This window comes from Acromyrmex echinatior, chromosome 8 (genome assembly GCF_024713525.1).
Source record: "Acromyrmex echinatior isolate Ae372 chromosome 8, ASM2471352v2, whole genome shotgun sequence".
Classification (NCBI taxonomy): domain Eukaryota; kingdom Metazoa; phylum Arthropoda; class Insecta; order Hymenoptera; family Formicidae; genus Acromyrmex; species Acromyrmex echinatior.
The window spans coordinates 12,501,794-12,571,676 of NC_141859.1; the positions used below are offsets into that span (position 1 = coordinate 12,501,794).

Here is a 69,883-nt window from a genome sequence, read left to right on the forward strand (position 1 = left end):
GCAATTAAGTATGATCGAGCGTATAATCGAGCTTTAAAGGAAATTATAATTATAGAATATTAAATTATAGAATATTAAATGCTTATTTTAAAAGAATAAATGGACATTTCAGATCCTTCTACAGCAAATAAATTACTTTTTCATGATTATGATTTCCTCCGAATATATTATAATAAAATATTATTATATTAAAATATATTAAAATATTGATATTTTAATATTCTTCTTTATTTGTCTTTATAAGAAACTTAATGATTTTTAGATACGCATGTAACACACACACACACACACACACACACACGCGCGCGCGCGCGCGCGCGAGCACATTTTTTAATGAGAGATAAATATTAATATTAAAATAATAATAGAATTATTCTCTCTTTCTCCTGTGGTTTTCTCCTTAATTTTGATATAAAAATATAAATAATTATATTACATACATATATAAAGTAATAAAATTTTAGGATTAAATAAACTGTTCGAGAGCGAGTTAGAGCGAGAGAGCTGGCGAGAAAAATTTGAGTGATACGGCATTTTAGTTGAATTTCGCTTCACGCGAATTATCAATTGCGGCAGTTTTCTGGCGGAGCGTCTCCTAGGCGGTTGCACTGGTAGCGAAACGTTGACTCGAGAACAACGAAAAATAAGAGAGTCATTGCTTCTCGGTTTTGCCTTTTATGCTTTTTTAAGAACAAAGGCTTCCCTTTGCATTCACCTATGAGATTTTTGCAAAATTGAAAATTTTGAGGTGACTGTGTTGGGCGATTGGCAATTTCGAGCGCAACGGCCAAGCGGCACGCTATTGCCATGCGCGCCCATTAAATCTAGATTTTTGATTGGGATGAACGCGTGTTACGCGTTTTGCGTCACGCGATCGCGCATGCGCTGCGACCGATCCGAGTTGATTCCGTTATAGCTAGGTGACTGGGTGAGTGGGCGGAGCCTAGCGAAAAGTACCGGAGTGGTTTGGGAATCTGAACGTACTCTAAGATAAGAGAATGTCCTACATCAGTTATATGCATCAGTTATAGCAAATAGTAACGCAAATATATCTGAATTATATATGTAATATATAAATTACATATATAATTAATATATAATAATTATATATAACTAAAAAATATATAATAATGATAAAAGATATAAATATTATACCAATATCTCAAGTCCCGACCTGTAAAACTTAATAGATAATTAAATACTTGGCCTCTTTTAAGTTATAGTTTATACTATTTATAACAGACACAACTAGGAATATGCGATATTGAAAAAAAAATCGACATTGGAAGAATCGGTAAAAATGAAAAAATTGATATTGGACAACCAGGGGGAAAAAAATCGAAAAATCGGTATATCAGTTTTTTTCGATTTTTCGAAAAATCGAAAAAAAAACCGATATATTGGTTTTTTCTTTTTTAATGTTTGAAAACTAACCACATCTTTTTTAATTATTAACCTTTTTTTTATTAACCATTAATAGAATGATATTTGGAAATAAATTGACTTTTAATATCATAAAATTATTTTATTAATCTCCACATAATTAAAAATTTTATTAGGTGTTGGAATTAATTCGTAGCGTTTTACAAGTGATGGGAAGTACTTTCATTAATGTATTTTTTAATGCTCATGTGAAATAAATAACATTCTTTCATTAAAAAACGCTACGAATTAATTCCAACACCTAATATTTTATTTAGTTTATACAACTTTTTTATTTTTTATTTATTGCATGTTTTCCTTCCCATATTTCGTCGAAAATTTTGTCGTCGAATACTTCCTATAAAGTATCAACGTTCTTGGTATAAAAAAAAATATATATATAAGTGATTGTTTCTTACAACATTTAGAAGGAATTTATGTAATTAAGGTCCATGCCCATACACAAATCATATAAAACGATAAAATTAATATCTTAACACAATTAGAGGATCATCAATTTAAAATACAATAATTTAAAAATCAATTTAAAGAAAATGAAGTAACCAAATCACAAAATTACCATTCCATTCACGCATATAAAACGAATAAAGGAAAAAAGGAATTATGTTACATACATATACTTATATATATATATATATATATATATATATATAAATAAAAGTATATGTATGTTAACATAACTTATATATACATGTGTGTGTGTGTGTGTGTGTGTGTGTGTGTGTGTGTGTGTGTGTGTGTGTGTGTGTGTGTGTGTGTGTGTGTGTGTGTGTGTGTGTGTGTGTGTGTGCACGAGGGCAAATCAATAAGTATCCGTGTTTCAAGACAGGCGACGTTGCTGATGCAAGTTGGCATTACCATCATGTACTACCATCTTTCAAACGACGCTATACAAAATTTCAGAGTGATGCAATAGTCTTGATTTGACAGCAATTCATAGTGAGCGTGTTTGATGTTTTCTGATACAATGGAAAAAGAGCAATATCGATCCGTGATTCGTTTCTTATTTTTGGATGGAAAAACGTGCGAAGAAATAAAAACGAAATTGGATACGTCTATGGGGACTCTTCACTATCTATGACAACCGTCAGATATTGGTCTAACGAATTCATACGTGGTCATTCGTCTGTTTTTGATGCGCCCAGGCCGCTCGGCAGACGTGGTTACTGAGGAAATCGTTGAAAAAGTCCACGACATGATTCTCGCTGATCGCCGAATGAAAGTGCACGAAGTAGTAGAGGCCGTAGGCGTGTCGTACGGAATGACATTCAATATTTTGCATGATAACTTAGGAATGAAAAAGCTGTCGGCCCGATGACTTACAATGCATCGGCTCTCTTCTCCGCAGTCGCCACAGCCAAATTGGTCGAATTGCACTACGAATTGTTGCCGCATCCACCGTACTCTCCGGATTTAGCCCCCTGTGACTTTTTCTTGTTTCCAAACTTGAAAAAATGGCTCGGAAAGAAATTCACGTCGAATGAGGAGGTCATCGCCGAAACGGAGGCTTATTTTGTAGAGTTCGACAAATCGTTCAAAAATATTTTTCTGAGGGGGGTCATTTAAAAAAAAAAATGACAGAAGCGTTGGGAAAAGTGTATCCTCCTAAGAGGGGATTACGTTGAAAAATAAAAAAAATTTTTGTGAAAAGCTTGCGTCTTCATTACTAACACGGGTACTTATTGATTTGCCCTCATATATATATTTAATAAGCACACAGTACAGCGTTTTTATTAAAAAAAAAACCAAGAAAGATGACTTACAAATATGAGATTCACAATATAAAAAATGAGAACAGCCATATATAGGTAGTAAAGTTAACAAATAAAATGAAAAATTTAGAATAATGAATAACGAGAATATCTAAATGCAAAATTTTTATGTCAAATTCCATTCTTCTTTTGAAAAAGATTCCATAAATAAGAATTGGTTCAAGTGTTCACTCGTTATTCGATTCTTGATGGCACCAGCCTCGGAAAATTTGCTTTCTGATGGTATTAATAATACTGATGTATCAAATTGCCAGTTCGTACAGTGTTGAAAATGAGTACTTTAAGGTTTTCCAATGTTGAACTGGATTTTTGTGTCAATGATCGGTTGCTTTAAATATTGTTTTAGTTCGTGGAGAAGATGATCATCGTCCGTACTTTCGTCAGTACTCTTTGCCACCAAATTGTCATGAGTCTTTCAGATACTACTACTGTGGGCAAAAAGTATCGATAATTTCAAATTTAAATTTCCCGGGGTTTCCGATAGGGACAACCGAATTTATTTTGAAGTTGGCAATTCTGTCAGTGACAGCTGCGCCAAGGTACACGTCAAAATAGTCATTAGTGTTTGAGATAAGCGTCTGTTTGTAAGCACGTAAAAAGTGATTTGTCGTTTTTTGAAATGTCTGAAATTATGGAACAACGAAGTGCGATAAAATTTTGTGTCCGGAATGGAATTTCTGCAGCCGAAACGTTGAGAATGTGTCAGAAGGCGTACGGTGATGGCGCTTTGTCACAAGCAAGAGTTTTTGCATGGCACAGAATGTTTAAAGAGGGCCGAGAGAGCGTTCAAGACGAGCCACGTGCCGGACGGCCATCCACATCAACTGATGTGATTCACGTCCAAAAAATCCGAGATTTGGTGCTCGAAAATCGTCAACAGCCAATACTATTTGGGTGTTATGCGTCGTTTGCGTGATGCCGTGCGCCGAAAAAGACCAGAATTGTGGGCCGACAACTCTTGGCTCCTTCACCACGATAATGCGCCGTCGCACACATCACTCGTAGTTCGTGACCATTTCGCCAAAAACTCAACTCATATCATTCCACAACCACCGTATTCGCCTGACTTAGCACCATCTGACTTCTGGCTGTTCTCAAAACTCAAAAGGCCACTCCGTGGACACCGTTTCGAGACGATTGAAGAGATAAAAGAAAAAACGACGAGTGAGCTGCGGGCCATACCTACAGACGACTATGCGGCATGTTTCGAAAATTGGAAAAAGCGTTGGCACAGTTGCATTGCAACCGGGGGGGACTACTTTGAGGGGGATGATACGAATGTGGATGAATAAATAAAGAATTTTTGAAAACAAACAAATTATCGATACTTTTTGCCCACAGTAGTATAGTGATTCGTTATATTAGAGAATTCTTGTTGAACAGGTTTTATCTCTTTATTTTTTGTCATACAAATTACTTTCATTTGTTTATTTATTTGTTCCATAGCAGCTACTGAAAGAGCATTCCGAAAATGCATTCGTTTAAATCTTGGATTAAGTATTGTAGGAATCTTATTTTCAACATTTTTAAATTTATGTTCAATTGATGTAAGAAGCTTTGTCTTGAAAAGAATTCCTTCGGTTGTTGAAGGAAAATTTCTTCAATTGTTACTGTGATACAGCGAATGATTAGTATAATAACTTAAGATACTACCGCTGATTTCCTTGATGACACATTCTATTGGTTTCATGAGAGATTCTGTAGGATATTAATTTGGCTACGAGTCAGCATATCTGGAATGTCAGCTTTTTTGAATTTCAAAGTAACTACATAAACATACTGTTCTAAAACGAAAAATTTCTCTAATATGTAGAGAGTGATTCCAGCGAGTCGGAACGTCGAGAATAAATTTTAATACAGTTCCTTCTGTTTTTCTGTCATATATTTGTAATCGTTTTAACTCGTCTGAAGCTACAATACTTCTTTTGATAAGCACGACAATTTTCTTGACTATATCAATAAGATCGTTGACTTTTGACACATCTTTTATTATTTTAGGTACTAGGTGAGACAAAAAATGTGCAAAATACCAAATATGTTTTTCAGAGTTCACAACATTATATACAGCAGCTTTGATGTTTGCCGCTCCATCACAATTGCCATAATTTTTTTTCGATCTAATTTGAAATCATCAATGACAAAATTAAGACATTCCGTAAGGAACTCTGTTGTATGATTCGTATACAACGGAAAGACTCTCAAACATCTATTTTTCATGACGAGATCCTCAAATATGTTATGAATGGTGACACTCAAATAGCTTTGAAAAGTGCAATCAGTCCAATTATCGCATGTTAATGTATAACACAAAGCTTTTTCGAGAGTAGATTTATAACGTTCTTTCATTTCACAGTATAACGATTCTTTATTAATTTAATTAAAATCTTTCGATCAGGTAGACAATAATATGAAATTGCAATTTTCACGAAATATCTGAAATCTTCTCTATTAATTATAGATAGTGTTTTGTTCTTTATCAATACAGACACGAACGATTGCACTGTAGCTTCGTCACGTATAAGTCTCGAGATGTTTGTTTCATAATAAACTCACAAAAACAGTTATAATTTTCGTTTATTATAGTCTTACACAGCAAACTGAGTTTACAAGAGGTTTTCGTTCACTCGCATGTGATTTCCTCGGGCCGCGATTACTTCGCATTAACAACTAAAAAGTATGTGTCCTTGTTAACGGTGACGCCTAGGAGCTCTGGACCGCATAGTGACGCTTGAAGCAGATACCCTTGAGCTCTTCTAGAGCGTCGCCTAGGGAGACATTGACTTGATGTCACGTAAAATGATTTTATGAGGATCTCTGAATTTACTCTCGCAGATGCGTATAGGACCGCGTACCTCTCACGACTGACTGATCGCCTGGCCTCGCGGACGATCTTCGATGGACTCGATATTTTCCTGGCTTTCTGTCGAAAATGCCCGAGTATTTTTGTCGAACTCTACTGGATAGATATATCACCGTTCCCTTTCGGCGGGGGATGAAAGACGCGGCGGGACCTTTGATGACGCGACGATGCCAAGATCAGGGACCCCGAAGCCTTTCGCTTTTTCTTTAACCGCTATTTCGTAATAGAGTAGTGTATAGGTGTGCGTGCATACGCGCGCACGTGTGTGTGTGTGTGTGTGTGTGCGTGTGCGTGCGTGCGTGCGTGCGTGCGTGCGTGCGTGCGAGACACATACTCCTCCCATTGAGAGAGTATCGATCAATTAATCTGTTCGAGTTTGACTGTTACGCTTGTTGATCATTAGATAGCCTGTTTAGCTGCCTGTTTAATATATTTCATAAAACGTCACAATTACGCATACGCATGTTATTTAGCTATTGTTCAAGCGGTACTGGACACAATAATGACGTAGATCTTTTCATCACTTCGGAAGCAGTTTGGACAATGGTCATTCGTACGACTCCGTTCTCGCTTGGGTGTAACTGTATAATGCGTTCTAGTATCCACTGTATGCATGGCAGGTTTTTGTCTTTGATGGTCATTCCGACCTCGATTTTTGATCCGTCCTTGATCTATTTGATGCGCTTCTGGAGCTCGTTTAGATATTCTATGTGCCATCGTGCCCAGAAATCCTGTTGTATCTTCGTTATGTGCTTCCAGGTAGATAAATGATTGACTGGAACATGTGAGAGGTCGCTCTCCGGAAGAGATATTAATGACTTTCCAATCAAGTAATGTGCAGAGGTTAAAACTAATATGTCATTTGGATCAGATGATAAGGATGTGATCGGTCTGGAGTTCAGGATACCTTCGAACTTCGGTGGTAAACGTATCTAACTCTTCGAAAGTAAGGGAGTCTCCGACGACATGTTTGAAATAGTGTTTAAACAATTTCACCATTGATTCCCAAAATCGCCGAAGTGCGGTGCCACCGGTGGGATAAAATGCGCGTTATTCGTCGCTCGCTCGCAAATCTGCTCACTAGATTTTTGTGTCTGAATTGAATAAGACGTATAATTCTCTCAATTTATTGTTCGCGCCTACAAAATTTGTTCCATTATCGGAAAAAATATATTTCGGTAACTCCTTTCTCGCTACGAAGCGATGCAACGCAACAATAAAACCTTCGGAGGTTCAGTGACAAATCGCTGACAACCTCCAAATGTACGGCTTTGATTGCCATGCATACAAATATACGTACATACACCTTAATCCGCGTGCGATTATGATATTTCTTAGGTATTGACAATCGCTTGAATGCGCATATGTATAACGGGTGTTTCTTTGTTTTACATTCTACACATATGCGTGACGCGTTTAAAAGAAATGCCTTATTCGCGGCGTACCTTACCTTTTTTTTAGCGGGGGGATTCACATTTGTCTCTCTCCGTTTCCTCAACCTTCTCGCTTCAACGCGCATACCGCGGTTGTATAAAAACTCGTACATTTCATCAAGCTTCGGGAATTCGGTTCTATCGAGAGTTGCCTCCCATTTTTCCAAGGTACTCTTTGGTAATTTACTCTCCAACGTGTGAACGAGCACTTCGGAACCGACGGAAACTCCCAATGCATTCAATGATGCGACGTGTTGTTGGGCATCGTCCGCGATCTTAGATAAACCGCTTGAAGACTCCTTCTCTAATCCGAGCATGCCCATGATTAAAGAGAGATGTCGCGAAATTAAAATACGTCTAATCTCGTATGATCATTCTAATAGTTCCCATGCCTTAGAATAATTTACATGGTGCATTATAAAAGTAATGTGCATGATTTTATTGTGACGCGAATATCCATCGCAGCGGGGTAAAATGGGTCGGGAAATGTGGGGGGTCTGCCCTTCCAAGGCAGCCGGTCGCCAGTTTGCTCCGAGCAGTCTGAGTGGAAAGACGTGCCTCCGCGTGAAGTGTGTTTTTCGACTTTGTAACACGGCGCGATGGAGCGTTCGCTTGAACAGCGATACGCCATCAAGTTTTGCGTGCGACTTGGAAAGAATGCAACCGAAACATTCCAGATGCTTCAAGAGGCCTTCAAGGACGACTGCATTTCAAAGTCACAGTCCGGAAGGTGGCACAAGGCGTTCAAGGAGGGCCGGGAGGAGGTCGCCGACGAACCCCGTTCTGGACGCCCAACAACGGCCAGAATCGACGAAAACGTGAATCGTGTGTGCGAAGTTTTGCGTTCCGACCGTCGATTGAGCATCCAGTACATCGCTGACACCCTAAACATGTCCACATTTGCGGTACATGGGATAGTGACGGAGAATCTGCGATCAAGCTCCACCATGACAATGCCCCCAGCCACATGGCCTTCATCGTTGCCAACTATCTGGCCCGGAGCAACACCCCGGTGGTCCCCCAGCTCCCTTACAGTCCCGACTTGGCTCCGTGCGACTTTTTTTTGTTTCCCCGTCTGAAGAGAGAGCTGAAAGGAAAGCATTGGGAGTCCGTGGAAAATATCCAAAAGCATGTTACAACGTTCCTAAGAGACATTCCCGTCGAGGAGTTTCAGCGTGCCTTCCAGGCGTGGCAGACACGTCTCCGCAAGTATATTGATTCAGGGGGAGAGTATTTTGAAGAATTTTGAGCATTTGTACCGCTACGATCAATAAATCTATTTTTCCCAGAAAATGCGCATTACTTTTAGAATGCACCATGCATTCCGTCCATCTCGAATATCCTCGTTTTGTTGGCTGCCGTCCCGGTTAGACTTGATTTTAGATAATGTAATTTATCTATCAGATAGATCATTTCGCGATCCTATCATATTACAAAATGCGTTTTTAAACGATAACCAATTTTCGACCTTGCCATCGAACGTGGACAAAGGCGCGTCTAGCAGCTTTATTCGCCGCGTTTTCACCATCGTCGAGTTATCGCTTCGCGCGTCAATACTTGACAGACCACTGTTCATTGAATCTGCCGCGTTTAGGATCTCATCAACTCTGCTCGCGACGGCATAAATCCGCTCTTGGATATGAATCAACTCATCTTGGTGAGCATCTACGAGAGCGAGCTCATCGTTGTATAGATCGGTTAATCGCGCGATTCGTAACTTTAACGCGGCGTTACTTAATCCACTCTTGTCAAGGAGGTTCGATAAATTGGTTTGGGATTTTAGGGAAGTTCGCTTTTGTGAGGAATTTGAGTCTGTCGACAATTGTTGTGTTGTGCAATTTGTACTCGAAGCGTAATCGAATGACGTTAGTCTGTGAGCCTGTGTGTGGGATGCGTTGGATTTGTGGTCGATCTGCCAATCCCGGCGATTTGACTTGAATTGTATGCAGCCGACTCTCACAGAATCTGGACCACAGCTTGTATCCTCTGTCTGTACCCTCTGATATTGAGCCCGTGATACTTGACAGAAGGCATCAAAATATTTTGTCCTTTATCAGTCGACTCGAACGCACTGTAGTTTCGTATAAATCTCGAGATGTTTGTTTCACAATAGACTCACAAAAACACAGTTATAATTTTCGTTTATTATAATCTTACACAGCGAACTGAATTTACAAGAGATTTTCGTTTACGATTTACTCGCATGTGATTTTCACGGGCCGCGATTACTTCGCATTAATAACTAAATGTGCGCTTGTTAGCGGTGACGCCTAGAAGCCGAAGCCTTGAACCGCGTAGTGGCGACGCTTGAAGCAGATACTCCTGAGCTATTCTAGAGCGAAGCTTAGAAAGATATTGCCTTGATGCCACGAAAAAGGATTTTATGAGGATCTCTGAATTTACTCTCGCACAGATGCGTATAGGATCGCGTACCTCTTACGATTGACTGATCGCCTGGCCTCGCGGACGATCTTCGATGGGTTCGATATTTTCCTGTTCTATTCGAAAATGCGAGTATTGTCTTTGTCGAACTCTACTGTACAGATATATCATTGGTTCCTTTTCGGCGGGGATGAAAGATGCGGCGAAACCTTTGTTGTCGCACTGGTTCGCGGGATCTTTGATGATACGATGCCAGGATCACAGACACCGAAGCCTTTCACCGCTCGTCGTAATAGAGTAACATATAGAGGTGTGTATATATGCGTGCGTGCGTGCGTGCGTGCGTGCGTGCGTGCGTGCGTGCGTGCGTGCGTGCGTGCGTGCGTGCGTGCGTGCGTGCGTGCGTGCGTGCGTGCGTGCGTGCGTGCGTGCGTGCGTGCGTGCGTGCGTGCGTGCGTGCGTGCGTGCGTGCGTGCGTGCGTGCGTGCGTGCGTGCGTGCGTGCGTGCGTGCGTGCGTGCGTGCGTGCGTGCGTGCGTGCGTGCGTGCGTGCGTGCGTGCGTGCGTGCGTGCGTGCGTGCGTGCGTGCGTGCGTGCGTGCGTGCGTGCGTGCGTGCGTGCGTGCGTGCGTGCGCTCTTACAATCAGCTTATAACTAAAAACTATTCTACATTGATCGTATTGTAGATGTCGCAAGTCACAAGCTTGTTGCTTCAGCCAATCCGATGCTTCAATTTTAAAGTTGCATGATGCTTATGATACTCCTGACGCTACGATATGACCAATATAGAATGACCTTAATATAGAACCGGCTTAATGGCATACAAAACGCGGTAACGCTTGCCGCGCGGTGGAATTGTCGCACTAACCAATAATTCTATGGTTTTTAAATCGAGCTCACCATACAAAAAAAACTTCTAAAAATGATGTAAGGCCGAGTTCACACTTTGAGGGAAAAACGGAAAAGCGGAAGTCAATCAGAACTCGCGGAAAGACAGAAGCAGAAAGACAAGCGAAATGTACCGCCTACTATTACTGCGAGTTCCAATTGGCTTCCGCTTTTCCGCTTTCCGCTTTTCTGTCAAGGTATGAACCTGGCCAATACTACTTTCACTGCACGGCAAAATTTGGATTGAGTTCAACTTTTGTCACGCAGTGGAAATTTTATATCTATTAGGTTGGAGTCCCATGAGATATACAATATTTACCGCGTATCGCGTAATCGCGTAACCAATCAATAATCAGTAAAACGCGAAACCACATCAGAGAATTTTAATTGGTTACGCGATTAATACCTCATAGGACTTTAGCTCATGGGACCTTACTTCCGATTAAGCGAGCGTTGCTTAGCTGTCGCGTCAATTTCCGTGACATCAGAACAAGATATCCTAGGGATATTTTATATTAGTACAATGACCTAATTTCCATCGAGTTGTTTGACTGTAACAGAGGAATACTCGACTGTAGTTGGTTCTTACATTCTAATCCGGTTTAAACACTCGGTGGAAACTAGGCCAATGATAATTACAAATGTCCTGAGCTAAAAAATCATATGGACGATTTTAATGTTTTGGATCAGAATGGAATCAATTTGAAAATACATCAAATTAGAAAATACATTGCTATGTGGATCATGTCAAAGTGTAAATAATAATTATTATTTACAAATTAAAGTCAAATTCCTTTTCTATTCTGGAAACAAAATTTAAGTTCATGTTTCTACTCTGAATTCTCTTTTCAATCTACAAGACGCAGTTATATATCTTTTTCTTACTCAATAGAATTTGGTGATTTAATATCAAAATATTCAATATCAAAATATTTGGGTGGAGTTCCGAAAGGGTGCACCCCCCCAATTTTCTTGTCGCTTGACATACTACTGTTACATACTATTATTACAAATATGATAATGAAAATTGGCGACAAGATCATTTTCAAGGTCAAATACTTAAAAAACGATTTTTTTTACATTTTTTCGACTTTCTATGCGAAATGCGTAGATCTTGTCGCCAAAAGATATATAACTACGTCTTGTATATTGAAAAGAGAATTTAGAATACAGACATAAACACTTACATTATGTTTTCAGAATAGGAAAGGAATTTGATTTTAATTTGTAAATAATAATTATTACTACTCTTACCCCACTTCTCCTCTGCTTAAGGGCGCACAGCTTCCATGCGAAGCGACTCTCACCTTATCTTCCCCCCTCTGCTGCTTAGGGACGCACAACTTTCACGCGAAGTACTTGCCACTTCACCTCTCCCCCTGCTTAGGGGCGCACGACTTCTATGCGAAACGACTTCCACCCCATCCCCTTCCTGCTTAGGAACGTACAACTTTCACGCGAAGCGACTTCCACTCCATCTCCTCTCCCTTGCTTAGGGGCGCACGTGAAACGCGCGAAAAATATGAAAAAAATTGTTTTTCACGTATTTGATATTGAAAATGACCTTGTCGCCAATTTTTATTATCATATTCGTAATCAGCACCTCAAAATACAGTAATATGTCAAGCAACAAGAAAATCGGAGGATTCATCCTTTCGGAACTCTATTCTAATATTTATATATTACTTCTATTTTTTAACGAGTACAATAAATATATTGTATATGTTACATTTCTTTTAAATTTTCTCGCTTTACATTTATTATCATCATGTATAGTCATATATGGTAAATATCCCTGAATGCGCGATCTAAATGCGCAAGTAGAATGCAATACAACAAGAATGCAATGTCAAGAAATTCAGTTCGTAGGGTCACAGATAATTTAGAAAAAAAAAATCAGGATATTAAGTTTAGAATCTAGGAATTTCGATTACAAAATATCTGGTATATCCTTGAACTGTCTAAGAAAAGTAAAGTCAATTGTAATGTGCGTTACCGTTATTATATCAACGACCAATAGAATCATTCATATAAAGAAACGTCACTGTGAGATCATTAAACGACAGTCGTGTATCTCACAAACACAATACATCATCACATGCTTCGTGCCCAGAGAGATTTTCGAAATATGTAAAAAAAAAATTATAGAAACAGGAGATAAAAATAAGAACATTTAATATAAATAAAAGAAGAAAGGAGGAATAGATAAAAGGAGATAAAAATATAAGGAGAAAAAAAGGAAGAAAGAGGAATAGTTAAGAATTTATTTGCATTACACATTGATCATAATTTTTTAGCATATTATTATATTATTTTATAATAAAATAATTAATATTTTAAATATTATCAAAATGCACGTTATAGAAAATAAAGTAACCGAAATCGGCGTTTTTTAAATTAGTTTTGAAAAACATTTTGTCTCTCTCCATGAAAAAATGGGAAAAGTGGGAGAAGTGTTGCAATCACATCACTGCCAATGATAACGATGTTTTCTTGACGTAACTCGAGAGATCGCAAATCTTTCACTCCTTATATGTCTCTCATCACGAATAAATCTATTTGATTAATTGAACAACATATAACGTGTGTCGAGCAACCCGTAGAAATTTTGTGTGTGTGTGTGTGTATGTGTGTGTGCGTCTTCAACGAAACTGGAATAGAAAATATGAACGCAATAATTGATTCTCAAGTACGTATAATATAATATATATTTTAGATGGAGATAAATCATTATCTCGGAATACGCTTTGCACGGTGTTACGTGAAGCATACAATTGCGTTTTAAAAATTATCACGATAAATATAAGCATAATGGAAGAAAAAGCTATATATAACTCTTGCATACAATTAAAATACAACAATACTTATCGCGGCAGGTTTTTATATAAATCAAAGATAAGAAAAGAATTAAACATAGAATCGATAGGCTAATTGTTAACCGTCTGATGTTTGTACTTAATATATGATAATCATTTAGTGAGAATTATATCATTTTACATGAATAAACTGTAATATTTAAAACAAAATAAATTTTCAATTATTTTAATGTAATAATTTCTTGGAGATCAAAGAAAGAAAAAAAGACAAAATGCAATTACAAATGCTTGTTAATTTATCAGCGATTAGTTTATTAAAGCAGCATTTATGGTATTTTATAAACACGGATAGAATTATCAATTATTTATTGCTTAATGCAAGGAAAGAATAATCAGATTAGAGACGAATGAATTTATAATATAATTAGAAATGTTGCAAGAAATTTCGATAGTAATCGGAATTTAATTCAAAAGTTGCTCTAAATAAACCAATATCTAATATCAGATATAACTCGGTATGAACTAAGATAATTAAGTATTTCGAAAAAAGAAAAAGAAAGAAACAAAACATGGAACATACAAACAAAAAACAGCATTAAATCTATAACATTCGCATTCATATTCTTCGCTGATTGTATGAAACTAGTAATAATGCATCGAGATATGTACAATATAATAGGTATGCAGTAAGACCCGGGGCAGTCTCTTGCGTGTCGATCACCGATGACAAAAAGGCACGTGTTTTCAACGTAATAATATGTTGCTGCGAGTAAAGCGGCTATAAATACTTGTCTAATGTTCCTATTCCGAAAACGTGAGAAGCCGAGTCTATTTTAACGGATTGGAGCGAGTTCCGGAATCGACGGTACTCGTCCCGTTGATCCTACAAACGGTAGACGGTACAGACGCCGGCGGGCGAATCGTCACCCTGGCGAAAGTCGATCTGCGATCTCGATCACGCGAGCGTCAAGCTATTCTATTCGCGCCAAGCGTCTCCGAGCGACGAGCGTCTCCGTAGTCCATAGCACAATTTTCTCCGCGCTGTCCTTTAACCTCTTGGTCCACGTGCACCTTTAATTCGCAATGTCGAACATTCGAACATTGGTAAGGCTCGCTTCGACCGATCCGATCTCGCATACCATCATGCAAATCACGATATTAATATGCGATTATCGCCAGCTGCAATTTGTACTTTGCACATAGGCGTAGTGTTTTTTTTTAAACGATGATTTAGTCAGAAAATTTTGATTTTAGAGATATTTCTCCCTGAAGCATCTTATTAATTAATTATGTATAGATTGTTCTATAAAAAATTTTGAAAACTTTATTTACAAAAATCTTAGAAATTTAATAGAATCTGTACCTGTAGCACTTTTTTAAGTGTGAAAGTAAAATTCATGTTTGTATTAAAAAGAAAATAAAATTTCATCAAAATTAAAAGAATAATATTATATGAGTTATGTATATTAAAATAAAATTATATATTTCTAGGTGTTACCAGTTTTGGCTGCGATAGGAACGATAGTTGTTATAGGAGTAGCATTTAAAATATATAAATCCTGGAATGAAAAGAAAAAAAAGTCTGCACCAATACTACTAATTGATCCAGTAGTTAAGTATAGTCTACCTCTAATTCAAAAAGACATAATAAGTCACGATACAAGGAAATTTAGATTTGGATTACCTACACCAAATCATATCTTGGGTCTACCAATTGGTCAACATGTACATTTAACAGCAAAAATTGGAGAAGAGGTTGTAATACGTTCATATACGCCTGTATCAAGTGATGATAATCAGGGCTATGTTGATCTGGTTATCAAGGTATAAAATGAGAATACAGGATTGGTGACAATAAAAGAAAATCTGTTTTAATATTATGATTTATAGGTATACTTCAAAAATGTGCATCCAAAATTCCCTGAAGGAGGAAAAATGTCTCAATATTTGGAAAATATGAACATAGGAGATACCATTGACTTTAGAGGTCCATCTGGTAGACTGGTTTACAAAGGACAAGGAAAGGTCACTATTAAACTTCTTAGGAAGGAACCAGCTATAGAATATAATGTTAAAAAGGCAAGTATATACATTTGCTGTTCTGTATATACATATATATAATATAGAATTAATTTTATTTTGTTAATATTATCATTATTAAGAACAGCCCCTACTGAAAAAAATCATGTCACAATGTTACATGAAATCATGTAATTAAAACATGTAAGTCACATAACGGAATGTATTGTTCCGAATCAGTACGTGATTTTTTAAAATCCTGTAATTTAAAAAATATTAAAAATAATTTCATCTATCATGTGGTTTCATAATTATCGAATTTTAAAAAAATTGAATAATATAAATAGAATAGAATAGAATAGAATAGAAGAAAAAAAAATATATTATCATGTGATTTTTCAAATTATGTATTTGAAAAATTATATACTGATTGAGAACAATACATTATGTGGTTTATATGTTTTAATTACATGATTTCATTTTGCAACTGTGTGACGTATTTTTTTTCAGTAGGGGCTTTTCTGTACATACATTAATAATAAATTTATGTAAATTTGTACAGATGGTTATGCTCGCTGGTGGTACGGGCATCACGCCAATGCTGCAACTAATTCGTGCAATAATAAAAGATCCTACGGATGAAACTCAAACCTCTTTGCTGTTCGCCAATCAAACAGAAAAAGATATCTTGTTACAAAACGAATTAGATGAAATCGCCAAGAAGTACCCGAATAAATTGAAACTTTGGTATACATTAGATTCAAGTAACGATAAATGGCCTTACAGTACAGGATATATAAGCGCTGATATGATAGAAAAGCACATGTTTCCACCGTCACCTGACACTATCGTACTTATGTGCGGGCCACCTCCAATGATCAATTTCGCTTGTACTCCGAATCTTGATAAACTTGGTTACGATACTAAATTACGATTCGCATATTAATCAGTTGATCATTAAAATCGTAGACAGTTTGCATTATCTGGTGGAAATTTATATACTTTTTTTAAATATTCTTCAGTCAAGTCAAGATCTGTTATTTGTTAATTGAATGTATAATCCGTTTTAATGAAGGATTTCAAATAACGTAATTATGCTCCAATCAGAGAGGTCCGTGTGTTGGAAGATTTCCATCAAAACTTATTCATAAAGACAGCTCCAATAGAGTATTGATGACTATTATATAAGCATATAGTCAGTAAACTTACAATAATCAATGAAATGATGCATCCACTAGTAGCTGTACTAGTAACCATACTAGCAGCATAGTGTGACCACTTTCCATGTAGTATAAGAATGTCAATCCATAAAACATATTTTAAAGGCATGCCAGTCTTATTCTTTTTTGCTTTTTTTTTTATTATTGGAACAGGCTGTTATTGCCGAATAAATAAAATTCATAGAGCTTAATTTAAGAAAAATAGTCACAAATCAAATGCATGTGAAATGAATATTTCCTTATCACTAAAATATACTTTATTAAATCTTATATCTGTATGTTTATTATTATAAAAATGACTTGTATATAACAAATTAATAAAGTATATTGCTAGTGTGTGTGAAATATTCATGTAAAGTATTGCATCTCAAAGCATTTATTAATATTGAATCTATTGTAATGTTATAAAAAAATTTTAACATATATGCTTCTTATTGTATAATATTTTATTTGTGAAAAATCGAGAAATGGAATATAATTCATACATAAATGACAAATGTTCAAAAAGTGGAATATATCTCCTTACTATCATTAGTACATTAATATTATATATCAAATGTGTTATCGTCAATGAGATTAACACAATATTTAATTAAACACATTAATTAATTTAAGAGGCCACATGCATGAAAAATTGCAGGCAATTATGAAATCAAAGCGAGAGTAAACATTAATTTTTTTCTTAATGAATGAATGAATTAACAACGTCCTCTGTCTTGCACGCGTTTTCTAGGAGCCGCGCGCAAAATATCGTCCACCCGAAGTATCATTTCTGCTGCTTCAGCCGCACTCACGAGAACTTGCCTCTTCACTACCCAAGATTCGGTGATTCCTAACCGTTTCATACATCCGACTTTGCCCAGTTCCATATCTGCAAGATTGGAGAACAAATTTAATTTATATTTTACTTTAAATCTGAAGCGCCAATACGGTCTAAGTATTATATTAAGATGTTGATCTAATATATATATATTTTCAAACAAATGAATTAATTTCAGAAATGATAATTACGTGCCGATATGGTTGTCGACATTAACACAATTGATCTGAAATATTAATAATCCCCCCAAATTCCCCAAATTAATCTTAAAAAACTGTAATAAACTTATTGCGAAAAATATTGCCTCGGCCGAGAGTCGAACCCGGATCTCTTGCATTCCGTGCGAGCGTCCTGAGCCTTTAGACTACCGAGACCTTAGCAATAATTCTTCGCAATAACCGATATATATAGAGAGTAACGCATTATTTCAGCGCGCGTTTATAAACAATAAGATAGGAAACAAGACTGTTTATGTTAAATAACATTACTTTAAATCCGAAGCGCCACTTTCGCAATAAGTTTATTACAGTTTTTTAAAATTAATTTGGGGAATTTGGGGGGATTATTAATATTTCAGATCAATTGCGTTAATGCCGACAACCATATCGGTACGTAATTATCATTTCTGAAATTAATTCATTTGTTTGAAAATATATATATTAGTTCAACATCTTAGACCGTAGTGGCGCTTCGGAATTTAAAGTAATGTTATTTAACATAAACGGTCTTGTTTCCTATCTTATTGTAAATTTAATTTAACTTGATATTTTTTTGTCATGGAATCATTTAGCACACTCGCACGCAATTTATTATATATTTAAAAATATTTCCAGCGATAAAAGAGCATAAAAATTTGGAACTTACCTAATCCCATGGTGTTGCTCCCAGAATTATGCGCGGCTCTCAACTCACTAATCAATTGTGCCGAATCATAACCAGCATTGTCGGCGATAATGGTTGGCAATTGCTGCAACGCTCGTGCAAAGGCTTCCATTGCAACAGCCTCTTTACCCGGCGTAGCCGCGGCCGCTTGCATAACAGCGCAAGCCATAATCATCTCGCTGCACCCACCACCATAAACTATTCTCGACTCGCGTACCGTAGCTGCTAAAACGCAGAGCGCATCATGCAACGATCTCTCGGCTTCGTCGATGATCTGTTGCGTTGCGCCACGAATAACAACGGTGCATGCTTCACCCAATGGAACTCCAGAGAATCTTAAGAGTGTATCTTCTCCTATCATGACCTGAAAAATATAACAACGCAATTGATATATAATTAAAATTACAACAAAATTAATTACACACACACATGCGCCCATACACACACTAGAATCGAGTGCTCCACCATATAAAATATTATGTATGAATTACAAACGTAAATTATAAATTTACCTGTTCAATAAGATTGCATTTTCCCAATTTGACTAAATCGGGATTGTCAAAAGTACTAACAATCTCACCACCAGTAACGAGCGAAAGTCTTTCGATACCATCAAAATCAGCATGCTCAATAGCCATAATTCCGGCATCAGCAAATAATTGTTCCGGATAATTGTATATCAATTGCCTATTGATAAAAACGTTGCAACCATGCTTCAAAATTTTGTCAATCTTATCCTGTGTAAATTCAGAAGATTATTATATAATTATCATATTAAACTTTAAATATGCGTGAAGAACTTTTAAAAATGTCCATTACTTTCATTTTTTCTTTTTCCGCAGCTTCTAATTCTGCTATCTTCGCCATTGAATCTACACGTACTCTAGAGCCAAATACCTATAAATAAATAAATGCATATAATAGGGTTATTGTTAGGTTTGTTAAAAAATTAAAAAAAATATACATAACAGAAGGAACATAAACCTTGATTTTATCCGTGTCCATAGATGTATTAGCGATAAGTATACGTGCGTCAGAAACTTTTTGTGGTTGGTGAACACCTGGTTTTTTATCTAATAAAAATCCTTCATCTAAGAAGGAATCAGCAAGTGTTGCGCCACGTTTTTTTATAACTTGAATCGCAGATAAATTACCAGATCCTTTAAGACGCAACACTGCATCAACTGCAAGCTTGCTAAAGTGCTCCTTGTGCTGAGATAAAATCTTAGAACTTAATGTTGTACGAGCAATATTTAATAAATCCTCTCGAAATCGATCAGGATCTGCAGAATTGTCTGCGGCTGCATTTTTTAAAGCCTCAGTCGCTACATTTGTAGCATTTCTCCAACCACTAATGATAGTTTGGGGATGAATTTTTTGATTCTCGATTAGCTTCTCAGCTTCTCGCAAAAATTCAGCAGCTGTAAAAAAAAAAGAAAATTAAAGATTATTAAAGATATTAAATAATTTGAAAATTCAAGTGAATAATCATAAACAATTTATTACGTTTATACACATTGTCTAAAAGATGCATATATTCCTACATATTGGTTATTATGAAGTATATTACTAAGTCTCGGTTTAAAGATTTAGGACGCTCTCATGGAATGCTAGAAATCTGGGTTCGACTGATTGAGGTAATATTTTTCGCAATAAATGTATTTATAGATTTTTAATATATTAATTATTTCTTGAAATTTTGCCAATTAAACATAAAATTATTAATAAATTTAATTTATGATATTACTATGGTAGTTCAGTTTCTACATCTAGAAAACTAATTTGGCTCGTAATTTGAGAGACTATAAATGCAGTATATAAATTCATACGAAATTATTTAAAAGCATTCAAGATTCATCTTTGACCAGTATAGGCATTGCTTCTTACTTAATTATATCATATTTACCGAGAACAGTGACTGAAGTGGTACCATCACCCACTTCATCATCTTGGACACGAGACATATCTACCAAAATCTTGGCAGCAGGATTATCAACGCCAATACTTTTGAGAATAGTAGCACCATCATTAGTAACATGTACTTGTCCCAAGGATCTACCATGAGATACAAGTATCTTGTCCATGCCTTTAGGACCAAGAGTAGATTTGACCAAGTCTCCAATAGCTATAACTCCAACAAACGAGCTCAATCTAGCAATTTCTGCCTTCTCTTCTCCAGCTTCATTTCTGAGGATCCGCACTGGATTTAAGGAGACCTTACAATCAAATAAGATAAAAGAATTTATTTAGTTGCTCACGATAGAATTTTTCATTTAAAATATAATCATAATCACTTTTAAAAGATAACAACTGCTTATGAGTACATGTGCGCATCAGAGATTCAATCAATTTAAAAGCCAATTGAAAATTTTAGTGTCTACAAAATGCATCAAAGTCATTTATCATGCAATTATTATTTATTCCTTCAACGACACGTGAGTTTGTCATGCTTCCTGAAGACCGGGTTCTAGCGATCGCAAGAGAATCACTAGCATTTACTATATAGGCAAGATTACTGGAGCGCGATAATTACCATGGTAAGTCAATTGATGTATGCAGATACTTTTCTCCAAAAAATCACACAAATTCGAAAATCTTCGATAACGGTCTAAATAGGACTAATAGACGTTTGTGATTCAGGCATTCAGGGAGCTATCGCCATGCTGCGTGAATCGTTTCTATGAAGCGATTTATTTTTCCATTTGTCTGTGATTCGCTGCTTTTGGACATCAGGAAGTACAAAAACGAATTATAAATCCGATTGAGAAGCACATGCTCGATTAAACCAATCAAAAAGAATTTTTATGTAGGATATGTATTTAATGCGATATTCGTTTTATAGTGAGTTATATTCTGAATTTAATTCCTTTTAAGGTTCGATTTATATGCGATCAATCAACTGATTTGCCACATTATTTTCTAGCAATAATAAAATATTAAATATATAATTACGTAAAAAAATGATATATAAAATATAAATTAAAAGAAACACAGAAAGTGTATAAATAAGAAAGATACAAAAGGATAATTAAAAAAGTTGATTATACAGCTTTACAAACATACAAGTTATTATATATAATTTATTATCAATTACATAAAGCATTTGTATGATGTGAATAATACATTTTGGAACGATGTGTGTGAAATATTTCTTTAATTATTTTTTAATATCTTTGTAAATTATATAACACCCATTATTTCCAGCACTGATGTATCAAATGACCTAAAAATCCAGTATAAATAATTAAGATGTTTTTATATATGACTATATATATTATATATTATCTATAACATATTATTTACATTATCTATAACAGATACATATATATGGATTAATTCACACATACTTGGATTTTATTTCATCACCTGGAATGTAAAATGGATTGCAAACAGCATTGGAGTATGCAGCGTGTAACTTCTTAAAAATCTATTAACAGATTGTCAAACATTTACATATTAATTGTAAATCATAATTAATAAAATATTAAGTTTATATATGAGGCATAAAAAAAATATTACCATTTTTATTTCGTTATCCCTTAATGATACATTAGATGATTGCAATACTATAACAAATTTAATCTTTGTGTTTGTAGCATAACCATATCTGAAAATAATAATATTAAAAGATATTTAATGTCTAATTTGTAGGTACGTTATAGAGCGATGTTATATGAGAATAATATTACATACATTTTGTATTCTTCAGTCGCAAATAACAAGCCTAAGTATAAATCACGTATATCAACTGTCGTTTTACTCCCTATATTCAGCTTTTCTTCTATGATATCAATTGACGTATGTACTTTGTAATGAAATTGCAATCCAGCAGCTTCATCCGTACATTGATATATTTTGATAAATTTTGGAGAATTCTACAAAATATTCATTATTATTTAGAATAATTCGATGTTTACAATACGTAAAGAAACTCGCTAAAATAAATATGCTTTATTGTATCTATTGGAAAATTTTTATTGATACGTCATAACCTATCAACCAGAAAATAGCTATTTATACTTGCATCTTTGCCAATAACAGCTACACAAGCAGCCATTTTAGAAGATTCTATAAAAATACAAAAAAAGTTCCGTTACAATGCACTACACATTTTTGCGAAATGTATTTTTATGCGAGAATAATTGAGAGTACACAACGTAAATGTTCCGTAACTGACGCTAGGTTAGAATACCACCGTGTCGATCGTTCGAATAAAAAGAAACATTCTTTAGACGAAACATTTTACTTATAAAGCATAAAATATAAACATTAGCGCAGTACAAATATACACATTAGATGTAGACTAATTCTAATTTATGACAATTACATATTAATCAATTTATATACAAAACATAGTAGTAATTTATATAGCATTATTATTACACATCTACAGTTGATGTAAACTCAACTCAGTCATGTAAACTCTTTCCTTTTATTGATCATAGTATCTTCTCTTCAATGTTCTGTACTTGCGCAACATGTACAAAGCTTCTAACTCTTTTATTACAAAATTACCATGATTTATCATTTTATCTATCTTTTCGGGGTCGGTCTCTGTTTTGTTTTTGTCAAAGGCTCTCTTTAGCTTGGTCCTGAAATATTGATATCCCTTCGGATAATCTCGGCCCATGTACAACAGCTGAAAGACAACGCAAAACGAAAATTTTTCAAAAATGTGCAATAAGTGAAAAAATGTACATTTATTAAGTTATATATTTACATCTTAGGAAATATATGCTCACTAGAATGATACTGAATATATGTTAATTTGTATATAACACTTTATTACCGTTTTATATAAATGAATAACTTTAGTGCGTTGTGACATGACACATAATAAATCTTGATCTAGTTAGCAACTAACTAGGAGTCTTGTGGAATCTTGCAAATCAATTGACAAAGTGATAATCATTATCGTCTGCGATTTTTTTCTATTGGAAACGGAAATTCTTCAGTATAAATGTGCTTGACATATAAGCAAGCGTTTTTAAATGTGTCCTTTGTAATCATATTTTTTATATTATTCATTTTTTCTCGTTTTCATTCCATTATATTGTACAATATAATGAAATTTTTAGATGATCCAATATTTTATTTTAAGTACAGAAAGTGTAACTAATGTAACTATAAAGAACATTAAATGCTCTTCATATAGCCTTATATAAGTTGCGATATGGACAAAATATATTCAGTACAATTAACTATTAAAGCCACTAAGGATACGTTTCAAAACTTCCTCTCCGAGGAAAATTTTACTCGAAATATATAGTACACGTATACTATAATATAGAGTAAAATCTTCGGAGAGGAAGTTTAGCCTAAAATTATAATCATTATAATCCTAAAAATTGTTTCTCATAATATTAAAAGGCACCCTGATTACTTTTGTGTACCAAAGAATTGCAGAATTCTTATGTTTGACACATGTTTAAAGTATATTTTGTACTAATAATGCATGTTTCTATGTACCAATGTACTACAGATTAACTTTAATCTCGATTCAACTTACTCTTCATTTTTTCTGAATTGAAAAAATGGAAAGTAAAAAAAAATAGTAAAGTAATTGAACTGAGATTAAAGTTTATTTATGTTGGTAGAATTTATTTAAATCAGTCAATCAAAAGATTTTACAGTTGTGTCCGCCAATTGACGACATGGGCTAAATCGGTCGCCAGTGCTACTCAACTTCACATTAACAAAAGAAATTCCCCGTTATTCTCCTCTGATTCTCCTCGAAATTTCCGAACGTAAATAGATACAAAAAAGTTGATTCATTGTACTCCAAGCTCCAGGCATAATCAGTCATTATCTGTTTTCTCGAAAGACAGGCCTTTCTGCATAACAATATTGAGGTAAATTTTATATTATATACATGATTAAGTCTTTTCGTTCTAAATTAGTAAATTACCATGATGTTTTTGCTAAGATGGATAAAATAAATACATAAAAGTTAGTGCTTTCCACAAAACCAAGATAATATCATCATGACGTTATCAATAATGTTTACAAAAAATAAAACAAATGTGGAGTTCCATTTTTCCCCCAATATTTGAAAATTATTAATTTCTTTTTAACAGTGCAGTAGTTATATTTTGACGTATATTTCTACTTATTTCTATTATTATATGATGTAGTTTTATTATGTAAAAACTGATATTAAATATTTTTAATCTTATTTATTTGCGTATGTATCCTTGTACACCAGCAGTTTTGCCAATATACAATAACGTTTCTACTCTCTCGATAGATATTTGATAATGATTATTTCATTGCTGCAATATGTCTTGTCCTTATTATATCTTCTTTATATAAATCATCGTAATAAATGTATAGTTTAATTTTATTGCCATATGTATAATATATATGATCCTGTCTTAATCAATGTATTATATAATACTTTGATTAGGTCAGCCATGTCAGCTGTATCAGAATAAATATTTTGATAATAAATTTTGATGATAAATATTTTATATCATATTCATCCATATGTTATGTATTTCAGAGATATACTGAAAATGTCTAACTTTAGAAATATTATATTCCTAATATTCTATGGTAAGTTATACTTAAGTAATGATATACATTAGTAACTTTTTCTTATTTATTATATGTATGTTCTCTTATATATAATATTTTTTAAATTTTGTAGGAATGTGTTGTACAGTGGCACTTTCTAAAACAACCTTAACAGCTCCAACATTCAGTAAAACATATACAGTGAAAGGAACATTGTATATTCCATATGCAGAAATTCGAGAACCTTTCTATGCTTGGTATGATGGCAACAGTGGATCTAGTAGGATTGATTATTATGGAGGTATTAAAAAATAATAAAAATCTTTAATTATTTATTATCTATTTTTAATTTAGACCTGTTTGGTATAATACACATAATATCATAATATTTTTTTTTCTAATAGGAATGGTTAAAACTTTTCAATTGGCTCACAAAGGACAATATGGAGCGAGTATAAAAATAGCACCTATTACAACAGAAACTGTTAGTAATGAAGAAACATGTCTTCAAGTGAATGGTACTAGTGATTTTAAAATACAACCACAATCTATTCTTCCAGATACACCTGAAATGGAGGTTAGTAAAATTAGAATTTCTGCAATTTTATAAATTATAGATATGTATATACATATAAAAAAAAATATAAGTAGCTTTTACTGAAATTTATACATAGTGTATTGGAGAAGAAATGATTAATGGATTACTGTGCGAGAAATGGCGACTTGTACAAGAAATTGGGGACAAAACAAATAAGTATACTCTTTGGATACGTTATAAGGTAAGAATAAAATTATTTGTGTATATGATAAAATAAATAAATCTGTTCTATTTGGAGAAAATAATCTTTATAGAAATCACCGTATCTACCAAAAGTGAAGGAACCTATTCCTATGAGATATGAAATGAAAGGATTTAATAGTCTTTTAGGTTCACATTATGATCATTATTACTTGGAGTATGATTGGTATTCCTCTGACAAACCTTCTGATGATGTCTTTAATATTAAAGAAGGTATTTATAATTCTTAATATATATTTTTTCCCACTTGCTATTAACTGATATAAAGTTTTTTTTTAATTATAGTAAAACAATTACTGTATTAAATTTATTATTATAAAGAAAATTATTTGTAGATGATAAGTGCGTCAGCTTCCCAGGTCCAGGTGAAAATCATATATATACCTTTAACCCAATGCGTGAATTCATACATAATTATGAGGATCATTTGCATGAAGCATTTGATAAATTTAAAAAAATTTACAATAAAAATTACAGAGATGACTTGGATCATATGTATCGTAAAGATTTATTTAGACAAAATATCAGGTACACTTATGCCACAATGGATATTGTGTTGTTATTATTTCAAAAATAATTGCTTCATGTAAATAATTTTCAGGTTTATTCATTCTATAAATCGTGCCAATTTGGGTTATCAGTTAGAGATAAATCATTTGGTAGATCATAGCGATCTCGAATTAAAGGCTTTACGAGGCAAGCAATACACCCCAGGTTATAATGGTGGAGCATCATTCTCGCATGATATCGAAAAGGAAATTACAGATATTCCCGATAGTATAGATTGGAGGCTGTATGGCGCTGTAACGCCAATCAAAGGTTTGTAATTTTAATATTATATTTAATGTATATACTTTATGTATATATATATATATATATATATATATATATATATATATATATATAAAATATATACATTAAATATCATATTAAATATATATTAATATGTGTACTTTATTTAAATAGATCAGTCTGTTTGTGGTTCTTGTTGGAGTTTTGGTACTACTGGTGCGGTAGAAGGGGCATATTACATGAAGTATAATAAATTAGTACGTTTATCTCAACAGGTAAGCAGCGTGAAGTATCAAAATTTATTTTTTTCCTATTCAATTATTAACTTTTGTTTGATAAAATAATGCCAAGTGTTATAATATTGTATAATATAATATGTAATAATATATATAATATTTATATCGTAGATCAATAATATTGTAGTATTAATATTGCAGGCTCTCATCGATTGTTCATGGGGATTTGGTAACAACGGATGCGATGGTGGAGAAGATTTTCGTTCATATCAGTGGATAATGAAACATGGTGGTTTACCTACTGAAGAGGATTATGGTGATTATTTAGGACAGGTAAAATATATATTCGATTACATTTATTAAAACTGAAAACGATATCTGATTATTAATATAATTTGTAATGTGCGAACCAAAGGAATCTTTTTCTTTTTAGGATGGATATTGTCATATAAACAATGTAACACTAACAGCCAAGATCACAGGTTTTGTTAACGTCACTCCACGTAGCGTAGAAGCTTTGAAAATCGCTATTGCTAAACATGGTCCTATCTCTGTTGCTATCGATGCTTCTCACAAAACATTTTCTTTTTATTCTCACGGAGTGTATTATGACCCAGCTTGTGGTAAGATTTATAAACTTTTATTTATAATATTGAAAAAATTTACTAATATGTTACTCAATTATGTTTTCGTGTATAGGTAACACCGAGAATAAATTAGATCATGCTGTTTTGGCTGTTGGATATGGTACTATGAATGGAAAAGGTTATTGGCTGATAAAAAATTCTTGGTCTAATTACTGGGGTAATGACGGATATATTCTAATGGCGCAAAAGGATGACAATTGCGGAGTTCTTCTTGCTCCTACATATGTTACTATGTAATTATAGTTTTATCTCTAAGAATTGGTCATATCATTTAAGCTCTCTGGTATTTCTAATTAATAAATATTCAAACACAATTTAGAAAATTAAGAAGCTAAAATATATTTCGTTATTTAGTTACTTAGTTATATTTCATAATGAACAAAGTGTAATAAATTGTTGAAAATCGTATTTAGTGTAGGAAAAATGTGATTATACTATATAATAAAAAAATAAAACATTTCGTAATTATAAAAAGTGTCTATTAAACATTTTTTTATTAATATCAAGAATGAATATTTAAGAAATAAAATAAAAATATTATACATTGAACCAAATATTATTCCAATTTGAAGTTTATATTAACAGCAGAAATAAGCAGAATTCTTTATGAAATTTAGGCATATATGTATAAGTAAAACAGAATCTTAGAATATTAATTTATTTTCGGAATAGTTGATATTAAATTAGTACCACATGTAATTTAACATAGACTTGATGCATTATTTTTTTTATCAAAGGATAAAGTTACTTTCACTTTCGCAATCTTTTTTTTTTTTAAACACGAACGGTCATTACATATTATATTTTTAATTATATTTTTATTAATAGTTTTAACGAATGATACGATATATTCAAAAAATTTTTATAAACTGTTTTTACATATAACGATGTCAACGTAATTAGCAATTATACTAATTCGTTCTTTCTTTTTTATTATATTAATGCATTTTTTCGTTTGTCAAATAGCCTTGTACAATTCCAAAATATGGTTATAACTATATATTTTTACAAATATATAAATACTTTTTCTAATGCATTTATGTTCAGTAAGATTATTATATGGTATTTGTATATAATGTGTAATTGATATGGATACTTTCAAAATATACATAATGTCGTTTATATTTGTGATAAATGCTAAAGGAATGTAAAAAAATACATGTGATATGACAAACAGGTATAAAGCAGACATAATTAATGGAAATTAACGAATAATAAACTAATTCTTTGCACGTGAAAGGATATTAAGTAAACTATATAGTTACAATTTGTGAAAAATGATGTTCATACAGGCTGTGTAAACTATATTAATGAAAAAAGAATTAGAATCTATTAGCGCATCTCTGACGGAAAAATTTTTATGAAAATTTATATATTGAGATAAAATCAGAAATTTTTAGTTTTTCATAGATATTCATAGTAGGATATGTAGAGTAGTATTTTGAAAAGCCAAGAAAGCCTTCGTCCTCAAACAACACTACTTTATGTCCCATTACGAATATCTACGAAAAACTAAGAATTTCTAAAACAAACAAACCTCATTCTACCTCTCACTACAAATATCTACGAAAAATTAAGAATTTCTAAGATCTTGTCTCAATCTATGTACTTTTTCATAAGAATTTTTTTTCGCCAGGGATATTAAAGTTAAATCCTTTGATTTTGTTATTATCGAAAGAAAAAAGATGCAAATGTAGTGCATTTAAGTACATGAAACGTATATTATTATATATATTTTTCACAGATTCTATTTTTCAGTTTATATAGTACATGTGACTAAGTGCCAACACTAGAAAATTGTCCGAAAGAATTTTATTATACACAAATCTTTGTTTCTTCGAATTTTGTTATTTCTAAAATTTTACTTTCATTCTATATCACTTGCGGACAAGATGTCCGACCAAATTACTCGCGAATTATTTTAATATCGGCGAGTATAATTATAATAGTTGCGAAAGTGTCAACTTTCCTTCTTTTATGTATATTACATACGATAAAAGTTATAGGAATGAAAAGAGCTGTTCCAGAAAAAGAAAGTGAAGGAATGTATGTGTGTGTTTTAAGCACAGGGAATGAAAGGAAGGTAGGTAATACTTATCTAAAATAATATCCGTTACTTTTCTAATCATTATCGTTATAATAACGATTTGGTAATTTTTTTATAATTGTAATAACATCAGGAAAAGTCACGTTATTGAAAAAATTAATTAGCATTCATAACTGATCACTATACTTTTTAGTCGTTATTTTTAAAGATTAATGTTATATCGTTACTCGTTATAAATTACTTTTTTTAGTACCTGGAAAAAATGTTTCATATATAATTATATAAAAAATTTTGACATATATTTTAAGAATTATACAATTATATATAAATTATATATAAAATATGTCCATATATATAATATTTTTTCTGGTATAAGTAAATGCGTGATGATGCAAGTTACTTTTCAAAGTGGCTTTCCCAACTTTAGTGCGTTCTTAGTTATCATTATAGCTATAAAAAAATTACGTCATCATCAAATTGTTATTATAAAAAAGGAAAAAGTAACGGAATAGTAATTCTTCCATTCCCTGGTTAAGCATAGCTTTTTCGCTAGTTTTTTTTTGTAAATCGCACAGAAATACACGTCATGCAATTTTTCATACGACCGAAATGTTTTCTGGTAGAGACTGATTTTCATATATACTTTTGATTAAAGAAATCCCATTTCTAAGGCAGTATAGAGGGCTTGAGTGTCTGAGTGACTATTTATCCTCCAAAAGGGAAAGTTGTGTGCTCGCGCTGCTGTTTCCTCGTCAGAATCGTCTCCTATTACCACATACGTACATCTACGGCCAAATCGGGCAACCACTCTACCGAAACAACTCTCCTTTCCTAAAACAAAAACATAACTTATGCTATGAAAAAAATAAAAGAATGGCTAAAATCTCGCTTTGTGATCAAATGATAGGATATTTTAAATTTTTTGGCACATCGCTTATGAACAGATAGATCAATTACTCTTTTATCTAATATCTTTAAAAATTAATACCTCATTAACTATTGCAAAAATTACAAAACGGTAGAGAATTTTTCGACTTACTTTAGTCCGCTCTACCTGTTTACAAGCGATGTGTCAAAGTTCACAGTTTGAGACATCCTGTATAATTATATTTTTGGATAATTATATTTAATTATTTCTTTATATTTGATAATTACCGATTTTGGAAGCCGAATATATATTCTCTATAGGAAATATTCCACCGATGCCAAATAGCAGAACTTTGGAGAGTGCGGGTACCAGCTGCGTAGTCGTTACTAGAATATTGATGCAATGGCTTCTCTTGTTGATAATGTTCAGACACTTTACTGCCGACGTCAACCAATTATCGGTCAACATTTCGATCTCGGAACGCAGTTGTAGCCATTGTTCGCGCTTGGCTGTCCCTAAGAGACCACCCACATTATTCCGATAATTACAATAGATTTCCTTGATTTTACGATAGCGAAACGCTAGCTTTCTCATCCAATCGACGCCTCCTCGCACACCGGATGCCAGGCATATCCCATTGTTTGCAGACGCGCACTGGAAACCGTCAGTCGCGAAATTGTAGGATGACAGATCCTGTCCGTTGTCATCCGACGAAACATCATCTATATGCACTTGATCACAGTCCTGCGAAAGAAAAAATAATACGCTGAATTTTTTGCAAATTTAAATTTGTATGTGAAAATACGAATCAGTATATATACACGTATATAGCTATATTACAAAGCATATGGTTCAAATATGGCTCATTTAGGCTTTGATATTTTTTTTACTCTCGAACTAAAATATTCAAAAATTCATTGTGTTTCTAGCTGAAATCTAATCGTTATACTATACAAATAGTCACATAAGTTTGCAGATGTTAGTTCTTAAAAGACACATGGTCAGCTTATGGAAGTTTCCTTTTCGGAAAAGTTTCCATCTAGGAAATGAATCATATCAGAATATTTAAATCAAATATCTCAAGTATTATTTGCAAATTTATAAATAATAAGTAACATTCTGTATTGTTTTCTAGAAAGTATTTTCTAGAAAGTACTTTTTTAGAAAATAAAATAAATAATTATATATTCATTAAGATTAAATGTTATTTAAATTATTGTATAAAATGTTAGTTAAGTATTTATACGTAGGATAATTATAAACATCTTTTTATCTTTGAATCTATAAAAATTATTTAAATATTTTACTTCTGCAGTAATCATCCCGTTTAAAATTTATACATGTTAAGAAATTTTTATCACCTCGACATCATTGAAGAAAAAATGCGTATCCGCCAAATTGAATATCATCTCCTCCATCCTGAACCCCACTTGAGCTAGAAGACTTGCATCCTTACGGTATTTAGTGGCGAATTGTCCGGTTAGCAGGGAATGAAACACAACTATGGTTTCGTCGAGGTCCCAAATAAATATACGCTCGGGGCCGGCTTCCGTCGTATCCGCGGAACCGATACTGTTTCCACTTCCGCTCTGTCTCCTTCCGCGTCTGCATGGCTTCGTCGTTGCCACTATAAAAGTCGTCATACAGATTTTTTTACAAATATTTCTTTTCCATTATATACATATATATCCTTTCTTTTAAATATTCTTTCAAAAATTATATGTATAATATCCCTTTGATAATGTGTGTATATATATATATATATAAATATATATATTGGGTCATTTAAAAAGTATCCGCGGTTTTTTCATTCAAAAATTGAACAAAAAACCGCGGATACTTTTTAAATGACCTAATATATATACACGTATATATATAAAGATTATATACAATATTACCTTCAATATTTGTGGTTTCCCGTGCAGTCAGATCGCTTGCATCGTGCGTCGTTGCGTCCAATGTGAGCGACTTGGTCGAATCTTTTTACACATATAAAATAACGTTAATTACGACTATTTGATAGAGGAAAATTAAATGTGCGAATAATTTTTGTTTGAATTGTAAAATTTCTTATCTACATCAGTTGTTATGGGAGTCAAAATATTAAAATTTCAAAATATTAACGCGACACATTTAAACTGAATAGTTTTCAAAATTAAACTTGAACCATCACCCAATTAAATGACTTAAATATAAAAGTTTTATTTTGTATCATTGTCTTTCCAATAGTTTATATAGCTGTTATAATTAGTTTACTTTTTTTTAAAAAGAAATTTCATTTACATCTTGTAAAAAATAAGAAAGCGCGTAACATTTAAAAAATTACCAGCGAAGTTGATGTTTCCGATATTAAATGAAGTAGGTGGTGCATGATAACCGGCCACAGGATAATATCCGGAATACTGGAGCGGTACCCTGTCGTTTCCGTATAAACTACTGCTGTAAGCGCTATAATCTAATTTCTGTAAAAGAAGAGTAAGAGAAGTAAAATCATTCGTAATTTGAGAAAAAAATCAAAGTTGAAAATGGAACAAAAAATCGAACGTATCGTGTTCGTTCTTACCTGAGAAGCCGATGATATATTTTGCGCCATATTTGGGAAGGTTGTTGTCCCGCTATTGTAACTGGCATAGGACGGATATTGCGTCATCGAGCTTGGCGATGTATAAGAGCTTAAGTATGAACTCTGCAAGCTCGATGCGTTTTTCGAAGCTGTCGTTGATCCGTAAGGTGGCGAGTTATATAAGCTATGAAAGAGAAAAAGCCATGATAAAAACTAACTGTTTTGGATAATCAAAATCTATTTATGTGCAAATCAAATTGATTTTACACATGTGTAATACATAAATGCAGTTCGACGATTATACGAGACTATAATCTGATCTTTTAAAAAGAATTATCAAAAGATACAAAAGATACATGTGATAGTATTTTATACAGCAAGTATATCTTCTGTATTTTATCATTTTATTTAAAATATATAACTCCAGTAAATTAAATATCTTTTTATCATAATCATTTTTCAAAATAAAATTAATCTCATTAAGAGACATTTAATCACTGAACTGTATATCTAGCGCGTAACAATTAATGTTAAATACCTGTTATAATATTGGTTGGCGCCATATAGGGATCCGTAATCTGCTTTTTCTATCGAATCTGGATACTCCTGCTCCTTTTCCTCGGCATTCTCATCAATATACAGTTCACCACCAGGTACGCTATCATTTTCAGGACAGTCTTGCACCTCGTTCTTAACTTCGGTCTCTTGTATGAAAATGATAAAATATTTTGTTTTATATTCTGAATCCTTTGAGTTTAAGTATATACTTATTTCTGATTTAACTTTATAATTTTTCATTAAGAAAGAGTCTTTCATTGAGAAACAAGTCCAATGTAGATCAATTTTAATCTCGAGTTAATTTATTTGTCAGAAACTAGAACTAGAAGAAAATAAAAAGTAAGTTAAACGAGATTAATGTTAATTTATATTGGTAGAAACGGACATTAGTTAAATTCGAAATGTTTCGTCGTTTTTTGAAATGTTCGATTGTTTTTTGTCATTTTTAGTATGAATAAAATTATATTATTAGTTATTTAATTTGAGCTCATTTAAATTTTTTATGTTTAATTTATTTATTATTTTGTTTATAAAAGCAGTTTTCCGAAATGTCTGTATCTGTGTGTGTGTGTGTGTGTGTGTGTGTGTGTGTATGTGTGTGTGTGTGTGTGTGTGTGTGTGTGCGTGCGCGCGCGCGTGTGTACACACATATATGTAATGGAAAAATTTGATTAATTCGGGTATAATGCATAATGACTGGCTTTATTAAAGCAGATATTATCCATATTGGCCAAATGTTATGTATAAATGTCGAATTAATTATATTGCTCATAACATAATGAGGAGCAAACTTTCAAAATGCGTTTTGTCCAAAATTTATAATTTTTAGAAAACGAGAAAGAAAGCCACAAGAAAACTGCGCGCCTTAGCCACAGAAAATAATAACTTTGCCAATCAATAAGATGTGAAATGTTCAACAAAATTGCTAAACAAAATTGCTAAAAATGTTAAACAAATACATTTTGTTTGTTTCTAGTTCTAAAAGATGTAATGTACTTCGAATATCAAGATTTTTTTCAGCACATAAATTGATGTAGAAATGTTTTCAGAACATCGTAGAATAGTTTAAAATATGAGTCTCTCAATATTGAACACTATGCCATCTTTAACTCAAAAAATGAAATCTTGGACAAAATGCGTTTTAGAAGTCTGCTCCTCATATATATATTTTTGCTTAATGATTCACGACATTGATTGCCGTTCTTTTTTCAATTGTATTTTCACAACATTGATAATTGTAGTAAATGTAAAAATAGCAAAATGCAAAGCGGTTAAAGTATGAGATGAGCGTACTGGCAAATAAATTAGATATTAATGAAGAAATCAAATTTATTTAAGTTTTTACTTATAAATATATTGTATGTAAAAAGGAAAGAATAAAATCTCCCACACAATTGTTTAATTTTGAATCTATATAGCAATGCATCTATTCTACGCCAATGTAGCTGCATGTTATATCTACCATTGTTTGCGGCGCGAGGATGCTGTACCGAGGCTTCTGTCGAGGAAGACACGTTGCCAGCATTGTCTAAAACCCCTGCTGGTTTTGTCGGATCATTGTCTTCGGTTAACATATCACTCTATCTGTAATAACAATTATCGATGTGTCTCTCTATATCGAGAACATGATAAAAGAATAGATAAACATTGTGACAAAAAAGTAAAATTGTATCGCGCTCATAATTTAAAAATTATCGGTGTCGATCTTTATTGGAAAGATACGAGATAATTAGAGAGAGAGAGAGAGAGAGGGGGGGGAGAGGGGGGAGAGAGAAAGAGAGAGGAGAAAGAATCCATAAATAAAAACGTATGTGTTTTAATATACCAATAAAAAGTATATATCTCTACGTAAGAGGGTGAAGACTGAAGAATGAGCTAAAGAAATAAGATATTAAAATTTATAAATAATAAAAATAATAATATTATTTAATATCATAAGATTAAAATAGTACATTTTGACACTAAGTCTTTGTCAGCTAATAAAATAAATAAAATAAAATTAATTAATAAGAGAGATACACTAATTAAGCGTCATAAAAAAGTGTTAACCGCAAGATTAAATTTCATAAATAAAGAGGATCTTCCAAAAAATCATTTAAAAAATCACGCAAATCTAAGCAAATTAAAAATCAGAAATAATAAATTATAAAATTTGACATAAAATAATCGAAGATGAAAAGATGAGGTTTGGTGGTTCATGCAGTTAAAAGGTTAAAATTATATCGATTCGGTAGCGAGAAATGTTAAATTAAGTCATGTGATAAACATTAATATTAATTGTGTCTATATGTTACATTCGTCTACGAGGAGTCCCAATTATGTCTCAACTCTCAATAATGACTGATAGTCATCGACGCTAGTTCTTATCTCTCGAAAATAACTGTTATTTTAATAGATAAAAACACACTAATTAATATCAGAATAATGACCATATAGAAATCAAAATTTAATGTTATTTCATCAAATGTTATTAATATCAAATGTGATCAATAGAAAATAAAAATTTCTATATGTAAACTTACATATGATCAGTCAAAGGAAGAATGAACTGTATGTGTGTCTTTTTTTAAATCAGAAACGATTATTTCTTAATTCAAATCTTTCACATAGGACCGAAGTAATTGGCGTTGATGAAATAAACTGTAAACATGTTGATTCGGCGCAATAAAGCGAGGAAAGATGTAAGATAACAAACTGTGTTTGTATATATTGTTTAGCGTTGTATTTTGATATCAGAGTTCGTCAAGGATATTAAAATAGGCATTATTAAGCACCTTTATACCTTTGTTGGTAAAACGTTGCGATTAATACAGACAAAAAGTATCTTAAAATCGGATCATAAGATAAGATGTTTTTTGCACCTAAAGGACTACTTAAAGACGCCTTATATTGCAATTATAGACTTTGTATTATTTGGATACTTCTTTCATGATGCTTAATTATACCGTTTTATTAATTGAATATATATTTTATTTACTGACGAAGACTCGGTGTAATCGAAACATATTATTTTGATATATTAAATCTTTTGATATATTAAATCCTCATTATTTATTAATTTTAACATCTATATGTACACACACGCGCGCGCGTGTGTGTGTGTGTGTGTGCGTGCGTATGTATGTATACCATATATATGACTATTTTTTTATTCCAACAATTTGTAATTTAATGATACATGCGGAGTTATGAATTTATACCCTAATAAACAGCTAAATCCAAGGCATTAACGACTCTGCGTCGAACGATAATGCATTAACGCAATCTTGCAGGTGAAAAAAGATCGCACCTGTAAGATCGCAAGGCTGCTCGTTCGCGTGAGAACTCGATTATTGTCTGCCAATTGCGTGTCGAAGAGGTGGAGTGACTGGTTGGGTAGGCGTACACCATGAGGCACCGAAACCAGCCAATGGAATCTCCTCGATGCTTTGCATTATGTATTCTTTATGTTGCCAAGTCACTATCTATATCTGCACTCCGCCCTTATGCGTGCGCGTACATATGTCTCATACATATTTCGTATGATGATGTGAAAGATACCTTCAAGAGTTCCTCGAGATGTGATCACTCTTGTCCCACATACATTTCTATATGCAATCTCTTTTCAAATAATAGTACAACTTGACTTTCCAGCTGATAATGATGATCAATTTAAGTATCTTGATAACAGAATCTTTAAGTATGATTGCTTTGAAGGAAGCTCATCAAAGACTATAATTAACATTCTCTGAATGAAATTAAATCATCGTTAAAAAAGTGTAACGAAAATATAACTGATTGCAGAAGCAGTTCAGCTCTTTAATTCATCATTTTCACTTTGGAAAATTTTCATTTTATTGATGGCGAACGATTTTTATAAATTTATATAAATATATATATATATATATATATATATATATATATATATGCGTGTATCATACTGGAGTAAAGTATCGTGAAGAGATCGAGTTCTGAATTTGATGAATAAATTACGATTTTCTAGCACATTTCATGCAAAAAAATTTAAAAAATCCAACTCTGCAGATTGATCAAATATTATCACGCTGAATATAGAGACATAAATTTGTTGTCACTCTATATAGCGTCGCAGTTCATTTCGCTGCGCCGAGTTGCATATCTTAATGTACAGCGAAGCGAAAGATGAAAGGCACTTCGCTTATCTAAACAAAAGCCTGTGCCGAAGTGTTTATCACGGGCGAGTTGCTTAGCTTGCTGTCTGACTGGCTGTCTGTCTGTCAACCGTCAGGGAAAACGAAATGCAGCGAAACAAGAGGAATGCCGTTGTTTAGTACTTATCCGCAGGTCTCTTCTCTCGTCCATCTAATGGCTTGGTTTACGTTGTCGACCGTTGAAGAGAGAGAGAGAGAAGAGAGAAGAGAGGAGAGAGAGAGAGAGAGAGAGAGAGGGAAAAGCCTAAGGATGGCTACACAAGAGAAGTTTATCGAGACAAAAGCTTTTTGTCCGAACCTACCTGCATCAAAGAATATATAAAATAGATGCTTTTGAAAATAATGTTTTTAATCATTTTCTTTTCGTAATAGTTAAATTTATTATTTCTTGAGAAAATTTACTATTATGAGTTTTAATACTTATTTTTTTGTGACACTGTTATTCTATTTAAAAAAATATCATTTTTCTGAGATTTTTTTCATAATAGCTGGATTAGTTTCATAATAATACTATATTGCTCATATAGAATGTTAATTATTAAATGTCACATAACGTCTAAGATTTTTTTTATTAAAATCTTATTCATCTAACCGAATAAATAACCTTTAATTAATATATATTTTATTTTTTTAATTTCAACATGAGTAAACTGTAAATGAATAGAGAGATATTAATTAACATAGTCTACAGCGCTGAGAACAATTTAAGACGTTATGAATAATAATTTTTTGAAATAATATTTTACTTTTATTTAAAAAAAATATATATAAAGCTCACTTGTCAAAACAATATAAATGTAACACATATGAACAAAAGAGGTAGAAGGAACATACAGTACATTAAATTGCGTTTTGTCACTTTATTTTATGCAACTAGTTTAATCGTATATAATTATAATTAGAATATAAATTGTTCAACTTGCAAATGTATAACCATTAGCATGTAACTATTTTTATATCTACCGGAACAAGTAACAACATTGATAATGACCTAATTGTTTCGTCGAAACGTCTATTTTATTTTATTTTATTTGAAATATGATTATGTTTTAGCAACTGTAATTCGGTTTTTATTCATATATCCTTGTGTTACATTTACATTGTTTTTATTTTAAACTATGTAGTCTTTCACTGTAAAGTCACTCACAAAAAAGTAAATATTAAGACTTGATCACTTCTATGCACGTTGTTTATTTGTGTGCATCGTTTGATAAATTGTTGCGAATATAGTTCGATAAAACTATTGGTAACCTACACGACAAATTTTTTGGAGAGACCGTATTGTCTAATACTACGCAATGGCCAATTAAAATACATTACTGCTCTAACGAGCCGAATGAGATGCATAAGTTACGCATGCTCAATTGATAATGACGTTTCATGCGTGTGTGCGAACATCCGCGAGCAGCAATTCTCGCCTCTTTCTTTCTCTCTTTTTCTCATTTATTTAGCAATTTTAGGAAAAACGTGCATGTACAGAATATTCGTGTGTTCTTATCAGGACAATTTAAATTTCTGACATAATTAACATGTGTGAAAAGGATAGGTAATTATCTCTTCATAAAGTGTGTTCCTCCGAAAATAGATAATTAGTAAAATGTTAATGAAACTCTGTGCATGAAAAAAAAAAAGCATATTAATAAATATTTTAAAATATAGATTTTATAATAAATATAATTATCTTTTAAAGTTAATAACGCGTAACGCAAAATTAATACAATAATTTAAGTAATCTTCAAATATACTAAATTATGATATGAAAGATGACATATTAAAAGTTTGTTTAAATAAATAAACTTTATGTAGAAATAGATAATGAATTTTATAACGCCGATTTTTTTAAACAATTGATGAATGCCATCTAAAATTTGTAAAAGATACAAATATACTAATCATATTTTCAACTCATTCTGATCATTCATACGATCATTCATATTTTTTTCATGTCATCGACAAAACATAAATTATGTACTCCAACTTATATATACTTTTCTTCTATAATTTTCTTTCAAATTTCTTTTTTATACTTTTTTAAAAATTTTTATAAGATTTCTACGTATTTCTATCTTCGGCTTTACCAGACTTTATTAATTTTTAAAAAGGTCCATTCCCGCGCGCGTTGTCATAAAAATAAGATCGCTGTTTGTCAGGACATGCGACATGATCTGACAAATCCTGATTTAATATACGTACATTAATTGTCTGAAGGAATATTCCGCCAGGAGCATTGAAAAAAGAGAAATCCTCGCGATAAATCTAATCAAGCAACATCGATCAGAACCTTACGTTCCGTCGTTGGCTCCAGAGTCGAAACAGAGTGCTCCGACAAACGTGTTCAAGGATGCCGTCGACGATTGCCTCTTGACAACAGCATCGTTATCCCGGCGGGAATATACGTAACGCGCACGTATATCTACTACGTGCGTATGCGCGTAAATACGTCGTATCGGAATTCACGCATTTACTCGCTATTTTTTTTTCGTCCGAATTCACTTTCCTCGCATCTTCCAGAACCACGGAAACATCGTGCTGTGCGTGTTCAACCACCACCCTACGTTACGCGTGCGTTACGTTTTGCGCACCGCCCGGCACACACACACATACACATGCACACACGCGCACACACACGCACGCGCACACACACACACATACAACACAGCGGCACACACAGTAGAGACACCGTCGAATACGCGATACGTCGTCGAAACGATGAAATCCACGTCGTTTCGATCGGAGAGCCTCGTCCGAGTCGCGGACGGATCTTTCGCAAGATCAGCGCTCCGCCCGTTCGCGCAAGGGATGCAGATTGCAGAGTCAGATGTCCTGCACCCGGACAGGATCACCGCCACGCTCGCGAGATTGCGAGAGAGACTCGCTCGCACGCCTTCAATTTTCCCGGTACGACGGTTTTTTTTTTCTACTGGGAAACGCTTTCCCGGCGAAGATCACTCACGATGGACTCGTTATAATACCATCGTTTCCCGGCGCGTTGCATTGAGATGTATCGGCGGGTCCTCGCGCCGTGTGTGTGCGATACGTTGCAGGCGGCCTGTGCTGAGCAGTTCTGAGCATGCGAAATGTCGCCTGCCACCCCCGCCCGGTGGTCACGTGGTCCCGTTCGTTCGGCTCCTCTTCGTCGCACCTTTCCACTAGCCTTCTTTCTTTCTCTCATTTTTGTCCTCTTCGTCTCGTCCAAGCTCTCTTTGTTCCACGCTCTTGCTTGCGATGTTCCATCGTCCTTTAACCTCTGACTTTCTCTATTATCCTTATCATTCTCTCTTTCCGTTTTCTTCTTTCTTTTTCAAAATGTTTATATACATATTGTTATATGCATAAATTATTGCTTATGCATGTGAATAAAATAATTCCTCCTCCAGGATGAGAAATTATATTTCCTTCTCTTAATCATTTATCAATCATTTTGTTTTACGTTTTCCTTTCTTTTTTATTATTTATCTATTATTTATTTTTAAAAATTATCTGTACGCAATAATAATAAATAATACATATTTATTTGTTTAAGATCGCAATTAATCGCAATTCTCTCTTGCGCATTCCCTTTTTCCTTCTTTGTCTCATTCATTTTTCATCTCGTTCTTACTAGCACAGCGTGGCGGGCGCATACAGGTCGTTCGTTAATTAGAACGAGAGGATATAACGAGTTGCGCGTGTGATGGGTGATGGCGCGAGAGATAAGGAAAGAGGATGAGACGACGATGACGACGCGTGAGAAGGATAGAGACAAAAAGAGACGAGAGAGAAAGAGAGAGAGAGAGAGAGAGAGATTCTGATTGTGATCGAGTTAATGTGAGTAGAGGAAGAGAGGTATCTACCCCCTATATTCGAATAATTGTCACTGTTTATTTGTATCTACAAATCGTTCGGCAATAAATGCTCCTCTCTGACGGGACAAGTTTTCAGAGAAGACACCGAAAAGAATCTATGGGCGATCTTGATAAAAATCGTAGGACGCATGTTTTAGAATCTCATGAATTAGTGAAAAGAATAAAAAAGAGCATCGCTCGCGAGTTTTTTATATTTTAATCGTTGCAATATGCAGTTTACATATAAAATATCGTTCCCTTTGATATTAAATTGAACTATCGCGCTAACTATATAGATTTTATTCTGTTCCCAAATAAATTAGCATTAAATAAAAAGAGAGAGGCGCGAATATATAACAGTTTAATGATATTTTTTTAACTTTATTAACTTTTCTTGTGTGAGATAATTTTCGAATTAATAATTGATCTCTTGTTTTAAGGGTGAGAAAGAAAGAAAGTAAGAAAGAAAGAGAGAGAAAGTTGCGACAATCCCACCTTTTTTTACGAGGCGACAGAGAATTCTTGACAGGAGGTCCACCTCCACGGTCCACGCCACCGGCAGTACGTCATACTACAGTGGGTTCCTGGAAGGCGAGAATGTCCCTGCGTCCTTTTTTCTCGCTTTATCGATTACGGCGCGATAAAGGCGTCGCGAGATGTCTGCTTCCTCTGTCACTCTCTGCGTGACAAAACAAATTAGGACCTTTACCATGAGTAAAATTATAGAAGGCAAAGAACGGTCGTTTACGAATATTATTAGAATATAGTTTTCTGCAACCTTTAAAATTAAGGAACTCATGCATCTCGCAGATGGATTGAGGGGAGAAACTAATCTTCAATTATGAATTAATTTAAAATTATTTGTGAAATTCTCTTTTTTCTATTGTTAATATTACACTCATATTTCTTACAAAACTTTAAGTATACTACATATATTATTTATCTATATATATTTTTTATTCTTATTTAATATATATTAAAGAAAAATTGATTATTCTATTGAAAGAATTAAAATATGAAAAGAGATAAGGGAAGTTTAAGAGAGAACTTTTTAAATCAACATTTTTAAAGATAAAAACTATAATAATTAAAGATAAAAACTTGAAATTTTGTAGTAAATGTATTTTTATTAATTTTTTAATTATTTGTTTCATATAAGACGCTATATCTTTTCGGAATAAACTTCACGCTGTAGACTTTTAAACTTGAAACCTCTTTGCGGCTAATGTAACTGTAACAGCGAGGGTGAGTCTGCATTTTTCAAGAACGATGACGAAAATGAGGAACAACATGGACGGCAATATAATTTTCTACATCCTGTACCAACATCCATTGTGCGTTTTCCACCAGCTTGATGGACTCTCAAATTTCGTTAAAAGTCTCGCTAACGTTACCATAAAAGCATCTCAAGAAACCTGCCTGTTTAAGCGCTTCACTCACGAACGTTTTGTAATTGTTTCAGAGTATCATTTCATAGAGAGTAGAGAGAGAGAGAGAGTAGAGAGAGTAGAGAGGGGAGAGAGAGAGAGAGAGAGAGAGAGAGAGAGAGAGAGAGAGCGCTTCTATGTGTATTCATAATATTTCGTGTGTATTTACAAATATATTTGATATATTTAATTAATATATTTAATTGTTAGAATATGCGTATATCATAAATATATCTTATTTAACACATCCTTTTTTATTAACTGTTTTATTATAATTTCCGGGAAAATTATACTCTGCTAATACAATATTATCTTCGATAATAAATCCATGTTCGTGAAATAATAATGAGCATTCGCAGGATATATGGTGATCAACATCTTAATCAGAGCTTTTGTAACGAATGACAAAAGAGAATAATACTTTTACATAATAGCTGGGGGTAAATGTGGGGATAGGGTAAGTATAGTAATTCAGTCCCTAGTTTTTGTATTTTCACAGAACGTCGCACACATGAGAATCTCTTTGTGTTTATAAGAGAGGTCATCTCATTTATCTCTTTATTAAATACTTTATTTAATACTGTTAGATTTACCGCAATTTATATTGTTATACATATATTCACATTTGTTTCACGTAAGAGCATGATACCCTACTAGAAGATTTTGTTAATCCAAGTTAGAAAATGATATTCAATATAATTTTTACGCGTAACGTTTTATATTTGGCTTAAACGTACGTAAAAGACAAACATTTGGTTCAAATTAACTAAAAACATTAAAATACTGTTTGTATATCCGATGCTATTGCAGTATCTTCTTTTAAACATGTATGTAACTCGACTACGTCTCTTTTCGAAATTTTAACGGTTTAAAAAAGCATCCGCTGAATACGAAACTGTACGTGTTACGAATCTACCATCTTCTATACTATCAGCTTCTTATAGGAATCAAATTTTCAGTATCCTCTCGAAGGAGGTTGTGACTCTATAGTATCGTCGTATTTCTCAGGACAAATACGATATACCGCTTTATTCGTGAAAGAAATATCGATTCGACGGATGTTTCGCAAGAGTCACTTGAGATAAAAGCGATGGATAATATAAAGAAAGACGTGCACTGGAGGTAGACATGGCGTGTAGTAGGTTGGCCACGACTGCACAGTTAGTGAAGAAATGGTGGAATGGTACGATATCTTTATGATATAATGAAACAGAAGCTTCACAAATTGCGAGAGAAAGAGCGAGAGAGGAAAGAGAGAAAGAAAATTCGGTCCAGTCTTTCGAGGTATGCGGGCGGCTTGTATTGTTCTTTAATATATTAATGGTACACATATGTATACCATATATTTGACCACCCAGGTACTTGGGTACAAATACTTTAGAAAAAGTGCAGGTACAAAGAGATATATACGATGTCGTGGAGTTTGTGAAATTGGTCGGAAGTATGTATAGTTAAAACATACACACACCCACGCACGCACATATATATACATTATGTATATATATATATATATGCAGCGGTAACGTTATAATTTTTACTTGTAGGATGCAGTTCTTTTCCAAGACTGCTATTTAAATTTTTATTTATTTAATGAATTATTGTTCTTGCTCAATTTCATCATTCTTAATTTTAGAAAAATTCAGAATTAAAAAAATTTTTGCTCACTTTCTTTACAAACGATTTAGTTAAAAAAATTAACTCGTTTATGTATAAATCGATATTATCTTAAAAGGAGGAAAAAAAGAGGCTCTGTCTTAATTTCTGTCAAAATTAATTTCGATATTTAAAAAAATCATCATTCTTAAGTATTTTATTTTTTTTGTTATTGTTTCATTATTATAAAAGATATAACGATGTATGTTTATTGTCTAGAACATTTATGAAAGTTTTCATAATATAACAAGTTCACACACACAATCAATGCTTCAAATATCCAGATACTTTCGCGAGGATTATACATGAATCATCATGTCAAGTTCATCATGTCAACAAAGAATCGCAAAGAGTTAATGGATATAAGTATTGACACACTGACGAACATGATGAAGATTGATGTGATGACATACATATGTTAATGTAAATATAATCTCGATAGATTTTAAAAGTTAACGCGCTTTTTTTCCTCAATAAGAATACACGACGCGTATTTGAAATACGCGATATACATATACATATATATCCTGCAAAAGTGGATGACACTTGCAAAGATCCTGCAAATGAGTTTTGGGCCAAAGATAAATGAAGATAAGTAAGCGAGATATTCTCTCTCCCCCCCCCCCCTTCTGCGGTTTGTTATGTATGTGATATGGAAGATATAGATGTACGTATATACGACGAAGATATTAGTGTGAGTAGGTATGTGCGTTCTCCCTTCGTTATATAGGGTGTTCTATCATTTCGATTCAATTTCAGGTATCGAAAACAAAAGCATATTATATATCGATCGCCATTGTTTACGATTTATTGAAAAAAACATGAACTTTATTAGTAAGAGTGAAAAAATTCCATTTTTCAAGGAACAATCCGAAAATAATTATCTTATCCATACCTTTTGTTAAATTTAGTAACAGAAACGTGAAAATTAATTACATAATGAGACAGAATATTGCGTTGTTTAGTTGCATTGATAGTTCTTGGAGAAAGATGTTTGAATATGAATGACATAACGTACACACACACACACACACACACATACACACAACACACACACACACACACAAAACACTTGCGAATTTAAATAATTAATTCGTTTTATGTTTGTCACTCGGTTTCCATATCTTTCCTTTTGCTAAGGACACTCCACACTCCACGTGTATATGTATGTGCATGCACGCAGGCGCAGGCAGCTGTCACCTTACACCCATGGAGGAGGCATGGGGCTGCGGCGGCCATTCTCAACTTATCTCTAGGATCTTTGTAAACATGTCGTGAAATCCGAGTATTTAGGCAGTGGCGTAGATCGCGGGGTGGAAAGAATCTATCGGGCAGTCACAGCGAGAAATTAAAATCGAGCGATCGTCAGTAGCTCCAGTGTAATTCTGGCGAATACAAATTTTAAATGCTTTCAGATGCGCGAAAATCACCTCCACGCTTGTTGCAGCGGCAATAAGGAATTTCTCGCGAGAAACACCTATTTTTTTCTTTTTCATTTTCTATATTTTCGCAACGTAGAATTACATTACATTCGTCGTATATTATGTCTGAATTATATTATGCTTTTTATGATTTTATTGATTTTATTTTACTGATTAAGATTTTCGCTGGATGTGACATCGCCTCATGCTACATACTGCGTACTCGTGATTTCTCTGACAATTAGGATCGCAGTAACAATGTTAGTAAATGCAACGCATATCTTTCATTTGTTCCATGCTAATAAAACAAAACAAAAAACGGTGGGTTATTGTTAATCACGTCTGCATGAATACTATCTTATTGTGTAATACTCCTAATACTCATAATATGATTCTTATAGTTTATTATCTAATTGATCATTTAAGATATGCGCCAACTATATATTATAATCATTCGAGAACTATAGAAAACTAATAAAAAATTGTATCTACCAACTTTAAAATTGTCAATTACTTAAAAATAAGATAAAATAATAGAAACTGCAAACATTTTTCGTAGTGGAAAATATTTTCTATATTGGAAAAATATTGGATTATATAATTAAAAAAACTATTAAAACGAATAGAATACAATATTATTATAGATTCGAATGATTTTCGAATTATTTCCAATTGTTAGTTTTCTAATTTTTTTACTAATTCAATATTTTTTCATAAGAGACATATAAGATAAATATAAACAATATATTTATTATTTTCATTTCATTTCATAGATTTAAACAGAATTTAATTATAATGCTTATTTATAATGTATTTAATATTGAAAAGTAAGAAGACGTAAACAGTTAGCATTTGACGAAATCTTTACTAACAAGTAAAAATTTATTTTATGTAGGCGAAAAGCTTCGTAAGAGTATAATAAATTTTATATGATTGTATTTTCTTTTCGGCACCCTGTATATGTGTGTGTGTGTGTGTGTGTGTGTGTGTGTGTGTGTGTGTGTGCGCACGCGCATGCGTGCGTGTGTGTATTCGAAGGTTTCCCGGGGAATTGGTATTCCGATCGATCAAGTTTTAATATATTGGCAAATATCGGCCAGCAACGTCTCTTTTTAGGTAGCTCTCATTTTATCTTCACACACACACACACACACACACACACACACACACGCACGCACGCACGCACGCACGCACGCACGCACGCACGCACGCACGCACGCATAATTTGATTCCTCGAAAATGAATTAAAATTAGATACAACGAGAATATAATTATTACGTTAAAATCAAATATTTATAATTAATTTTTTAATTTCAAAAAATTTTGTTAATACCAGAGACAAATTTTGATCATTTATATCACCTTCGTGCTCTCATTATTTTTTTATGATTTATTGTCAGCCAATGATACAAGTTCCGATTTGATACACGTTCCATGATAAATGAATAATAAATTATTTTTTATTTATGTTAAGATTGATAGCGCAATATTAATGCATATATTAACGATTTAATAAGAATACGTGCATTTACGTGACATTTGGAGGCTATTGTAGAGATTCTGAGCGTCAAGACTCGCCAGACAAGAACCGCAGCAACGTGAAACATAATACAAGTTGCACCAGCCAGTCCTAAGCTCAGCCATGCGAAGCAGGCAGCCAGCGGCTAAGGAACGCGACGTACGAATCAGATTACATCTTGCGTTGGCTGCTTATCTTTATTCTTCACCTTATATCGCTTCGATTCACCTCATTTCGCTTCAGTGACCAAACCTTCGATTAGCTTATAACATTGCTTGGATGCACGATTACGATGAATAGAGATATCTTGAGAAAGAATTTTCGGATAACAACTTTCTATAGAATGTTTAAAAAGCACGCAACACATATGAACCATATGAAATAAGTGAGAATTTCTAGCAAATAAAAGTATTAAAATTCGTTTTGACGAGTATGGAAAATCGGTTTTCTCTTTGTTATTAACAATTGTCAGTACACTGTACATTTTATTAGAAAACAACAAATAAAGAAGACAATATTACAATGAAGATATATTTATTACATATTGTATGACAATCATTAATTTTATAGATATTAATACATTAGAAATTTGAATAGAAAAGAAGCACAATACATTATCCTAGACATTAATTAATTGCCTGATAATTTCAATGATCAAACAATCATTTCTTTCTTTTTATTTCAAGTTGTTCATAAATTTAAAAAAATGTTTATTTTTAATTAATTGAAAATTAATTAATTTATCAAATAATTTTGATTACAAAACGATAAGTTAATACAAGCTAGCAATATCTTTTTCTTATTATACTACGTTGTTTATTAAATATAGCTAAAAAAAATTATAATTAATATTAAAGTTATAATTATAATATTATTCGGTATCAGCGCTGGAGGCTTGTAAAAAAACTGGAGCTTGAGAGCCCTGTGCAACTTGTATCAATTGTGGTTGAGTCTGAATTGGAGCAGTTTGTATTATAATCGGTTGATTACTTCCGCCTTGCACTTGCATGCGAATCATCTGCAACTGCTGGGGAGTCAATTGAATCTAAAAGAGAAAAAGAAGATCGAAAATAACACAAGGTTAAACAAGTAAATTGATGATTATATAAAGAAATTTTATATATATATATATATTTACAGGTATTTGTTGAATTTCACCGCTAGGAGTGACAATCTGTTGTACGATTTGTATTCCTCCACCCTGTGTGGTAGATGTTTGTTGTTGTTGTTGCAATTGAATAATTTGTTGATTTGATGATTGCTGTGGACTTTGAACCGTAACCGTTTGGGCCGTAGTGGTGTTGGTGCTCTCCTAAAATTGATGAAATTTAACGATTTATGTACATAGAGTATTCTTTTTTTTTTAATCAGTTAAAAAAATAATATACCTGTTCTACTGGACTGCCAATATTTATGGTCTGAATTTGCCCGCTAGAAGGTTGAACAATTTGTATAGGTTGCGTGGTAGTGCCACTATTCTGCACACCTTGATTCGCTGAAGCTTGCTGCTGCGCCAATTGAAAGTAATAATGAACTTGATCCGAGTTCATAGATGTACGTACAGTGGCTTCGTTCTGTGCCTTACTTTGTTTTATTTCATCTCTGGGTACTATATCTATAAGAAAATCAAATTGATCATATTTTGTAACCGCCATTGCAATGTCGTTTCGTTGAAGAGTTCGTCTTTTATTATCTTCTGTGTGCACCCAAGCTCTGAGAGTCAGTTCATGTATAAAGATCTCTGCTGCTTTGGCAAAAAGCATAGGTGCTTCTGCACTTATCATTTTTACATCTCCATCTAGTTTCATGATTTTTTTTATCCTTGCCAATGGTAAAGATTGCGTTTTAAGATCCATCTATATAACAGGATATTTATGTAATAGGATATTTATTTAAATACTGAAAAAGTAAATTTTTTTTATCAGATTGGTCTTACAGTTGTGATGTTTTTTATCTCTTCCATAACTTTTGGCCAGAAATGAGTCAATGCTTGTTGAGCCTCGGAACTGCCCGGTGAGGCAATCTGTAAGTCACCATTTGAGTCGCCTTCTACTTCGCTGTCTTGATTTCTATTAATATAGAAAATATCCTTTTTATTATTCTATTCTCTTGTAAAAACAAAAATCTTTTCTTTTATTCTATTTATTTATTATTCTATCTATTTATTTATTATGAACATTATTATTAAATTTATGAAAACTTTTATTATAGACCTTTTATTATAGACTTTTATTATATCAATTTAGTATCCCAATCAGCATACAACTTTAAAAAAATATTTTTTTAATATTTATTTGATATTTTTACATTAAACAAATATTTAAAAATTATTTCAAAAACATTGTCTGCTAATTAGGATTAGTGTTTCTCATTTAAATACATAAAAATTCTTAATATATGAAATATATACACAAAGAACTAATTTTAATGACAGAAAGTAGGGGTCAGAGTATAAAAAGCAGCAGGTCATAAATTAGTCATAAATTAGAAGATTAGTTATAAACCATTTGCAGCTGAATAAAATTGATTTCTGAGTGTAGTTTTTCTGAAAGTATTTGGAAGAATGTATTGTTAGTAAATTATGATAAGTTCCAAATTTATGATAATTGATTTTATTAAATATATATAAATTAAATCCTGCACAAATATGAAAATTTCAATTATATATATATATATATATATATATATATATATATATATATATATATATATACATTATATGTACCTAATGTTAATACTATAATTATAAATAAATATGCTATGAATTTCTATGATAAAAAAAAGTAAGAAATATTAATAATATTAAATAATATATTAAAGCTAAAAGCTTTATAAAGCCCAATAAAGGTTTCGTAGAATATAAAGGATGCTCAATACAAAATCTCAACTCAAAATAATATTCATACATATTAAATATTTTTGCAATAAAATGTACGATTTATTTCTATTATTCTATGATATAAAAACTTCTTACTGCAATAAGTATGCAAAAAAATACAGTAAACTATATTATGAAATACTTTAATAAATCATTTAAAAAATAAAAGAATAGGTCTATTCGCGTTGCATGAAATCCCCAAATGTTTGCACTTAAAATGAGATAGATACATATTTTGCCTTAAAATGAGAGAAAGCGAAAATATCGAATGTTAAAAATGCAAGCAATGCGAACAGATTTATTTATTCCGTAGATGCGGAAAATCCTCCCTTTTACATACAATTTTACAGTGTATCGAGAATATAATAATGTATAACCTAAAAACCATAGAAGTTCGTTTACTTACGTATTTACGAAAAACACAGACATTTTCGTAATGACTTATTAATTGCATAAAAGATTTTTTTAAAAATATGAACACTATTTTATTATTGTAGACTAAGCAGCCATGGCTTTTTAAATTTTAATTTTCAGTAAAAGCAATATTTTTTAAGCGACAGAGGCAATGATTACGACTGGTTGTATTTCTACTATACCGCCGCTGTCTCTTAAAACATAACTAAAATCTCAAAAGTCTGCATTACCGATAGATGTTAAATTGTGAAAAGGAAAATTGAAATAAATAAGCGCAATGTTTTCTTCATTTATTAAATTTTCATCAATTAATATGATACAATTAGCTATTTACGATAAATTACATTTTTTTTAATAAAAAAATTTCAATCATGCATTGTCTTATAACTGCAGATTTTTTGAAAAACAAAATTTAATACTTCTTTAGCAGTGTGTGTGTCAGAATTGTTTATCCTTATTATACTGCCAAATTCCCTGATATAGTGATCTAATTCTTTGTCATTTGATAGCTCTTTCGTTGCCATATATTTATTAGTAATTTGTGATAATTTTAATAAATCAGAACTGAAAGCTTCATCTAGATCGAACAGCTCTAAAGCAGGTGGCGGTAATTCTTGAAAGCTTGGAGGAAATATCTGTAGGATTATTCAAGTTTATATAAAGTGCATAATTATAAAAGAGAATATAAATGAAATAGATATAGAAATTAGATATTATGCTTACTGAAGCTTGCGTGGGAGGTAGAGGTGCTTCAAAATGAGGTGGAATCAAAGTAAGTGGTTCATGTTTTACTCCTAAAGCCTCATACGCTTTTATGCAGGCTGGTACCATATTTAAATTTATAGAATAAAAATGATTTTTAAATAATTTAGTGTATTCACGAGGTATGTCAATATTATCTAAATCTGATGTGCAAACTTTTGGATTGTCAGCCTGTTGTGTTATATCTGGTACAAAGTTGTATTCCCAAAACTATACATAAAGATACGGTTTGTCAATTCTTTTTTATAGAGAAAATTTGGTTAAGAAATCTTAATATTTGTGCTATATTTATTTGTATTTATACATTTAGTAAAAAGTGTACTATCTATAATAAATAACTTACTTCTATATCATCTGTATGAAGATCTTCCTTTTCTGTGACATTTATTTCAAAAAAGTCAAAAATCATTTCTCGTAATGCATCATTATTCTCTTTTTCTATGTAAGTATCTGTCAACATTCTAGAAGAACCTAATACAATGAGTTTGCCATTACTGTTTTTTACACAATGATATGCACAGATTGGTCTGTTCATTGGAATAGCGATTGATCCGCTGGATAAAGCAACAACAGATGGTTGCACCACGTTTAATGTTGCACCATAAGGATATAAAAATTTCATACCACTAAAATAATTATTTATTAATAATTGGAATTATCACAAGAGAAATATTTTAAGGTTATCTTACATGTACTCATCATGATTCTTCAGAAATATAGATTTATTTGATAAACCTTGGGAGATTAGAGATTCTTTAGGATGCATTGTTTGACTATAACTCATGCGAGCTACACTATCTGCAAATATAAATATTAAAATATGAATTTTTGTTTATATTTATTTATTTATTTATTTATTTATTTATTTATTTAGAGAGAGAGAGGGGCAGAGAGAGAATTATCTTATTTAAATATTTTATATACCATTATTCACCATTATACCAAATTCTTCTAGCAAAAAATTAATGTTTGTATTAGATTTATTTTCCCCACCCTCTCCAAGCGTGACAAGAATATTGCCACCAGAATTTAAAAAAGTTCTGATGGAATTCATTTCGAGTTCGGTAAATTTACTTAGTGGTCCTGGTAAAACGAGAATTTTGGCATTTGTCAATGATTCTTGTGATATTACTTCATTGTTTCTGAAATACATTCACTGAACTTAAGTTTTTCAACTCAATAAGAATATTGATTAATGCAATTAATAATGTTGATTATTCAATACAAATTTTAACTTACTCGATAAATTTCCACTTTCCTTTCAATTTTCGTTGAAGTACTTTAAATTCTTCATTTAATTTTCTTTCATTTTTTGATATATCAAAAATAATAATATTTTCATTACTATCACTCCCATTAAAGATTGCGCTCATTCTTGGATTATTATTGTTATAAATTGATTTGAACGAGATTCTTTATGTACAGCAATTCGACATTACATTTGTCGAAATTGATCAAACATGATCGAATGTCAACGTTCACGTCAAAATATTTCATTGCGTTGTTGCTATGACAACTACTCGAAAGATGCAATTCACGTTCACACACCGTCAAAACCGTGGTGGAAGGGATAACATGGGGAGATTTCCAGCAGAGGCACAAAGAGTCATTCCGTCTTTGTTTCTTACTGATTATTGAACAAGGACAGATTCTTGTGCCAATTTGTGTCTCTTACTGGAAAGTTTCCATGGTGTATGCACTGTACAGCAGCTTTGCACAGTGGTCTACTTTCTATCGAGGGTTTAAACCGGATCAGAATATAAGAATCAACCAACTACCAGTCGAGTATTTCCCTGTTACAGTTGAACGACAGAGGAATGCCCGACTGTAGTTGGTTGGTTCTTGATGTTTAGTATTCGTCAATTTTGATCACGTGACCTGTTTTGACGTTGAAAATGAGTGTCATAGCGTCAAGTGAAAACCCAGCCTTACTCTGATCCGATTTAAACTCTCAATGGAAACTAGGCCACTGTGATGTCAACTGTTGAAAAAATTACCCGCTGAATTCTATTTGAAATACCGCCAAAAAACCGTCAGATACTTATATATGTTTGTAATCACTTTTACGCACGTATTATAGATGTGCTAGAAAAGAGTAGTACGCACACACACACAATATATATTGGGTCATCTAAAAAGTATCCGCGATTTTTTGTCACTAGATGGTGTTGATGGTCAACACATATATGTCACTAGATGTGTGTTGATGGTCATATATCTAGCGGATACTTTGTCACTAGATATATGACCATCAACATCTAGTGACAAAAAACCGCGATGGTAGAACCGATTTGGTAGAAGATTCTGAAAAGTTAAAATTTTTTATCTTCTTTTTTTGTTGAGTATAGATGGTTCCTAATAATATTGCTACAGTATTACGTCACCAAAGACATGGCGGACTCAAAACTCTCTCAAAACTCGTCTAAAAAGATCAAAGGTGCTACTTGTCCCTACTTAAAAAGTCACTAAATTAATAAAGTATTGCGATGAGAAAATTCATTGAATTAGCATTTGGAGCCAAAATGGCGTCAAAGTGCTATCCTAACCTGATTCTGTTAAAAGGTTGAAAATCCATACAGGAATCTAAAAGAAAAAGAAGAACCTGATTTTATTATCGAAAATGCCCGGTTACTGTGTTGAAAATTGCAAAAACCGCACCGAAAGAGGCTGAAATTTTGAATAATCGTGTGTCATGGAGCCAAAATGGTGGCAGTTTGCAGTATTTTGTTAATGTAGTGACTTTATCCTTACTGTATATCCTTATATTGTGCTGTTGTCTCAAGTCTATTCATAGTCTATGGCTGACTTCAAAATTTTCTCAATTTTCTCATAGCAGCGTCGCATCCGTCATAAATCACGAATGAATATAACAGCCGCAATCAATAGCCATTGTTCATTATCCCATACATACGTATTTAAAGATGGCATATCTTAGTGTACCATGTTCGCAAAATATAAATTAGAAATTGCGTTGTACAGTGCAGTGCATTAATTTGCTAGGTTATAATAGCAGCCCGACTTATTGAAAATAAGAAAATGCAATATTAAAAAGTTGATAAAAAATTCTGAAAAAATTCTTAGAGCTCTATGAGAAAAAAATTAATGATTTTTGTTTCTTGCAGTTTAAAGTTGATAGTATTTGAATAAAAAATAAACATTGATAAACATCGGGCTACTACTATGACTCAACGAATTAATTGCACTGCAGTGTACACTCAGCGACTAAAAGGTTGCAACAGATTTTTTTCTATAGTTTTCGAAATGCTTATTTACCGAGCGATTGGTTTTTATTTACGGATCCATAAGTGTTTGAGATCGGTAATTCGAAAAAAAGGTAAGAATTCCTTCGATCGACCGACAGTGATTGTTATTGAACGCACGCACAAGGCGAGCTCGTGATTTCATCTCGAGCCTGACATTAAGCCTCGTTAAAGTCAGGGATTCATCGTTCTTTAGTCTTTTCAAAACAATTCGGTACACGCAAACAGGCACCGGCAACGGACCATCGAAAGTTCTAGAACAATTCAATTCGCGGACGCGAGCGCCGCGCTCCGACGAATACGTCACGCGCTGTCACCAATCCCGCGTACGGATTTTCTGTCGCGCATGACTGTTACGTTGAACATCGTTGGAAAAGAATCGAAAGCGCCAATCAATTTTGTACAACCAATGCCACATGATAATTAAGATTGTGGCAAAATTTAATTGGATTTCTCCTAAGAAGAAAGTCCAGACCGAAAGCAATAAATGATCTTCGATCTCGCCGTTCCTCCCGGGCAGATTGCTTAGATAGTTTACACCGCTTAGACCGTTTACACCGCTTAGAATTCTTAGACTTCTTAGAGTTCTCACTTCTAAAAGTTCTTCGAGTTCTTAGAGTTATAGTCTCGCTACTATATCGCTTCATAAAACCGCCGTGCTAACCGCTTAGTGAAATCGCTATAAAACGAATCTTTTCAAAAGTGCCGAGAAAATCGCCGAGATTTTCCATCACCGCGATTCCAAATACAATTTTGGAAAAGGTGACCGCATTTGATATTCTGTTAATCTAATATTTAATTAATTATATTTTTTGACTCTGTAACTGATCATATTAAAGAAAATTCTTTTGTTAAATTAAAAGGAAACGAAGTTCTCTTTACTGTCGTGTATCATATCAACCGTGTGCCGTTCTCTCACTCGAATCCTTCCGCGCGGTGCATTCTCGCACATTTTCTGGTCCTTCGAGCCGGATTTGAACTAGCGAGAAAGACAGTTAGACAAACGCCGCATCACTCTAAAATTTCACGTCAGCGCTCTCGCTCTGATTCGCTCTCGCACAATAAGTAAGAACCAATCGTTCGATGAATAGATTGCATTCTGAAACCCATTAAAAAAAGAATGTTGCAATCTTTTAGAGTATATCCACACAACTTGTATAGCCGCATAAACGTATGCATAAAGAACATTATCCAATTGCATTTCTCTTATAAAGACGCACGTAAAATGTGATTGGATAATTTTCGTTATGCATACATTTATGCAACTATGCAAGTTTGTGTGGATATACTCTAATTGGAAAATCAGTCAATTGATATTATTGCTTGACAGGCGTTGTTGCCAATGGAGGCACTCGTGTCGCCCAAAATTTAAAGTCACTAGGAGCGGTATTCATTTTGCTAAGTGGAGCCGATTTGAGAAAGTGTAAACAGTTGACGATAACAGAGAAAAATATCAGGGCGCTCCTCGTCTCGATCCCAGGTCTGTTCACTCCTCCGAGTTGGTAGACTTTCGTTTTGCCACTGAGCCACACAGCCCTGATGCTGTTGGTATCTCTGTTGTGTATATATCTAGTGAATTTCTTACAATAGAATTATAGACTACCCTGGCAAAAATTTTTCTCATAATTTTTATACGAATTGAAACATTTTTCAGAAATACTCAGAAAAATTCAGAAAATTTACATCTTCTTTCAGAATTTTTCATACAAGCGAATTCTGAAATATTCTGAAATTTTTCATCCCATCATTTTTAAAAAATATTTTTAAATTTTTAGATTTTATAATATTTTATCAGAAATCATACTTACAAAAAAATCTTAGAAATCTTATGATATTTTATAATTAATATAAAAAATTCTGAGAAAAAATGTAGATTTCTAAGATGTTCCAATTCGTATAAAAAATGTAAGAAAGTTATGAAATGATATAGAAAATCTGAAAAATTATATAGAAATTCTGAAAAATTATATGAAAAATTATGAGAAAAATTTTTACCAGAATAGTGCAACAATTTCCGCCGCGCGGTCTATGTGCAGAAGTCAATAGTCCGTTTTTATTTCAAGATTGTCAGAGACCCTAAAAAAAGAGACTTATCAATTTGTTTACTCGTGACGAATATGTGTGCGCAATTGAAACAGTTTTTGTTATCTATTGTTTTGATTATTTTTGGTAAGTTAATTTATCTATGTAAAATGAGAAAAAGCAATGTATATATTGTCACGAATAAGCTTTGAATTAATAAATGCTTCATTGTTGAAAATATGTATTTGCTCTAAAGAAAATAAAAATTTAATATAGACATATATCTGCTTAAAATATATTTGAAATGAGGAAAACATTAAATGGAGAAGCACTTTTTAAACTATTTTTAGTTGGATTCTGTATAGCAATATTACAATGAACATTCACTTCGCACAATCTTAAATTAACCAAAGATCTTGATGCATTCTCGTCCAAAGCAGCATCTGCCCATGCATTTCGATATTGATCTTCTTTAGGAAATCTGATCAATACGTATTCTTCACCGGCTTTATTAAAACATCTGAATGCACAACAAATATGTGGCATCACCAAAATATATAAAATCCAAATCTACAACAGGAGAATTACATTATTAATGAAACAGATATCTCTAACTTTCATACTACTTATTTTTAACAATGACCTCTGTTACACGCTTTACGCCGAAGTTATAACATCGATATTATGAAACTGACCAATCATAGCTTTCTCTAAAGAATGGTGTCACGTCCACGGTACATATAAAACTTGTCCAGAAATATCCCCAGGCGAATCACAACTTTCTTTATCTTAATAAACCGACAGGGCACAAAAACCGCCTAGACCGCTCCTGACGCCTTCCCCACCACTAGCGCCCCACCAAAAGCCCTCGGGATAACCGAGTAGTAGTTAAGTTAAGATTAAGTCCTCAACTGGGTTCCCTTTTTTACTCTCTCGTGACAAAAGTTCGGACCGACACCATCTCTAACTCAAATTCCTAATTCGAACTTGAATCTATATCCAATCTTCCATTTCTATTCGTATAAGCAACTTCATCTAATTATATAAGTAAAACTCTATTCGACCTTGTCAATTTTAATCACGTTAGATACTAACCGTAGTATAAATTTAGTCATGTATTTAGTGCAACTTAATAACAGTAAAATATATAAGTTGTTTTCTGAGCAAAGATAAATACGCGAGTGTGACCTTTTTCTCAACGAAACCTTCCCTACGTAATCGGCATACATCACATGAAATTGCTCCTCACTTAAACTCACCAAGTGGACGCGCGAGTGAACGGCAGCCAGCATTGGACCAATCCCTCTCACCCACGACGGACTCGACCAACCAAGATCCCAACCAGCCCGCACGTAGCGTAACGGATCGTAACACCGCGGAGCCGCTGAAAAGATCCGCAAACAATCATCGTATGGTAAGTACAGTTTGCATCCACTATTAGTCCTAGGTTTGTCCAGGTATTGATTACCGCCGGTCGGACCTCAGGACGTAACATTTTTGGTGACAGCGGTGGGATAGCGATTAAATTCACCACGCGCCATCTACCCACCAACCTAGGGGTCTATAGTTTAAATTCGTCATACTCCCACGCTCCGTCATGGATACTCGCGCAACGAAGAGAGATGACGGCGTAAAGCTCGGGGAAGAGGAGTTGGAAACGCTACGCCAAGCGCTCGCAAAGCAGGAAGAACGCCTGCGAAAACAGGGCGCAGCCTTGGATCGAGAGCGCGCGGAGATGGGGAAAGAGCGCGAAACGGAGAGGGCGCGAATACAGGCCGAACGCGACACTCTCGCGCGCGAATGCGAAACCGAGAAAACACGACTCCGGTCCGAACGTAGCGCTTTGGAACGAACCCGCGAAAGAAGCAAGCCGCGAACGACCCGCCGACCATTGAACAGGACGTGGACAACGGCTCGAACAAAATGATGGACCGCATGCTTACGAAGACAGCAATATCCGCGAGCTGCTCTCCTCGTTCAAAGACGAAATATTCCGCGAACTTAATAACCTCCGTCGTGATGTAGATAAAATGAGACTCCACGATCCTCTCCTTATGCCATCCGACGGACAACGACAGTTCGAGTCACAACCTCACGCCTTCTTATATGAAGAGAGCTCCATAGAATCTTCCCAGCCACCAAAAGTTTCGTTTCGGGAAGCCACGGAGTGCATTCCCTCCTTCGACGGATACAACATTCCCTTATCGCAATTCATTCGAGCTTGCCGCCGTGCTAAGGAAACCGTCCCTCCCTCCTCCGAGAGAAACTTAACCAAAATACTCGTAAATAAATTGAGAGGGCGCGCTTACTACGCGGTGGAGGACGAGCCATGCGATACAATAACACAATTGATAGACCTCCTGAACGGGACCTTCGGGTCACCTAATTCAATCGACCAATACCGCGGCGAATTAAGTATGTCGTATATCCAAAGAAATGAACACATACTAGATTATATCAGCCGAGTGAAGGACCTGCGTACCGCAATCCTTGACGCCGAACGTCGTACGAGAGGAACCCTACATCATCGAACGGTAGCCGAGATAGATGCACTCACCGCAAGATCGTTTTGCGACGGTCTCCCCCTCCAATACCGATTACAAATGACGTCGGAGCACCGCGAAAACCCATTCGAAGCGTTTTCCGCGGCCAAGTCCCTCGCGAAAAGGGAGGAACTCGACAAGCAGCGATACGACCCTCGAAATACATATGGAAGCACACTCCAACGACTACCCCTTACAAACCTGATTCAACGCCCCCTCGCCCACTCAACCCCGCGACGCGATGAGCCTCCTCCTAGATACCGGTCAGAAGAAACGCGAGGAAATTTCGGTAATCCAAGAAACCTAAATTATCCAATGTCAGGAACACGCGCCCTCCCGAACCATACCGAAGCCGCGAGAATCGCGTCAACAACAACATGCCCACGGATCGCTACACCAATGCCCGTCCCGGCAAATGGTGCCGTTATTGCAAAAACGCGGGACACGAAATAGAGGAATGTCGGAAACGTGACTACAACAACTCCTGCGTTAGACCGGGAAACTTCTCAGACCCCCCGAGGCGAGCGGACGAACCTCGGGCGGCAAACCCGCGAGAACAGCAACGTCCGATAAGAGCGATCGAAACACAATCGACCGAAGCGACAGAGGGCGAATCGCAGTCTTAAATCCCCACGCTTTCTCCCATGCACCAACTATCTGTATCTCTGTCGATGGCCTGCTACACGACGTCGAGTTTATGATCGACACAGGTGCCGCGCCGAACATCATTAAGAGACGTAATTTGCGTCCCGAAATACCAATCAAAACGGATCAGATACTATTGCTTAGCGGAATAACCGAAGGTAATATCAAAATCAAAACTCTCGGTTATTCTAATGTCCATATTATGGGATATCCGGTAACCCTGCAGATTGTAGCAGATAATTTCCCGATCACACAAGAAGGAATCCTAGGATCAGACTTCTTGCGGGACGCTACAAAAATAGACTTCGTAAAGCGATCGATCTCTTGGCAAAATACGGTGATACCGTTCTCGCGACGCGACACGGTAACTATTCCGTCGAGGTCTCGCATTACCATACCTATCCGCATCGAAAATCCGACCTTAGCGGAAGGATACGTGCCGCGGATCAATCTCGGTGACAACGTCTACTTAGGAGACGCGATCGTCACGAATCGTGGTGGAAAAGCGTTCATTGGAATAATCAACGCAAGTGAAAAAGATCGGGAAATAGAAATACCCGTGGTTCAGTTGGAAGAAATAGAATTCATTTCCCGACGTAATCCCGACATCGTAGCAAAAAATGCGCCTAACGTCTCGCCTTTAGAACTCGAAACTTCGTGTAACGCCGAGTCAGGTAGCTCCTGTGTCTCTCGAGAACGAACTTAGGTCGCCTCGAGAGATACAAATAAGTAAACTTCTGAGACTAGACCACTTAAATCGTGATGAAGCAAACCATGTCGAAAAACTAATAAACAAATATAGCGACGTATTCCAAATTACGGGCGACAAGCTCGGTTATACAAACGCGGTGCAACATAAAATCGTTACCACCGACGACCAACCTATTCATACAAAACAATATCGTTACCCCCCGACTCACAGGGAAGAGATAAATAAACAAGTGAAGACTCTCCTAGATAATGATATTGTTTCTCCTTCCAACTCTCCCTATAACTCCCCCCTCTGGGTGGTCCCCAAAAAGCCCGACTCACTAGGGAATAAGAGATGGCGAATGGTAATTGATTTTCGCGCCCTAAATGAGAAAACCATCGGCGACGCATACCCGCTCCCGAACATCACAGAGATACTCGACCAGCTCGGAAGCGCTAAATATTTTAGCGTTTTCTGGCTTCAGGTTTCCATCAAATACCGATGCATGAGTCGGACGCGCAAAAAACGGCTTTCACTACACCCTATGGACACTATCATTTCAAACGCATGCCGTTCGGTTTAAAAAATGCGCCGGCGACGTTTCAACGACTCATGGACCAGGTTTTGTCGGGCTTACAGGGAATCGAACTGTTTGTCTATTTAGACGACATAGTCCTCTACGCTAGCTCATTATCCGAACACGAACTTAAGTTTAATAAATTAGCCGATAGACTACGCAAAGCGAATCTTAAACTCCAGCCTGACAAATGTGAATTCCTGCGTAAGGAAGTCACTTATTTGGGACATATAATAAGCACGAACGGCGTCAGGCCAGACCCGCAAAAAATAATGGCCGTCGAAAACTTTCCTAGACCCAAAAATCCGAAAGCCATAAAGCAATTCCTGGGCCTAGCCGGATACTATCGACGGTTTCTGCCCGGTTTTTCCAAAACAGCCCGACCGTTAACTGAACTTGCGGAATTTCGATGGTCCGACTCGCAGGAACAAGCGTTTGTAACACTGAAAATTTCATTATGTAAGGAACCTCTCCTCCAGTATCCTGATTTTACACTACCATTCGTGGTAACCACTGACGCGTCGAAATACGCCATTGGAGGCATCCTCAGCCAGGGCGAAATAGGCAAGGATCGACCCATTGCGTACACCTCGCGGCTCTTAAATTCTGCGGAACAAAACTATTCCACGATTGAGAAGGAACTGTTAGCTATAGTCTATAGTGTAAATTACTTCCGACCCTATCTTTACGGACATAAATTTACCCTCGTGACCGATCATAAGCCGTTAGTCTGGCTAGACTCTGTGAAAGATCCTACATCAAGACTCGCTCGTTGGCGACTCAAACTCGCCGAATATGAATATAAAATTCGTTACAAGGCAGGAAAAATGAACTTGAATGCCGACGCCTTGTCGAGAAATCCAGCCGTCGCGTCGACTGACAAAAACGCAATCACAATCACAAAAACCAATAACCATAAACCCTTGTTTCCGCTCGCACGGAACGAAAATCCGACCCAGCATAACCGTCCCTCAGACCTGATACCTGCACCCACGACACACAGAAAAATAACCTTCCCGAACAAAGCCACGATATTCCGGAAGACGAGTTCTCTCCTGCAAACGACGATACTCTAAGCGAAAGCGACACAGACTCAGACGAGAGTAGCGGAGATAGCGACCCCCCTTACGCCATACACCCAATGCCCCTCACCAACGATTCAACGTGCGGGAAGTACGCGATAGTTTTATTACGCGAAAAGATAGTTTAATAATTTTTTCTACACAAACCGGCGAACCCTGTGACCTAGGAGCACGCATACTCGCGGAACAAGGACGCCTTCCGCGAATCGAGAACGCCGTCCCCGGGCGCGCTAAGGTCATCAATGACAAGAATCGTTACATTATCGTATTAATAATTAAGGAACGTATATCTGAATTGATAACTCGTCAAACCAAAGTGTTATCGACGAGATCGGTTTAACATCGATCTTAATATGTAAAAGCGATATAGATAGAGTGTCATGGACAGAAACAAGAGGTATAATAGACGAAACATTTAATAACCACGGCGTTAAGATAGCAATATGTACCAATGAGATCTCGATTCCCCCGATTAGCGATCGCTTGCGAATTCTTAGAGAATACCACGACTCCGCAGCGGGCGGACATAAAGGCATTACCAAAACGTATTGGCGTATAAAATATCGTTACTACTGGCCAAATATGAAAGCGGACATACAAGCCTATGTACAGGGCTGTAGGGACTGTCAAAAAAAAAACTCGTGCGTGTAAAAACGCGTCAACCGATGATCCTAACCGACACCCCGGCCGTAGCTTTCGAGAAAATATCTATGGATATCATGGGCCCGCTACCTGAAACCCGGAGTGGCAACGTGTATATTTTAACGATACAAGACCTTTTATCTAAATACTCTCTTGCGATACCGCTTAGACAAAAACGCGTTCGTAAACGAAATCATCTGCGTCTACGGCGCCCCTAAGGCACTCCTCACGGACCAAGGCACGAATTTTCTGAGTGCTCTCATGCGCGCGATCGCGAGAAAATTTAGGATTAAACAATGTAAAACAACTGCGTACCACCCACAATCAAATGGTTCGGTAGAAAGAAGCCACCATGTGTTGTGGGAATACCTGAAACAGTACGTAGACAAAGAGCGGGAGTGGGACGAATTATTGAAGTTAGCGACATTCTCATACAATACGAGTGTGCATGAAAGCACTAAATATTCACCACACGAGCTGGTATTCGGCAAAACAGCCAGAATTCCGACAAGTGATCCAATTTTGTCAAATGATTTGTGCAAAACGTATACTGACTACCTGACTTCACTATTCGACCGACTCCGCGACTCACAAGACGCAGCAAAGGAAAACCTATGCCAAGCGAAACAAAGATCTAAACGGTACTACGATAAAAAATGTAACCCGCAAACATAGGTGTATCTGTTAGCGGAGCCGATAAAGGGGAAGTTTGCCGACCAATATAGAGGACCGTATGAAATCCTCGAAGTTCTTAAGAATAATAATGTTAAGTTAGCAGTAAGTAAGAATAGGACTCGTATAGTGCATTGCGATAAGCTGAAGAAACTGCGGTACATCGGAGAACGAGGGGCGCACCTACTGGACGACGATGCCCCCACCCTGGACCCAGCGGCCGCAACTAGTACTCCGTGATTCATGCGACCACCAGTTTCGAGCTCTACTCGCGTTAAGATGGACAGAAGAGTTCTCTTTCTCGTTGCCGCACTTTTATCCCTCGCGCCATCGTCGCGCGGCCTGATAGGCTACGACTGCGGCGGCAAAGATCTCAATATTACGACGCTCTCCCTCTTGGACATCGGGAACTGCGAAGTCGAGGACATCGAACCAATCGCAACAGGCGTCTACGTCCAACTATTACAACTCTCTGATTTCGATAAAACGCGGGTAATTCAACAATGCAAGGTCGAGGTAGACCGCACAATATTTTATTGCGGCATGCACTCCCACGTATCTATAGTCCACGGCGGAAGAAGAGCCTATCTCCATGAGATGACAGCCGACAATTGTAAACGGATACACGAAACCAGATCCATGGACCTGGGAGGTAAAGAGGGATATATCGTGGGACTCAAATCAAATAGCACCTCCTCCAGGAGCATCACGCTCGCTGGACATGCTGCCGCGGATGGCCGTTGCTCAGGGACTCAATATAGCGATCCATACGGAACATGGGATAGCGTGGTTGTACAGGCGACAGTCAAAATCACTCTTAGAGATTTTGAAGCCTCTATACGCCGCAGCTCGGACGAGATTGTCCTGCCCTCCGGATTGCATTGCAAAGTTGCGACCGGAACCTGCCTGGATATGGACGGAGGAGAAACATTTTGGTCTACCGTCCCTCCTGACAACTGCCATTTTAGCCATTACGTGACCCCCAGAACTAATCAAACCGCGCCTACAGTCTATACGGTCACAACGAAAGAAACTACTTTCGCGCTCACCAAAACAACTGAAATTAGTCTTTGCGGCTATACCTTAAGCCAAACAGAGCATCCTAAGCTTTTTATTTTGGAGACGCAGCGCGACCAGACGTTCAGAGTGCGATCAAGGATCTCCGTAGACAATTTGGACATCTTCGCATATGTAAATTCTAAATTTATATATGTGGAAAAACACATTAAAACTCAATTAACGTATCTCTATCGAGACATTCTGGAGCAAAAGTGCGCTCTGGAAAGACAAATCCTCCAGAATGCACTTACATTATCCAGCATCGCACCGGACGAGATGGCCTATCGGATCATGAGGGCCCCCGGATACACCGCTGTAACGGCCGGGGAAGCCATACATATAATCAAGTGTATACCCGTGGAGTGCAGGATTCGTCACGTGGAAAGCTGTTTCACGGAGCTACCAGTGACCCATGATTTACCCGGATCTAGAATAATAACACATGCCGGGACACCAAGGGACTGCAGTGAGGTTCTGCCGGCAATGTACAAAATATACGGGACTTGGTTCCGCTTGATGCCGCGCCCCGTGGAGTCTCTATCCCCACCTACCATCCAGCCGCTGACACGACCCGCCTGGAAATACGTCAGCCCATCGGCACTCGCCACCAGCGGAATTTATTCTAACGAAGACCTGGATCGCTTGCGCAATCATATAATGTTTCCCGTAGAAAAACCACAAATGCTAAACATTCTAGCGCGCGGAGCAATGGGGCAAAGCATCCCCTCGGGAAGTATAGCGATGATGAATCTCTTCGATGAAAAATCTCTCGAGAAGATCGCTGAAAGCGCGGGAGCACGCCTATTGCAGGGCTTCATCACCTTTGGCTCAGCAAGCGCAGGCGTAATGGCAATTTTCCTAATAATTAAACTTGTACAATTAATTATCGACACAATAATCCACGGATATGCGCTTCAACTCACTCGGCGTACGGGTGGAGCCTCCATCTACTCGGAGCCATCTGGAGTTCCATCACACATCTATTACTTCATTTAGCCGAGCCTCCTGGAAAGGACGTCAGCAAGAATCAACGGGAGCGGGAAACTCCCCCTCTCACTACAACGAAGTGCCCCCCCCAAAACCTTTCTACGCCAGAAGCTCGACACCCCTCTCCCACCGCTCTAGTGCCAAATGAGAACACAAGTGGAAAACCTGTACAGTTCAGTGAATTACGTGCACTGTTGAATAAGAGAGAAAAGAACGAGAATGACTGAGTCGAAACAAGTAATAAAATAATCATAGCAGATTAAGTACCCATGTAAACCTACTTATACTCGATAAAATATTGGACGCGGTCCAATATTTTATTCCTAGGGGGGGAGGTGTCACGTCCACGGTACATATAAAACTTGTCCAGAAATATCCCCAGGCGAATCACAACTTTCTTTATCTTAATAAACCGACAGGGCACAAAACAAAAACCGCCTAGACCGCTCCTGACGCCTTCCCCACCACTAGCGCCCCACCAGCGTGGGAGGGGATCCTTCGGAAAAGCCCTCGGGATAACCGAGTAGTAGTTAAGTTAAGATTAAGTCCTCAACTGGGTTCCCTTTTTTACTCTCTCGTGACAAAAGTTCGGACCGACACCATCTCTAACTCAAATTCCTAATTCGAACTTGAATCTATATCCAATCTTCCATTTCTATTCGTATAAGCAACTTCATCTAATTATATAAGTAAAACTCTATTCGACCTTGTCAATTTTAATCACGTTAGATACTAACCGTAGTATAAATTTAGTCATGTATTTAGTGCAACTTAATAACAGTAAAATATATAAGTTGTTTTCTGAGCAAAGATAAATACGCGAGTGTGACCTTTTTCTCAACGAAACCTTCCCTACGTAATCGGCATACATCACATGAAATTGCTCCTCACTTAAACTCACCAAGTGGACGCGCGAGTGAACGGCAGCCAGCATTGGACCAATCCCTCTCACCCACGACGGACTCGACCAACCAAGATCCCAACCAGCCCGCACGTAGCGTACCACGGATCGTAACACCGCGGAGCCGCTGAAAAGATCCGCAAACAATCATCGTATGGTAAGTACAGTTTGCATCCACTATTAGTCCTAGGTTTGTCCAGGTATTGATTACCGCCGGTCGGACCTCAGGACGTAACAATGGAATGACTGTGATTGGCCAATTTTATAATATCGATATTATAATTTCTGTGTAAAGCGTACCGTGTAAACGTAGTAAATGAAGCGTTTATTAATTCAAAGCTTATTCATGACATATATTGGGTCATCTAAAAAGTATCCGCGGTACTTTGTCACTAGATATATGACCATCAACACACATCTAGTGACAAAAAATCGCGGATACTTTTTAGATGACCCAATACATTGCTTTTTCTCACAGTTTTGCATAAATGTGATAAATTAATTTATCAAAAATAATCAAAACAATAGGCAACAAAACTGCTCCGACATGTAACACGTGCACACGTATTCTATCAGAATAGATTGAAATTATAGTACATGGGTCTTCATGGAGCATTCTTAGAGTGAAATCACACGATATGGGAATCAGCATGCGGGACAGAGGATGCGTGATTCGAACAGCCAATCAGCGCTCTTCTATATTTTTCTATCCCATGTCTTTTCCACGATTGGTTGTTCGAATCATGCATCCTCTGTCTCGCATGTTGATTCCCGTACCGTGTGATTTCATCCTTAAGGGTACCGTCCCATTAGGCATGGATCGGAATAACGGATCGGATTCTGCTAGAGAATTCTAGTGTATTCTTGATCCTGCTGTTTCTCCCGATCGAAACATTAAATTTCCTCTATTCCGGACGGATCAGGTTTCTATCCGCTCAAATTTTAAAATGCCATTGTGTTAAAAGAATATCATCAGGATATTTTGTTTTATTCTGACTTGTGTCATTCTATCTCTATTGTTTATTAGATGTAAAACTAGGATAGGATGACACAAACAGAGTTGACAATGTCTCCCAGAACGCATCTAAAATCTACTGAAAAAAATCTATGTGAAAAACCATATAGACAAACGCTGAGCAATACTTTCTTCATTGGGTGCTTTGCATTTGATGACACAAGTGTCGTTTTGTCTTTGTTATTCTCTGAATGTCAGGGATAGAATGACGCTTGTGTCATCAAATGGAAAGCACCCTATATTATTTGAACTACATTATCTGGAACGTATTATATGGATTTTTTGATGATGTAGCTTTATCACATCATTTTTCCATGTGGTTTTCATTGTATAATTTTCAATATATGAATTTTTTCTTTACAGACATTAAATATTATACAATTCATGTTATATGTATTCATATTCGCGGGCTATAAAATGCGGTTATTGTGGATAGATAATGTACGAATCCTGGAGATTCAAGCCTATAACTGCTTCAAAAGTTACAATGAATTATCCATATCCTCGTTGTCGACGAGAAGGACCATGCACAATGAGTAATTTTATTTACAAGAAAACATTTTCACAATTAATTTTCAAATATTAAATATATTCAGTAAGTATATTTATTTATATATAAACAGGAGTAAAGTAAGTAGGAGAAAGTACGCAGGGGGATGCACCACCATCAGAGAATAGTAATGCATCTACTTCATACTCAGTGGACCTCATGGATGAGATGCTCATTGATGTCGTTGAGCAAACACCAGGTTTATGGAATCAAAAGTTGCCAAAAGCGAAGCTCTTGTATATGACAAGAGTTGTGGGATGAAGTTTTTAATAATCTTGGTAATATAAAATCATTTTACTTCATTTTATGTATTCATGAATGTATATTTATGTCCATATTTAGAGCGCGCTTCTAAAGATATAACATATGTTTTTATCATTCTATCTGCATCGTTCATGAGACGAAAAACAAAGATAGAATGACAAAAACACATGCTAACATTTTTAGAAGCACATTCTGAATACGAGCCTTATGTCCATATTCAAAAGCCTTATATTTAAGACTTCCTTAAATTTATCTTTGGATACTCCAAGACTATAAATACGGGTAATAATCTGCACTCGCAAATGGGCTAATGTACTTTTGTATTTGTGTAAGCTGAATTCATAATTTGAACTAGGGATTTTTAGGTTTTAAAAACATGAATGAAATCTCGATGGACGTACCTAAGGGACTGATACTCAAAAGCTCGCAAAAAAATGAGGTTATGTACGCAGCGGAGCAGGTGCGGAAGCGGGACATCCACAGAAAAGTACTTTCCGCTTCTATTTAAGATTGCAATTTCTAGATGAGGCTGTACAGGAAATGCCATGCGTAATAACTTGTCTAATATAGACTTTAAAATATGAAAAATATGGTATATTTTTCTTATTTGTCTTTATCGTTTAATTTTAGTACAAGTTCTCTACCACGGAACATATGTCATGATGAAGCTAGTGCATTAAGTCCGAATGATTCGGAATTTCAGCAATGTAATGTGTCTTCTCCAACAGATTGTAGCACGCCAGACATTTATGAAAGCTGTTCGACTCATTGCAGACGATTAACAAAAAAACAAAAAGGTGAATTAATTTTAAATAACCAATAATCGACATATTTCAGAGATTTCCATAATTAACTGATATGTTTTCATATTTTTCATGATTTTTAATAAATAGTTATATTTAATAAATAATTATAATTGATTTTCTTCATAGATTGTACTAGATGGGGTGAAAAGTAACCTCCTTGACCGCCAGAATGCGCCACTACTGCAAAAAAGTTTATGGTGCCTTGTAGTCCGTTCATATTTAGGCAGACATGCCAAGTGGCAGTGCGATACTGCCCTTAGTTTTGTTTTGAGAGCTGATTGTTGTTGACGTGTTTGCGAAAACGATTTTCGTTCTCTCATAAAACATTATTTTTTGAGAGGCAAAACGGCGAAGGAAACAAAAGAAAAGTTGGATAAATATTATGTGGCTAATACTCCGTCAGATTACACCGTCAAATATTGGTTTCGAGAGTTTCGTGGTGGCCGCAACTCCACTACCGATGAAGTCCGCAGCGGCAGGCCCTCCGATGCGGTTACCGAGGAAAATGTCAAAAAAATACATGAAATGGTGTTGGCTGAC

At 34.9% G+C, this 69,883-nt stretch overlaps 10 protein-coding genes, 2 long non-coding RNA genes and 1 pseudogene across 20 annotated transcripts; 6 read left to right on the forward strand and 7 right to left on the reverse strand.

Moving 5' to 3' along the window:
• Window positions 1-6,555: 6,555 nt before the first annotated feature.
• Window positions 6,556-10,061, reverse strand: LOC147908785 (uncharacterized). Its single transcript, XM_087408756.1, is given in 5 exon segments — window positions 6,556-6,850; window positions 7,521-7,878; window positions 9,000-9,307; window positions 9,309-9,527; window positions 9,949-10,061. Coding segments are annotated over 5 exon segments (1,293 nt in total).
• A 3,179-nt stretch (window positions 10,062-13,240) lies between these two features.
• On the forward strand, window positions 13,241-17,339 carry LOC105148589 (NADH-cytochrome b5 reductase 2). 2 transcript variants are annotated; one of them, XM_011060391.2, is made up of 4 exons: window positions 13,241-13,466; window positions 15,085-15,417; window positions 15,484-15,672; window positions 16,175-17,339. In XM_011060391.2, the coding sequence occupies exons 1-4, from the start codon at window positions 13,404-13,406 to the stop codon at window positions 16,556-16,558; spliced, it is 969 nt and encodes a 322-aa protein (XP_011058693.1). In that variant the 5' UTR covers window positions 13,241-13,403; the 3' UTR covers window positions 16,559-17,339. The 2 variants fall into 2 exon arrangements, with proteins under 2 accessions (XP_011058693.1, XP_011058694.1); XM_011060392.2 differs by lacking the exon at window positions 13,241-13,466 and adding an exon at window positions 14,179-14,697.
• CCT2 (chaperonin containing TCP1 subunit 2) lies at window positions 17,261-21,221 on the reverse strand. 2 transcript variants are annotated; one of them, XM_011060390.2, is made up of 7 exons: window positions 21,068-21,220; window positions 20,441-20,750; window positions 19,519-19,955; window positions 19,354-19,431; window positions 19,047-19,271; window positions 18,517-18,898; window positions 17,261-17,703 (listed from the first exon to the last, which is right to left on the reverse strand). In XM_011060390.2, the coding sequence occupies exons 1-7, from the start codon at window positions 21,068-21,070 to the stop codon at window positions 17,531-17,533; spliced, it is 1,608 nt and encodes a 535-aa protein (XP_011058692.1). In that variant the 5' UTR covers window positions 21,071-21,220; the 3' UTR covers window positions 17,261-17,530. The 2 variants fall into 2 exon arrangements, with proteins under 2 accessions (XP_011058692.1, XP_087264486.1); XM_087408360.1 differs by lacking the exon at window positions 17,261-17,703 and adding an exon at window positions 17,841-17,878 and having other exon boundaries at window positions 21,068-21,221.
• A 16-nt stretch (window positions 21,222-21,237) lies between these two features.
• On the forward strand, window positions 21,238-21,680 carry LOC147908786 (uncharacterized). The gene is made up of 2 exons (XR_015545819.1): window positions 21,238-21,375; window positions 21,458-21,680. It is a non-coding gene; the product is annotated as an uncharacterized LOC147908786 (long non-coding RNA).
• Window positions 21,595-22,827, reverse strand: LOC105148587 (trafficking protein particle complex subunit 2-like protein). Of its 2 annotated transcripts, XM_087408364.1 has the most exons (6): window positions 22,687-22,827; window positions 22,559-22,602; window positions 22,228-22,409; window positions 22,054-22,141; window positions 21,882-21,961; window positions 21,595-21,757 (listed from the first exon to the last, which is right to left on the reverse strand). In XM_087408364.1, exons 2-6 carry the CDS (start codon window positions 22,589-22,591, stop codon window positions 21,715-21,717), a joined length of 426 nt encoding a protein of 141 aa, XP_087264490.1. In that variant the 5' UTR covers window positions 22,592-22,602; window positions 22,687-22,827; the 3' UTR covers window positions 21,595-21,714. The 2 variants fall into 2 exon arrangements, with proteins under 2 accessions (XP_087264490.1, XP_087264491.1); XM_087408365.1 differs by having other exon boundaries at window positions 21,901-21,961; window positions 22,559-22,699.
• Window positions 22,759-23,652, reverse strand: osi (electron transfer flavoprotein regulatory factor orsai). The gene is made up of 2 exons (XM_011060387.2): window positions 23,324-23,652; window positions 22,759-23,173 (listed from the first exon to the last, which is right to left on the reverse strand). Exons 1-2 carry the CDS (start codon window positions 23,360-23,362, stop codon window positions 22,967-22,969), a joined length of 246 nt encoding a protein of 81 aa, XP_011058689.1. The 5' UTR covers window positions 23,363-23,652; the 3' UTR covers window positions 22,759-22,966.
• Window positions 23,653-24,194: 542 nt separating this feature from the next.
• 26-29-p (C1 family peptidase 26-29-p) lies at window positions 24,195-27,998 on the forward strand. Its single transcript, XM_087408359.1, has 12 exons — window positions 24,195-24,386; window positions 25,037-25,089; window positions 25,184-25,351; window positions 25,455-25,627; window positions 25,725-25,829; window positions 25,903-26,062; window positions 26,185-26,377; window positions 26,451-26,668; window positions 26,816-26,916; window positions 27,079-27,210; window positions 27,311-27,500; window positions 27,577-27,998. Exons 2-12 carry the CDS (start codon window positions 25,050-25,052, stop codon window positions 27,759-27,761), a joined length of 1,665 nt encoding a protein of 554 aa, XP_087264485.1. The 5' UTR covers window positions 24,195-24,386; window positions 25,037-25,049; the 3' UTR covers window positions 27,762-27,998.
• Window positions 27,692-42,179, reverse strand: eya (eya transcriptional coactivator and phosphatase 2). 4 transcript variants are annotated; one of them, XM_087408362.1, is made up of 9 exons: window positions 42,049-42,179; window positions 35,023-35,144; window positions 33,541-33,706; window positions 33,003-33,186; window positions 32,766-32,901; window positions 32,338-32,418; window positions 31,801-32,066; window positions 30,727-31,183; window positions 27,692-30,402 (listed from the first exon to the last, which is right to left on the reverse strand). In XM_087408362.1, exons 2-9 carry the CDS (start codon window positions 35,132-35,134, stop codon window positions 30,221-30,223), a joined length of 1,584 nt encoding a protein of 527 aa, XP_087264488.1. In that variant the 5' UTR covers window positions 35,135-35,144; window positions 42,049-42,179; the 3' UTR covers window positions 27,692-30,220. The 4 variants fall into 4 exon arrangements, with proteins under 4 accessions (XP_087264488.1, XP_011058686.2, XP_087264487.1 ...); XM_011060384.2 differs by lacking the exon at window positions 42,049-42,179 and adding an exon at window positions 40,016-40,805; XM_087408361.1 differs by lacking the exon at window positions 42,049-42,179 and adding an exon at window positions 39,923-40,805.
• On the forward strand, window positions 41,057-48,096 carry LOC147908787 (uncharacterized). 2 transcript variants are annotated; one of them, XR_015545817.1, is made up of 3 exons: window positions 41,057-41,536; window positions 41,994-47,170; window positions 47,600-48,096. It is a non-coding gene; the product is annotated as an uncharacterized LOC147908787 (long non-coding RNA). The 2 variants fall into 2 exon arrangements; XR_015545818.1 differs by having other exon boundaries at window positions 47,610-48,096.
• Window positions 48,091-51,045, reverse strand: Nf-YC (nuclear factor Y-box C). The gene is made up of 5 exons (XM_011060383.2): window positions 50,858-51,045; window positions 49,510-49,642; window positions 48,962-49,429; window positions 48,712-48,885; window positions 48,091-48,618 (listed from the first exon to the last, which is right to left on the reverse strand). Exons 1-5 carry the CDS (start codon window positions 50,878-50,880, stop codon window positions 48,445-48,447), a joined length of 972 nt encoding a protein of 323 aa, XP_011058685.1. The 5' UTR covers window positions 50,881-51,045; the 3' UTR covers window positions 48,091-48,444.
• Window positions 51,046-51,134: 89 nt separating this feature from the next.
• Window positions 51,135-53,488, reverse strand: IFT52 (intraflagellar transport 52). 2 transcript variants are annotated; one of them, XM_011060381.2, is made up of 6 exons: window positions 52,867-53,488; window positions 52,552-52,769; window positions 52,317-52,425; window positions 51,971-52,253; window positions 51,589-51,837; window positions 51,135-51,500 (listed from the first exon to the last, which is right to left on the reverse strand). In XM_011060381.2, the coding sequence occupies exons 1-6, from the start codon at window positions 52,998-53,000 to the stop codon at window positions 51,231-51,233; spliced, it is 1,263 nt and encodes a 420-aa protein (XP_011058683.1). In that variant the 5' UTR covers window positions 53,001-53,488; the 3' UTR covers window positions 51,135-51,230. The 2 variants fall into 2 exon arrangements, with proteins under 2 accessions (XP_011058683.1, XP_011058684.1); XM_011060382.2 differs by having other exon boundaries at window positions 52,552-52,783; window positions 52,867-53,007.
• Window positions 53,489-63,776: 10,288 nt separating this feature from the next.
• On the forward strand, window positions 63,777-66,623 carry LOC147908788 (uncharacterized). The gene is given in 2 exon segments (XM_087408774.1): window positions 63,777-65,735; window positions 65,738-66,623. Coding segments are annotated over 2 exon segments (2,028 nt in total). The 5' UTR covers window positions 63,777-64,004; the 3' UTR covers window positions 66,035-66,623.
• A 1,491-nt stretch (window positions 66,624-68,114) lies between these two features.
• The window catches only part of LOC147908789 (uncharacterized), a 2,456-nt pseudogene continuing 687 nt past the window's right edge, over window positions 68,115-69,883 (forward strand).

Excerpts from the sequence above, each read along its gene's own strand:
- CCT2 (XM_011060390.2), bottom strand. Across the intron at positions 19,956-20,440 it reads CACTTCAGTCACTGTTCTCG|CTGCTGAATTTTTGCGAGAA; the intron begins GTAAATATGATA and ends TTTTTTTTACAG. Across the intron at positions 19,432-19,518 it reads TGGACACGGATAAAATCAAG|GTATTTGGCTCTAGAGTACG; the intron begins GTTTATGTTCCT and ends ATTTATTTATAG.
- 26-29-p (XM_087408359.1), top strand. The coding sequence starts at position 25,050 with ATGTCTAACTTTAGAAATATTATATTCCTAATATTCTATG. Across the intron at positions 25,628-25,724 it reads CAGATACACCTGAAATGGAG|TGTATTGGAGAAGAAATGAT; the intron begins GTTAGTAAAATT and ends ATTTATACATAG. Across the intron at positions 27,211-27,310 it reads ATGGTGATTATTTAGGACAG|GATGGATATTGTCATATAAA; the intron begins GTAAAATATATA and ends TTTTCTTTTTAG.
- Nf-YC (XM_011060383.2), bottom strand. The coding sequence starts at position 50,880 with ATGTCTGTGTTTTTCGTAAATAC. Across the intron at positions 49,643-50,857 it reads TCTGTGTTTTTCGTAAATAC|AAATCAAGACAGCGAAGTAG; the intron begins GTAAGTAAACGA and ends CTATATTAATAG. Across the intron at positions 48,886-48,961 it reads TTGGCAGTCCAGTAGAACAG|GAGAGCACCAACACCACTAC; the intron begins GTATATTATTTT and ends CATCAATTTTAG.
- IFT52 (XM_011060381.2), bottom strand. The coding sequence starts at position 53,000 with ATGAGCGCAATCTTTAATGGGAGTGATAGTAATGAAAATATTATTATT. Across the intron at positions 52,426-52,551 it reads TGGTATAATGGTGAATAATG|ATAGTGTAGCTCGCATGAGT; the intron begins GTATATAAAATA and ends TTATATTTGCAG. Across the intron at positions 51,501-51,588 it reads TACCTCCCACGCAAGCTTCA|ATATTTCCTCCAAGCTTTCA; the intron begins GTAAGCATAATA and ends ATAATCCTACAG.
- LOC105148589 (XM_011060391.2), top strand. The coding sequence starts at position 13,404 with ATGTGTGTGTGCGTCTTCAACGAAACTGGAATAGAAAATATGAACGCA. Across the intron at positions 13,467-15,084 it reads ACGCAATAATTGATTCTCAA|GTGTTACCAGTTTTGGCTGC; the intron begins GTACGTATAATA and ends ATATATTTCTAG. Across the intron at positions 15,418-15,483 it reads ATGTTGATCTGGTTATCAAG|GTATACTTCAAAAATGTGCA; the intron begins GTATAAAATGAG and ends TATGATTTATAG.
- LOC105148587 (XM_087408364.1), bottom strand. The coding sequence starts at position 22,591 with ATGGCTGCTTGTGTAGCTGTTATTGGCAAAGAT. Across the intron at positions 22,410-22,558 it reads TAGCTGTTATTGGCAAAGAT|AATTCTCCAAAATTTATCAA; the intron begins GCAAGTATAAAT and ends AATATTTTGTAG. Across the intron at positions 22,142-22,227 it reads GCGACTGAAGAATACAAAAT|ATATGGTTATGCTACAAACA; the intron begins GTATGTAATATT and ends TATTATTTTCAG.
- eya (XM_087408362.1), bottom strand. The coding sequence starts at position 35,134 with ATGTTAACCGAAGACAATGATCCGACAAAACCAGCAGGGGTTTTAGAC. Across the intron at positions 32,902-33,002 it reads ATATATCATCGGCTTCTCAG|AAATTAGATTATAGCGCTTA; the intron begins GTAAGAACGAAC and ends CTTCTTTTACAG. Across the intron at positions 30,403-30,726 it reads ATATTCGGCTTCCAAAATCG|GAAAGGAGAGTTGTTTCGGT; the intron begins GTAATTATCAAA and ends TTTTTGTTTTAG.
- osi (XM_011060387.2), bottom strand. The coding sequence starts at position 23,362 with ATGTCACAACGCACTAAAGTTATTCATTTATATAAAACG. Across the intron at positions 23,174-23,323 it reads TTATTCATTTATATAAAACG|CTGTTGTACATGGGCCGAGA; the intron begins GTAATAAAGTGT and ends GTTGTCTTTCAG.